At 34.1% G+C, this 72,089-nt stretch overlaps 4 protein-coding genes and 1 pseudogene across 9 annotated transcripts; 4 read left to right on the forward strand and 1 right to left on the reverse strand.

Moving 5' to 3' along the window:
• The first annotated feature begins 5,491 nt into the window (after positions 1-5,491).
• Positions 5,492-9,350, forward strand: LOC136233455 (inositol hexakisphosphate and diphosphoinositol-pentakisphosphate kinase VIP2-like). Of its 2 annotated transcripts, none has more exons than XM_066023118.1 (5): positions 5,492-5,565; positions 6,168-6,268; positions 6,787-6,879; positions 8,484-8,558; positions 9,206-9,350. In XM_066023118.1, the coding sequence occupies exons 2-5, from the start codon at positions 6,242-6,244 to the stop codon at positions 9,293-9,295; spliced, it is 285 nt and encodes a 94-aa protein (XP_065879190.1). In that variant the 5' UTR covers positions 5,492-5,565; positions 6,168-6,241; the 3' UTR covers positions 9,296-9,350. The 2 variants fall into 2 exon arrangements, with proteins under 2 accessions (XP_065879190.1, XP_065879189.1); XM_066023117.1 differs by having other exon boundaries at positions 6,175-6,268.
• A 1,275-nt stretch (positions 9,351-10,625) lies between these two features.
• On the forward strand, positions 10,626-14,317 carry LOC136233622 (inositol hexakisphosphate and diphosphoinositol-pentakisphosphate kinase VIP2-like). The gene is made up of 4 exons (XM_066023350.1): positions 10,626-10,747; positions 11,733-11,939; positions 12,758-12,857; positions 13,919-14,317. The coding sequence occupies exons 1-4, from the start codon at positions 10,626-10,628 to the stop codon at positions 13,922-13,924; spliced, it is 435 nt and encodes a 144-aa protein (XP_065879422.1). The 3' UTR covers positions 13,925-14,317.
• A 937-nt stretch (positions 14,318-15,254) lies between these two features.
• LOC136232632 (F-box protein At3g07870-like) lies at positions 15,255-19,000 on the forward strand. 5 transcript variants are annotated; one of them, XM_066021886.1, is made up of 8 exons: positions 15,255-15,407; positions 15,480-15,560; positions 15,961-16,038; positions 16,125-16,223; positions 16,310-16,360; positions 16,458-16,514; positions 16,727-16,768; positions 17,573-19,000. In XM_066021886.1, exon 8 carries the CDS (start codon positions 17,628-17,630, stop codon positions 18,864-18,866), a length of 1,239 nt encoding a protein of 412 aa, XP_065877958.1. In that variant the 5' UTR covers positions 15,255-15,407; positions 15,480-15,560; positions 15,961-16,038; positions 16,125-16,223; positions 16,310-16,360; positions 16,458-16,514; positions 16,727-16,768; positions 17,573-17,627; the 3' UTR covers positions 18,867-19,000. The 5 variants fall into 5 exon arrangements, with proteins under 5 accessions (XP_065877958.1, XP_065877954.1, XP_065877956.1 ...); XM_066021882.1 differs by having other exon boundaries at positions 17,601-19,000; XM_066021884.1 differs by having other exon boundaries at positions 15,480-15,519; positions 17,601-19,000.
• Positions 19,001-21,321: 2,321 nt separating this feature from the next.
• LOC136232864 (small ribosomal subunit protein uS5w-like) lies at positions 21,322-23,368 on the reverse strand. The gene is made up of 2 exons (XM_066022314.1): positions 22,598-23,368; positions 21,322-21,677 (listed from the first exon to the last, which is right to left on the reverse strand). The coding sequence occupies exons 1-2, from the start codon at positions 23,246-23,248 to the stop codon at positions 21,522-21,524; spliced, it is 807 nt and encodes a 268-aa protein (XP_065878386.1). The 5' UTR covers positions 23,249-23,368; the 3' UTR covers positions 21,322-21,521.
• Positions 23,369-43,662: 20,294 nt separating this feature from the next.
• Positions 43,663-70,319, forward strand: LOC136233394 (inositol hexakisphosphate and diphosphoinositol-pentakisphosphate kinase VIP2-like; annotated as a pseudogene).
• The last annotated feature ends 1,770 nt before the right edge of the window (positions 70,320-72,089 follow it).

Below are 72,089 nucleotides of genomic sequence, written 5' to 3' on the forward strand. Positions count from 1 at the left end.
GAAAGAAAGATATTCGAAAGTAAAAGTAATCTAAACAGATATAAATAACATGTATTTGTAATAAAAATGATATAAATATTAATGATATTTTAGGTATATTTTGGGCTTAACAGTCCATTTCGACGATTCTTATACCGTTCGAATCATATCGACGAGACATATGCTTTTGTGTCTCATAGACTTAGGCTAAAATGTCCCAATTTAAGGTTATTGCTCTAAGATCATTTCGGGTTTTCATTTGGAAATTTTGGAGGATTATAACTTCTTCATTTAACCTCCGAATTGAGCTCTAAAAAATGCGTTATGACACTCTCAAGGAACACAACTCATTAAGACCCTATTGAAATTCAATTCAAAAGACTCGAGTTTTGATCCGTAATCTTGTACGATGCAACACATGGTCCACCTGCAACATGCCGAGCACAAGCAACATAATTTCATTATCAGGGTTAGATAAGTATATGCTCATAATTGGATATTGGAAGTGGAGTGGTTCTTCGAGTATGCCGGTATTCCAGATGAACTGAAGGTTTGGTTAATAGCTTACCATTTGAAGGGGGTGCTTCAGTATAGTGGGACCAATTGAGAGAAGAAATCAGAAAAGGAGGAAGGGAGTCGATTCGGTCTTGGCTTAGGATGAAGGCGATACTTTGTGAGAGGTTTCTACCGTTGGATTATGAACAATATATTTACAGCTCATATATATCGGGGATGTTCACAAGGCACTAGGAGCGTCTATGAATACATTTCAAAATTATTGCAATTTCGGCAAGGGAAAACTTGTCGGAAACCGAAAGTCAAAGACTTTGAGGTACCTTGAAGGATTACGGTACAATATCCAAGATAGGATTGAGACACAAATGGCGATCCAAGTGCAAAATGCACGGAAGTTGGCAATTAAGGCGAAAGTTCAATTGAATGCGAGGAGCCAAGATAGCTACCGTTGTTTCGAGGGAGATAGCTATGACAAAGAGGTTTATATTGTGATGAGAGTCTTAGAGACGTGGGAGAACTACTTAGTGGGGAAGGAATTTGTACTATATACCGACCACCAAGCTTTGAACTATTTGGAAAGCCAAAAACAACTTCGGAGCTCGATGTATGCTAGGTGGTCTGCCTTTGTGGATAAGTTCGCCTAAAAGACTTATTCACAAAATTGGACAAGAAAATAAGATGGAGATGCTCTAAGCCGAAGAGTTGCACTTTTCAAGACTTTATCTCTTGAATTGGACTATTTTGAGCATGCGAAGGGATATTACAAGGAAGACCTAGATTTTGGGGTTATAAGGGAGAATTGTAAGAACCAACTCGGGGAAGGAGAATATCATGTGTTTGATGAGTACTTCATGAGAGGCAATCAATTATGCTTATAGTGCACCACCATTATTTGAGATATACATGGGGGAAGCCTTAGAGGGCATTTCGGAAAGGACAAGACATATGAAGCGGTGAGCTCCCAATATGTTTGGCCGAGAGAGATGTAGCATATCTAGTGGAGCGTTGTTTTATTTGGAAAACTGCTAAAAGGGCATGCTACTAATTAGGGATTACATATACATGTGCCCATGCATGACTCCATTTGGGAAGACTTATCGATGGACTTTGTGTTGGGTTTTCCAAAGACACGAAGAGGGATAAACTCTATTTTGCCGTGGTTGACCGGTTCTCTAAGATGGCACACTAAATTTTTAAGTCATTTTTGGTAGAATTTGTGGGCTCTATTTGATACAAATTTAAAGTTTAATACCACTACTCATCCCCAAATTGATGGGCAAACTGAAGTGGTCAACCAGACCTGGAGAACCTTTTGAAGAGCAAGTGTAAGGATAAATCAAGAATGTGGGACTTGGTGTTGGCCTAAGATGAATTTGCTTACAACCGTTGACTCAGGAACGGGGAAATTTCCATTTGTGATGGTATATACAAAGACTCTTAACTATACTCTCGACAATGTAGATATTCCAAAATGGGATATGGGGAATGTGACCGCCCACAAGCTTGCCAATGAGTATCAATAAATGCATATAGAGGTGAAAGAAACTCTTGAGGAGCGGAACAAGAAGTTAAAGGCAATGGTTGACGTGCACCAAATGGACTTTCAATTTAAGGTGAGAGATAAGGTGATGGTGTATTTGAGCAAGGTGCGACTCGCAAGCGCACCAAGTAGCAAACTTCGACTGAGAAAGTATGACACTTACAAATTCACCAAGGGAATCAACCTACAATGCCTACTATATTGTCTTTCCAAATTGGTTAAGTAAGATGTCGCCGTCTTTTAACATACATGATCTTAGTCGATATAAGCTAGATGGACCTCTCGAGTTTACTAAAGAAGAATCATGTCCAACTCTTTTGAAGAAGGGTAGAATGATGAGGGCATCTCCTCAGGCTAGCTGACCCAAGAGTAAAAGTGGGCTCACACGGTATGTCAGTAATTCCACACAACTTGTGAGCAAGTTCGAATAAGTGGAACAAACAGAGGAAAGGCCACACGATGTGTTATCTATCTCACACAACGTGTGACCATGTTAGGGTAGGAGGCTATATTAATGAAGTGCCCCCACACCGTAGTTGAGGCTCCTTAACTTTCTAAAGGAAAAAGCCACACATCGTGTCACTTATTTCACACGTTGTGTGGGTTAAAACAATGGAAGCCTTTGAAGATTCTCCACATGACGAGTTGAGCGATGATCATGTGAGATGGACCAGAAATCCAGTCACACGTGCACAACCTGGTTTTGGTGTAAGAATATATTCCATGCAGGACCATATTATTGTACAAAATGTGTTTTATGCAGGTAATTTTGAACCTATGAAGCTCGAGACAGGCGAGCGCATGAAGCAATCGAGTCTAATGATTAAGAAGTTAACAAGCAAAAGTTTTGGCAGACTGGGAATATATCCAACTAAAGAAGTGGCATTCCACTAGTGTGCTGAAACGTGAGGCAATCAGGAAATCCTATCAGATCCCTATGAAGGCAATGATCATGAGGACGAGATTAATCAAAGATTTGACGGAGGTAGATGTTGGTCCCTTATAACGTGACAAGTTAGTTCCAAGGGGGGGGCATAGGAACTATTTAAAACTTTGTCCGTTAATGCTGACTTCTTTTCTTATGAAAAGGTTTACACAGCGTCACTAAGTAGTTTTAAGACACAAGCTTAGTCAACTTGTGACTAAGTCTATTTCTTTCCTTGAGTCAGGAGATAGCACTTAGAGTCTATTCCTGAACTCAGCTTCTTAGTATACTTAACTCAGCGTGAGTTCGTTACTTAGTCAGTTTTATAGCAAGCAATATATATTAAGGAGTTTAAGGGTTAGAAAGATATTACTCAGCAGACATATCCTGGTTAGGCCTCTCCGCCTCCAGTCCCCGGAATGCATTCCGAGCTTTTTTAATTCTCTACTGAGCTCTTTAAAGGTAGAGCACGAAACCTTTTATAATAGAAGCTGAGTATACAAGAGTACCTTCCTCTATACCTCTACTCACTCCTATATCTACCGCTGAGTACTATAACCGAGTACTCAGCCTCTCCTTTCTATTCTTCTAGAAATGATAAAGTGTTTGTCCTAAACAACAATTGCTAAGACACTTTAAATGAATTGAAATCACTCTAGACTTTTATATAATAATTGGAAATTGGTGTAAGATATTTGCTTTGCTTTTCTCACAGAACTTCAAGTATGAATTTGGTCAGCGTTTCGACTAATTGAAGATCTGCATCGATTGAAGCAAATGAATGGCCTTTATATAGTGACACTACAAGCACCGGTTATTTCGAATTTCAAAATAACCGTTGGAGGCAAACGACTTCATGTCGTTGTCACTCAGGACGTGCTCAGTGTCGTTGGCCAATGAGATTCTTGCATCTTCTGTCTTCGTCAGTGCTCGGCAGCTTTTCATCCGATAAATAGAATGTTTCGACATATTTGGCAAAGTCTTCCAGACGGCTTCCTGCGCCTTCTGAACTTTACCCAAAGTAGAAATACTTTGTCTAGAAGTTGATTCTATTCTGCCGTTGTCCTGACTGCATTGTCGCTCAACTCAGCAGCTTCCACTTGAAGCTATTGGTTAGAAGGCTTCTCGATCCTTCTTCATGCTGAGTCGTCGTTTCACTTGATACGGCTGCGTTTTATCCTTTTAGGCCGTGAGGTCTTAATCTATTGACTTGGGCTTGACTTTCATTTATGGGCCTTTGGACTCTTTATCTTAATGTCTTAAAGACCAATAAACTCAACATTGAACAAACACATTAGTGTAAATAAATCAAAGCATTTATATTTAATGTGTTAGAATATTTTTTATCAATTACATAAATAATTTTGTCAAATCAAAATCATGTGAAAGGTGTTTCAACAAACTCCCCCATTTTGATGTTGGCAAAAATATTCAGTCAAGAACTCAGTGTTGAGCTCCCCCATGATAGTTGACCTTATATTACTCAATTTACTCCCCCGTAAGGGTTGAGCTACTGACTTAGTTTTACTCTAAACATTTCAAGGTTTAATCAAGTACGTCTAAGGTCAGTTTTCAGAAATAGGTCAGCTCATGGAACATATTCTTTTTAACTCAGTTTATGCGGAAGAATTAGATATCAGAGGGCGCTGAGTATATCTTTGTTCAAAGTGATTTAATTAAGAAGACATATAAAAGAGGTCAACTTATAGATCAACACAGCAGACATATCATGAAGTAATGTGGACAGTTTAGCACAGTTGATAGCGCTGAGTATATCTTTGTTCAAAGTGATTTAATTAAGAAGACATATAAAAGAGGTCAACTTATAGATCAACACAGCAGACATATCATGAAGTAATGTGGACAGTTTAGCACAGTTGATTTAATGAAGATGCGTTTAACAATTATCACAAAACTTAAGTAAGCATCACATAAGATTAGTCAGTATGAACGAGATGCATGTAATTGTTTTGAATTAAAGTCAGCACAATAAAGTTCATATCAAAAAGAATACAGATATTAAAGGCAAAATCTAGTTATCCTAGTCAATCCTAGTGAAGCTATTTTTTCTTGTAATTGACTTGGGCCGAATGCACAATTTTGGCTTTTCCTTTTTGTTGCTGCTGACTTGCTTCGCCTTGATGCTGAGTTCTTTCAGCTTGTTCTTTCTCCCCTGTTTTTCCAGCATTGGGAGGAGAAGCAATGAAAGTATCATGAGTAGCACCATGAGTTAATCGAGCAGAGAATGCTTTAAGCTTTCGTGTGCTTTCATTGATTTCGTCAATCACATGAATACCATCATCTAAGACTTCTCGGGGAATCCTGAGATTCGATATAGACAGTTTAAGGATGAATCTCATAATGGATAGGCTCTAATGGACTGTCTATAATTTCGATGAGGAGATCCATTAGAGCCACTAATCTAATAAGACTATCTTTAAAATGAGAGCTTGTTAGTATATGAACAGATTAGTAAAGTTTGTTTTTCTGTTAAACAAATCTGATAATGATTTATACACTGCCCTTTTATCAAGGGGATGATCATAGTATCATGATATACTACCCCAGCTCAGCAGGTGGAGGGATGAAGGAATTATTTAGGAAGGTAAGCTTATCTATTAAGAATTCGTTTTGTTTGTATTGTTTGCAAGTGACAGAGTGCTACTTTACTTTTCTTTTATCTGATGATCTGCAATTATGTGATTCAGGTATGCATTCTTGAAGCACTGCCTATTGTCCTAATGAAGAATTTAGGAAATTTATTTGTTGGATTTATGGTTATTATTTTAGCATAGGTAGGTAAAACAGGCACACAAAATACACTCACACTAATGCCCATAATGACCTGCATAAGTACTTTTCAAGTCGCCAAATCTTTCGAAACTGCTGGTTGAATGGAGCACTTTGCACCACTTAAATGGTGCGATGCTAAAAGCAACAGCCACCAATATCAGATAATTTTACTTTTGTGAGTGATATCTAACTCACAGAAGGATACACTGAAACACATAAGACTTACTGTACAAGCCCTGGTGCATGCTTGTTTTTAACCTCTACTTGACTGTGAATTTGTTAATGGTTGTTCAAACACATGAATTTTTTTGCATATCACATGCTTCCTATTGTTTTTACTTCAACATTTTGCATTACTAATTTGCTTATACGGTGTTATATATACACATACTGATGGGTTTCAGTTTCACGTAGGAAACAGGTCAAGTGAGTTCCACCCAGAGGTTAGAAGAGTGAGGCGTGAAGGCTCTTATATTTATGAAGAATTTATGCCAACTAGCGGAACAGGTGTCAAGGTTGCATGCTTGGCTTACTTCTTCTCGTGCGTTTGTTTAGTCTTAGATTGTTTTAAGTTTGCTGTTACTGTATACAATTGATGTCTGCTTGCTTTGTTTAAGCTTCTTTACTGTCAGAGAAAATTCTTTCAGTTTGTTTACCATGTTTTTCTAATTATAAATTCTATTTAGAATCATTAACGATTAAGGAATTGAAATTGGGGATGTAGATTTGGTTGCTACTGCAACATCTACCAGATTAGCAAGTCCTTATAATGTTTATGTTATGGTAGTTTTCTTTTTCCTTTTCTTCCTGGTTTTATGTTAATTCATAGTTGTCTCAGTAATCAATTAGATTAGCCTGTTATCTGTGAAGTATTTTCAACCTGTGGTTCTTGTTTTTAATGTTGTTTTTTAATCTATATATCTGCTGGTGGTTTGTAGATTCTTTGCATGCATTTTAGTGCTTGACTAGTTGCTTCTTTACTTTTCCAAGTCTAACAAATGATTGCATTGGCATCTCATTAACATGATTCCAGGTATATACTGTTGGCCCTGAATATGCTCATGCTGAGGCAAGGAAGTCCCCTGTTGTTGATGGGGTTGTTATGAGAAACCCTGATGGTAAGGAGGTAATGCCCTGAACGTGTCCAGTTTGCTAAAGATCTCTGTCTTTGTATTTGTACTTTTTATGTATCTACAGATTAACACACATGTACATTGACAAACACTGCAGTAGTGCGTTCTGGGAACTAGGCTCCTTTACTCCGTTTTATTTCAATTTTTTTTTCTCAAAGTTTGATAACTTTTTACTATTCTGTCAATGTTTATTTGGCTTGTACAATTTTGTTGTTTCATGAAGCAGGACATGTTTGGATTCCTATTTTGTGTTGTATATGCTTAAATGCTTTTGTGAAAATTATCCATTTCCTGATGGTTCACTAATGAACTCTTAGATGGTTAGTTCTTCATGCTTTAATCCAAATAAACGAGCACAAAATACTTCAACCACTGCCATCAGTATGTCTGATGGTTTTCCATGGCCGATGTAATTAAACCTTTTCATTTATGAAGAGTTGTTTGGATTCTGACAGTTATTGGAAACAACATAATTATGCAGTATTTTAGGTGATGTAGTTGGCGAACATGGAATATCTTGCACAAGATTCCATGCTTAATGAAGTCCTTGTAATGCAAGAGTTATGCTTTGGTGCCACTTGTTGGGATTTCCATTAAGTAGGAAAAATATACTATTGCCTGAAAACTATTTTTGCAACTTGCTTATCAATTTAGTTGTGTTGAGCTTTGGCGCATTGGGAGGGTTGTCCTCTTCAAGTTGAATTTATTTATTTCTTCTTATTATTATGATTGTTTTTTGTCAAAGAGCTGGGTAAGGCTGCCTTGAATTAATGACTCTTCCCCAACCCCTCTTAAGCAGAGAGCTGTCTGCAATGGGGACACTTATTGGCAGTTGTGATGTCCCTTAATTCTATGAACTCCATTAACTGCAGTTAGTGGATTGAACATATTCAGAACTTAAAATATACTTGAGTTGATGTATGAGTGTTAAACGCTTGCTTGTTCCGGTAATAGACTCTACAGATTTGGAAGATTAGGCTTTAGAAACACAGGAAATAGTGGGAGATGATTTAGAGTTTGTAGTTAAATCCCACCTATCTACTTCTATCCATGTCAGGAGCAATAAATGTCCCTATTCTACATGGTTTTATTATGTGTTATTTAGTATACATTAAATGAAGCTAAAGCCAATACTTACTCCAATAACTCTTGAGAATTTTTCGGAGTACTCTAGAATAGAACTGACTTATCAATAACCTTCAAATCAAAAACTGCAATAGTCTTACATTTTCTGTTTGCTTAAATATCTTTAAGTCATTACATCTATAGTTGTAAATTGATTTAACTAACTGGTCAATGGGTTAATCAGTGTACTTTTTCCAATTAATAATGCAATCTAGCTAGCATTTGGATAGGGCAATGGTTAATGACTTATTGAATCTGATGAAGTGGATTTGATTTGCCTCTAGCATTTCACATTTTAGGTAAAAAGAAAATGAATCACATTGGTGATATTAGGCCTCTGAAAGCCAATTCTTTTTTAGTAGAAGTATATGACAATTGTCAAGAATGATTCTGGCCATGTTGAATTTATTGTTGCTATTTTTAGTCCAGTTTGAATATGCTTGAACCATAGGAGTTCTACTTTGCATGGCAGGTGAGGTATCCTGTGTTGCTGACACCTAACAAGAAGCAAATGGCAAGAGAGGTTTGCATTGCATTTAGGCAAGGGGTATGTCAATTAAATCTGGAAAGAAATAAGCAGTACTTTTCATTTTTATCAAATTTTTGTTCTAATTATTTGAATTTTGCTGGGTTTTTTTTTTTTTTTGCTTAAAATATCCATATTGTTTTTGTTTCTATATTTCATTCTGTGATACTGTCAATATGTGCAAAGTGTTGCTCAAGTTTTGAACTGCTTGTGCCTTAGTGATTATAACAAATGTCAAAAGAATAATTAAATTTTATACCGAACAGTGTTACTTTTAAGTTTATTAAGTTTATCAGAACAATGAGCTCATGTTGTATTAAATTCTACATTTCCCTTGCTATTGTACTTCTGGTTCTGGAACAGAATTTGATACATGGATCAAATATGAAAAGTAGCCACTTCAGTTCTTATTGTTGGCAGTACCTTTGGCTTTCCACATAAACTTCTGTTAGTTGACCAGAAGTTGTTTAAATTGATAGTATATGGTTGATATTTTTTATGGTTTGATGTGAGATAGTGGCAGCTTGCTAAATTTAACTTTTTCTTAACAAATGTTTGAACAGGTTGTATGACAAGTTAAACTAATTTTTACATGATTTGTCTAGTTTATCACTGCACTATTATTTTTTCAAATTAACAGTTATTATTTTCAACCCATTTGCTTGCAGGTTTGTGGGTTTGATCTCTTGCGTTGTGAAGGGAGGTCATATGTGTGTGATGTGAATGGATGGAGTTTTGTGAAAAATTTCTACAAGTAATACTTTCTTTCATCTCATTGTCAGGGAGGGTAAATTTATGACTTGCTAAAAGTAATTGAATACTCATTACGGAAAGAAGGTAGCATATTGAATGTTTTCTCCAAAAGGAATGAATAAAAATTTCAGGTGCCAACGTTTCTATCACTGTGACTAGAATCTTAGTACTTTATTGTAGCTTCCACCTAGGTTGTTGGGGTTAGTACATGTAATTGTATCTTCCACCTAGGTTGTTGGGGTTAGTACATGTGACAGAGAAAGAGAGAGAAGGGAATAATCATATTCTCTATATTCTTGATAATAAAGGATTACAAGTGCACATATTTGTACACAATAGGAAAGCTATACAAGGTAAGTCTATCAATCACATCAATGTTGATTTCTTATAATTGAGCTACTGTTATGGAAGGTTGATTTCCTATAATTAAGCTACTGTTATGGAAGGTAAGTTGTACAATCTGTAACATTCTCCCCTAAGCTGGAGCATAGATATTGATCATTCCCAACTTGGTACAAATATAGTTGATCCGTGTTCTTGGTAAACCTTTGGTGAACACATCTGCTAGTTGACTCCTTGTTCTGACATGTGGAGTAGAGATCATGTCATCTTCTTGCTTTTGTCACTTAAAATAACAGTCAACCTCTATATGCTTAGTTCTTTCATTAGACGCATGGTTGTTTGCAATATAGATGGCTAATTCACTATGAAGCATCGATACAGGTACGCCAAACAACATTTAAAAAAAAAATATGAGATACGGGTACAGCTGGGATACAACAGATAACTACAAATCATATAAATATATAAATCACAAATCACATTCATAAAGTCATTATAAAACCACAAAAATACTCATAAGTCATTATAAAACCGCAAATAACATCTATAATGTTAACTAATAATTCAAAGTCTTAGTCGACCAAATTGAAGAAGGCGAAGTTGGACATGACAGAAGAGAAAGAAGACTAAAACCAGGAGATTTTTGATTTAGACAGAAGAGAGAAGACGAAATCAATTTGGGAATTTGTTCCTTTTGTGCCTTTATATACATAAACATTGTGTATTGAGGTTAATTTAATTGTAATCCTTATACTTTCTGAGTTTTTTTAAAAGAAAAACCCATAATTCCAAAGTTTTTTTAACAAAACCCCTAAAGTATCCCCGACGTATCCCCGACGTGTCCCCTAATTAAAAAGAAAAAGGAAAAAAGGGATACTTCCCAGCTATGTTCCATACGTGTCCCCGTAACAGCTTCATTGGTTTTGTCTGGCCAAACCCAATGTGTGATTATGTTCTATTGCCTTCATTGCTTCTTGCCAACCAGGGTGAGCCATGGCTTCAGAATCGGATGAGGGGACAACAACTGAATTTAAAGAAGCTACAAAGGATTTGGAAGAAGGTGATAAGGCAAACTGGATAAGTACAAGTGCGGGTACCTTTTCGGAGAGCTATAGGTAGGTCAAGGCTCGGATCAGCAGGGGTGCAGGATCCGGGGCTGAAGTAGCAAGGGAATACTTATGTCTGGACTTGGAGCGAGTGCCTCACTCGCAAGCCGCACCCGTCAAAAGGACGAACAAAAGGTCGAGAAGGAGGAGGAGAGACTACCTATTCAGTGACAGTATATATCAAAAATTCATCAAGAGTATCAGAAGGTGAAGGCGGGGAAGATGATGTAGGGCGAAAAAATGGAGTATCTTTAAGGAAGGTAACATTTGCAGAGACAAGATACCGCCCCAAGGATGGAGAGTATCAACGATACCCTTTGTTACAGATTGTACAGCTTAGCTTCCATAACAGTAGCTTAATTATAGGAAATCAACCTTCTATGACAGTAGCTCAATTATAAGAAATCAGCATTGATGTGATTGATAGACTTACCTTGTATAGCTTTCCTATTGTGTACAAATATATGTACTTGTAATCCTTCATTATCAAGACTATAGAGAAACATGAAGGAGGGGAATACTGCTTATGATTGCTGGCTGAAAATAGCTGGAGAAACAGTAAGGAGGGGAATCAAATTTAATTTATGAGAACTTCATTTTGAAATATAAGGCAATATTGTGCTTCTTTTACATAATATATATTAACACCTATCAACTTCTGATAACTTTTAATCTACCGATTCTCAGGATATGAATTCATGCTACTGGATGCAATGTTAAAGAAAGTATTGCCATAAGGCTTGGATGGTTAAAAATAAAGAATGGTCTTTGGTTGAAACCATCCAATCATAATAATGAAATGTATTTATGTATTTCTCATCTACTTGTTCATTATGTCATCGATTTCATGATTGCTTTTTGTAATTTTGTTTGGCGTATTTGTTTTATATTTGCCAAATGATTGTTTGAGGTTGAGGCTTGTTTATTTTTTGTCTATAACTGTGCTACAACCTTTAGTTTTTTTTTCACTTGTGGGTTATTTTGTTTTATGCAGATATTATGATGATGTTGCTTGTGTGTTGAGGAAGATGTTCATAGATGCCAAAGCTCCTCATCTTTCATATGATATTCCACCCACTCTACCATGGAAAGTTAATGAACCAGTCCAGCCTTCAGAAGGACTAACTCGTCAAGGAAGTGGAATTATTGGAACATTTGGGCAGGCTGAGGAGCTACGTTGTGTGATTACTATTATGCATCAGTATGTTATAGAAATGCCCTTATCATTTCAATAGATAGCTCTATTAGAGATCTAATAAAAAGGAATTTGTTTCATTCAAATGAATCATGTATAGCATTACTTGTAGGTGATTAACCCATGCACCCACCCACCCACCTCACCAACATATATGCATGCACAAAGTCCATGAATTGAATGAAAATCAAGTTAGGAACAAGTGAAAAATTAGCTTCTATGATCCTTCACGGAATTTTCTGTGCACTTTAACAAACAGAGACCATGAGAAAGAGGAAAAAGTTTGCAATGGTAAATCAATGAAGATGTTTTGTTTAATTGATTGCCATGTAACAATTTCAAATTGATTTTTAAAAAATGAATCATATATAGCATTTACTTGCAGATGATTTACCCATGCATACACTCACCCGCCTCACCAGTATATACACATGCACAAAGTCCATGAATTGAATTAATATCAAGTTAGGAACAAGTGAAAAATTAGCTTCTATGTTCCTTCACATAATTTTTTGTGCACTTTAACAAACAGAAACCATGAGAAAGAGGAAAAAGTTTTCAATGCTAAATCAATGAAGATATTTGTGTTTAATTGATTGCTATGTAACAATTTCAAATTGATTTTTAAATTCCATCAAATTTTGATTGAATATGTTCCAAGTATTTTGAATTTTATTGAATTGAGGCAGCGTAAAATGAGAGTCCTTGAGTTTCAAAAGGAAATTAATTTCAAAATTCCACAAAACCATGGGATTAATTTCTTCCAAACATTATGTGTGCAAAATCCACTTTTCTCCCTTCTTACAAAAGTTTTCTGGGTGCAGTGGTGATAGAACTCCCAAACAGAAGGTAAAGTTGAAGGTTACAGAAGAAAAGCTGCCGAACTTAATGTTAAAGTATAATGGGGGCCGCCCTAGATCTGAGGTGATTGAATTTCTACTTCCATTTTTCTGATTCTGTTTTATTTTAATTACTCTTAGAAGTCTCAGTTAGGTTTGGATCTCTCTAAACAAAACTTAAAAGTGTTGTTCAGCTATAAGATCTGTTAGATGCAACACGGATTCTTGTACCTCGTTCAAGGTATCACTCCTAACATTTAAAATTTGAATACTTACCTATGTTGCCATGGCTATTTTACGAAGTGTATTTTAGCTGCCTTTACAATGCAAGTCTACAAAAGGTCACTAATTTCCCATTTCTGATATGATTATAATCAACATTTTCTTTCCCAAGTGATTGATGCAATGAAATTATTTGTCTGCTTACCTTGTATCAACATCATGCATTTGGAATGATACTGTTTCCTGCTTTTAGGCCATCCATCATTTGGAAATTTTCTATTCATAAACTTATGATTATAAATAAATAGGAATCAAATTTGGAATGCTTGAAAGTTTTGTGGTCTGTACAGTATCATACTTCCCTGAAAGCTATGAAGTATGGAACTTAGATTTTGAATCCTTAGAAAAACTTTTATGAAACTTATTGGATCACGTTTTTGTAAGTTAAAAAGTTTGGAAACTTCCTAAAATAAAAATGCACTTCTAGAACAGACACATTTACCAGTCCCTTAACTTGTTTATTTTTCTAAAGTTATGATTATGGCAAAAGGTATTGGATGGGTAATATGAATGTAATTTTATAACTATACCCAGTTCAATGTAATTTTCTTCCAAGTTAATAAAACTCTGCAAAATACATCCTTATAATCTTATAGATGTACCCTCCATATGTTTATTGTTTAAATATGTTCCCCATGTTTATGTTTCCTATATTTTAGAAATATGATTTCCCACTATCCTTTTTCATTTCTGTTTCTGCTACATTACCTGGAAGCACCAAAAGTGGTATGCCACATCTACCTTTTGCATCGATCTATATGATTGTCAATTAAAATAGGAAACATCACATCTAGTTTCTCTGTCATTTTTCAAAATTAGTGAGGAATTTAATATAGCATAGGACTGACTTCTTACATTATGCAGACCTGATCGAGAAAGTGATAGTGAGGCTGAAGACATTGAGCATGCTGAAAAGCTTCGTCAAGTTAAAGCATTACTTGAAGAGGCCAACCTTTTGTTTTCCCCTGGAATTTTTTTTCAATTTTTTTCTGTAATATTGTGTTGCAGACATGACTTGATTTCACGGTTTTATTATGATGGTTCATGTTAGCCGGGACTAAGGCTTTGTTGTTATGGTACGGAGTGTTGGGCAGTGAAACACTGTCACACTCATAAGATGTCGGTGGCGGAGATGCGTATGTTGAGATGGATGTGTGGTCATACGAGAAAGGATTGGGTGAGTAATGAAATAATTAGGACAAAAGTAGGGGTTACATCTATTGAAAATAAAATGAGGGAAAACCGACTAAGGTGGTTTGGCCATGTAAGACGAAAAGCGCTTGATGCGCCGGTTAGGAGGACTGAAAAGTGGCAAAGAGATGTAGTGGTGAGGGGTAGGGGAAGACCTAAGCAAACTTGGAGGAGGATGATTGAGAGTGATATGAGTGTATTGGGGATTGAGGAAAATATGGTAGTGGATAGGAAAGAGTGGAGGGAGAGAATTTGTGTCGCTGACACGACTTGATTTCACGGTTTTATATGATGGTTTATGTTAGCCGATCCCGAATCATTTCGGGACTAAGGCTTTGTTGTTGTTGTTGTAATATAATAATAATACTGACATTGGTTTTTTATTTATTTTATTTTATTTTTTAATATCTAAGTCGCTTGGACTATAGGTTGGTTGCTAAACCTATTAGATCTATGTGGTTCTTTTCGTCACTATCTTGTAACAAAGGAATGCAGTTACTTTTAATTTCAACGGTATTCTATTGGGAAACTGATAACTTTCAATTGTAGTTAGGTCATAGTCTTGTTCTTCTTAAACCAAATCCTACACGGTCATTAAGGTGCATGTGATCAAAACTGAGGCTGATTAAATCTAAACCTTAAGATTTTAATCACCCTACATCCAACGGTGAATGGCCAAATTCACTTGCTCTCGTTAAGGTGCATGTGAAAATTCCTGACAATAGATATTATTTACTATAAAAAAAACAGTAAGAAAAACTACAGAATATAAAAATTAAGATAGATGAAACTGATTATTTCTCATTAATTTAAGATTTGAAATACATAATAGCATTTGAGCCCATACCCATTAGGGCCTCACTCTAGATGGATCCAAGGCTAATTCAAAGTAGATTGGCACAGCCCATCCAATAAGGCCTGATGCAACAAACAAGGCTTCGGCTGCCACCAACGAGCATTACCACCCAACTCCACTATTCAGCCTCAACTTAAAGTCTTTCATTTTTCGTTATGGCTTATCTGCATTAAGATGTAAATCTGAATGGAGCATATGTGATTCAGGTTGGACCTATGGTAGTTACACACTGGGGACTCAGTGGGCCAGTCATTCTCAGGCTGTCTGCTTGGGGTGCTCGTGATCTCTTCGCTTCTGTTTATAAAGGTATTGTGAAAATTTTGATTCTATCATATTTCTCTTACCTTCTCTGAACAACTTTACTGGCTTTTGATGCAGGCATGCTTGTAGTGGATTTTACCTGATCTGCACATAGAAGGCATAAAATCAATCCTCTGTCTACACAAGAATAGATTCGCGGTGATGTTTGATATATTGTTTTGCTATAACGGTTCTTGGTTCCTTGAATAAAAACAAGTTTCAAAGTGACATAATCTTGGGCACCATACAATGAAGTTGTGGGGAAAATATTATGATGTCTAGATAATCTTTAGAAAACCAGTCACTCCATCAAAGTTGACATACATAGATAGTCATCTTATCATTAAAGTTAGGTTATTGATGCAAATGCATATACCACCAGTATATACAACTGAGCAAAACAAAATTTATTTTGCCTACTGTCTAGTTATCTACTGGCTTAAGCACTTCCAGATGTCCTTACAAATTAATTACAGGATGTATTTCAATTTTCATTAGGAATGTAGGTAAATCGGATAACTTTACTTTTAGTTGTAACATCCTATGTGCTTGTTTGCAGAAGTAAAAAGTAGTAAATTCATCTCCTTCAGAATTTGGCCTTGCAAAGAGATTTTGGAAATTCATATTGGATCGCCAGGTCATTGGCTGTTTCAAGCAAATTACAATATGCCAACTGATCATCATGATTAGCAAGTCATTTACTTGTTTTTTAATGATATTCAGAGTGTAAATGGAGATATTTTGTGGGCTTCCATATCAAACAACTCCATCAGTTCAATTGCCCATACTTTGAAAAATTGTACATTTGATGTAGAAGGAAAGGTAAATTCCGCAACTATGAATTCCAAGTTGTGTTTGTTGCATTCTGTCACACTTTCCTTAGATGGTAGTGCATTTGTTCCTTGTAGGGGCAATTTAAAGATGAATTCGTCAATGCAGGAGGCGTACCCTTGTCTGAGGTTCACAACCCTTATCCTCTCTCTCTCTCTCTCTCTCTCTCTCTCTCCCCATATTTGTTGGAAATATAAGTTGACTTGTACTTTTTTTTCCATGAAGATTTCTTTGAACACAATGGAAAGCAAGAAAAGATCACAGCTTTTCTTTGCCGGAGAGGTACTGTCCTTAATAATCTAAGACCTTTTGGCTTCTATTCCTTGTTTTGAGTGGTTAGGTTAGGAGGAGAATATGTGCAGCTTGGATTCAATAATTCCAACTGTCATATTGACTGCATAACTGTGAAATGAGCAACCTTATCTGAGTTAATGCGCAAGTGTCAATGAATTATAATCTCTGTTATGGGTCTGAAGATTAAATAGCATCTGCAGGTACTGAATGTTGATGGGGTGACTGGCGGTTTTAATTTCCAGGTATAAAAAGTATATTTCTTCATGCATAATGTGATAGAACTACTTCCATTGATATGTAAAATACTTAAAACTAATGTAAATATACTTATCAATATCTCTCTACGGTCTTGATCACATGCACCTTAATGAGCATGTGAATTTGCTCATTCACCGTTAAATATAGGCTTATTAAATCTAAACCTCAGGATGCTTTGAATCTCCACCTTATTCTAATAAGCCTATATCTAACGGTGAATGAGCAAATTGATTCCATCATCTTCTGAATAATTACTTTTTTATCCACTTACACAGCAAATTGATTCCATCATCTGAATAATTACTTTTTTATTTGTTAAATGAAACCTTTAACATATTAATTTGACACAGAAAAAGAGGTTGCCTTGGCGGTCATGTGTACTAGGTTCAATTAATGGATCTGTGAACAAAATTTTGTCAGCATATGCATGTCAAAAACATCATAAACGATATGCTGACACGTGTTACTTCTTAGCTAGCTTGACGAAAAATACCAAGTTGTGGACTACATTAATACCTAAAGTTCATCTTGAAGTAAATTGATCCTACAAGCTAAGCTGAAGTGCCAAATTAACCCATTATCTGTGTTTGAAGAGAATGTATGAAATGCACATAAAAGCATAAATAGATTGGATAGTGTTTTTAAGGCTTTTGTGATGTTATAGTCATAATATATTGTGCCAATCATTATTCCTAAGTGTCAATATTAGCCTGCCGTAATGGAAACCAAACCTTTCTTTATATGTTCTTTTATTCAATCATTTTCTATATGATGGACAAAACATGAAGACTTATCAGAACCTCATTGATTGGTAAGAACAATCTCCCCTTCTGTGATCCATTTATGGCATCAAAGGATGAAGAAGAAAGCACCAGAGACCTGTCCATCAAATCCTTATCAGATGCTCAACCGATCATCACCTGGCTGGAGAGACTTCCTCGGGAAGTCTACTTTGATATACTTTCAAGACAATCCATTTTCTCTCTTCTAGATTCCAAGCTTGTCTCTCGACTTTGGCATACGTCAATAAAGGATCCATCACTTACAAAACTGCACCTGACCAAGGCAGCTGAGAACAGCCTGTGCCTCTTAATCTTTTCCGACTGGCCGAAAAGCAAGCTTCAACTTGTAGAGGTAGGGAATCCAGAGGCAAGCATTGCGAAGACGCTCAAGAACCCATTTCAACAGGTATTGCCGGAATTCGAAGTGGTAGGTTCTTGTAATGGATTGGTATGTTTGAACAGCTACTTTTATGACGACCCACTCTGCATATACAATCCCTTCACCATTGAGTACAAGGAGTTGCCCACAATTGGTGAGTCTTCATTGTCAAACAAATGCAGGATGGTTTTCGGGTTTGGATTCCATCCAAAAACAGAGGAATACAAGGTGATTGAAATAATCTATTATAAACAGGGGAACTTTGATCTTGTTGGTGGTTCCCCTGAGGCTTTTGTGCTCACATTTAACAATGTTCCTACATGGAGAAATATTGGTAAAATAGGGTATGATCTTACAGGTCCAACTTCAGAGGCATCAGTGAATGGGAAACTTCATTGGCTAACATTTACCCATGTAGATGAAGATGTGAGCTACAGAGAAATTGTTTCGTTCGACTTAGAAACAGAGCGATTCGAAGTTGTACCTCAGCCGAGCTATGTGAGTTCTTCTAACCGAACCAATTATCATCTAGTGACATTGAGAGGTTGCCTTTCAGCTATTGTCCAGTGTAATGATGGGTCAAATGAGGTGTGGATGATGAAGGAATATAATGTGAAGTCTTCATGGAGCAAGGAATTGGTGATTGGGAATTATGTGCCTCAGGGATTGAGAATGAACATGGCTCCTCCTGTTAGAAGAAAGATTAATGGATGCCAAGGAAGAAAATTTAGAGTTTTATGTGGCTTAAAGGATGGGGAGATATTATTTATATATTATTCAAGATGCATAGTTTCTTACAACCCAAAGAGTGGAGAATACAAGGATGTTCATTATCAGGAACTTCCACTTGAATTCCAAGCATTTGCTCACTTGGGCAGCCTCGTTTCTATCAACTCAGTATTTGGAATGGGTCAATCCTAAATCAATGCTTTTATTTAATCAGTTTTTCAGTACCTTATTTCTCCAAAATTACATTTGGATGTGGTTGAATATATTACATATTTACTGTACGCTTTTTTAAATTACATATAAACAACTGGGAGGTACATTTTGTATTTTTAGTTTTTTTGGTGAATCAATATATCCTGGTTTATTTAATGAATGAGAGCGTTCATCTTTCAATTTTGTGGTGATATAAAGTTTTTATTTGACAATTCTCATATATTCACATCACGGGTTAAGATTCCTCACTTTAATGTATGTAGTAAAAATTAAACCTAAAATCTCTTCCCTCAAGCAGGCGGAAAACACAAATTGCGAAAAATAAGGAAAACATGCGAAAAACAGTAAAATTGCAACAAATGGAAAAAATGGAAAAACGTGAATAGCGAAAAAACAATAAAACAGTGCAAAACCGTAATACACGAAAAACAAGAAAAATATGCAAAAAATTACAAAAATGTGCAAAACGGAAAAAACACGAAAAAATGGTAAAAGTGAGGAAAGGGAAAAAATAGTAAAATTTCAAAAAAAGGGGAGAACAATAAAAACAAGAAAATACGAAAAACGAGAAAAAAATGTTAAATACATGAAAAAGGAGAAAATGCAAAAAAAAACCATATTTTTCATGTTTTTCCCATTTTTTATGTTTTTCAAGTTTTTTGTATTTTTTCGTATTTTTCTTATTTTCCGTTTTCCGTGTTCTTTCCGCGTTTATTACGCTTTTCTATTTTCCACATTTTTTCGTGTTTTCGTATTTCGCATTTCTCATCTTTTTATGTTTCATGTCTTTCTCATTTCTCATATTTTAAGTTTTCGCTTTTGTATTTCTATTCACATTTCTTTATTTATTCCAATTTTACAATTTTTTCTTATTTTTCCATTACTTTTTTATAGTGTTTTTTTCTGGTTTTTTTTCCATAATTTTCATATTTTTTTTACATTTTTATATTCACATTCTTTTTTATTTTCATCTGTATTTTTATTTTTTTTTTAATTCTTATTTATTTATTAAATATAAATAATAATTATTAGGCTTAATATATCATTTGTCCTTTAAACTTTCAAAATATTCTGATAGCCCCTCAATTTAAATATAATATTCATTTAATCCCATCAACTTACATAACATGTAATCAATTAATCATTTTATTGCAAAAAAAAAAACTGCGTGGAAAAAATGTAAAATGTAATCAATTATTCATTCGGTTGCAAAAAAGTAAACTGCATGTAGAAGATGTATTACATACGTCTTGGAATTTTATTACATAATTCACAAAATAGATTAAAAATAAAAATTCCTACTTGTTCAATTATAAAACTTGTCTTAATCTAATATCAGAACCGCATACTCTAATTTTGATCATTTTACTTTTTTTTAAACGCGTAGGACATTTTATAGAAGTTAAAAAAGACTACCAAGACAATCTAAAAGTTCAGGGAACCAATCAAATTTTTTGGACAAATTCAAAAGACCTAATTATTAATAATAAAAAATACATGAGATAGAAATTCATGCATATTTTTTCACAACGCTCATTACATAAATTTATAAATAAAAATTAATTAATTTATTTATAAATCAAACACAACAAAACCAATATAGTTAACCATACATAAACCTCCATTGCAATGAGAATCAACTCCCACTACAACATTCCAAACCAGGCTTAAATGCATTACCATAAACAACTCACTAATTGTACTATTCTATTCATTAGTAATTAGATACATGGCGAACAATTTAAAGCTAATATATATATAGCTTTAAGGTGCATGTGAAAAATTTCTATATATATATATATATAGTGAACACATGGATTTAAATCCATAGAGTAAATAAATCTGTAATTATATCACTAAATACGTCTGCAATAAATTAATAGAAATAATTCTCATTAAGGAAAATAGAAATACAGTATTCTTTAAAAAATGAACATATTCAAGGAAAATGAGACTAAAGGTACCTAATACTTATTGGAGAATTAGCTATTTGATATTTGCAAATACGCGAAGTTGCTAACAAAGCCAAATCCAAATAATCCCGTACATATTTATAGTCTTGCAATATCATTATTGCATATAACTCTCCACAACAATAAAGGGCGGTCCGGTGCATTACGCGTCCCCGCTTAAGCGAGGGTCCGAGGAGGGATCCCACCGTAAGGGTGTACTGGGGCAAGCCTTCCCCTGCCAATATTTTGGTAAGAGGCCGACCGCTCCTAAGACTCAAACCCATGACCTCTCGGTCACACGACAACAACGTTTACAGTTGCGCCAAGGCACTCCACAACAATAGTATAGAAAAATTGAAACTTTAACTAACCAATTAACATTCAGCCATATGGACTACTTGGATTTAAAAAATTTAATCCAAAGTAAGCAAAAAATTTGGGTCTCTGTTTTGGATATTTTGATAAAAAGCAAAAGAGCTGAATAACCTAAAAGGAAACAAGTCCAATTCCAAACTGAACAAAAAGTTATTACTGAAAAATCTCCAAAATAACTTAGAAACAGCAAAAAAAAAAAAAAAAAATGATTACAAGCTATTAGATGCTTCTTTATAGTCTCAAAGTAATTAAAAACAAAAGTTGAAACCTATATTCTCCTCATCTTAAAAAAAAAACTCAGGTTACATCAAGCATCAACCCTCTCCACATCTTCAATCAAGACTTTTGTGGGTTTTCCCAATAGATCAGTGTATTCCTGGAATGGGGACTTGGTAAAGCGGGTTTCCCTCCAAAAGTCAGGAGTCAAGAAACCATAGGTTTTAAGCAAGCAGTCAAAAGTGGCCTGCATTTAATCAAACAGATAAACAATGCAATTAACCATTAACCCCATTTTAAATGAAAGCAATTGACACAAATGTCATATCCAAATTTTCAATCATTATGTAAGCAAGAATCATATAGCTACACCATCACAAACAGTTCATAACAGGTTCTTTATGCTGCCAATATAGAAATACTCGTTAATTTCATTATCATCAACCAAGAATGAAAGAAATTTCAATAATCAACTTCGGAGCTCTTAGCAATTTTTTACCAATCAAGTAGAAACAGGGTGCTGCAGAAGAATATATCAAAGAGACATCAACTACTGCAAATCAAGACTATGAACCACAATCAATCAGAAGCCTAGCAGACACATTGACAGCTACTCAATCTGACCATAAAATTTTAATCTTTGTAATGCAAACTAATGTTATACAACTTCCAAATTCAAAATAAGAAATTAGCCATATTTCAGGCAAGACGCCTAAATTACGAGATATTAGTAATCGCAAGCAATATAAAAACGAACATTCGAGTAAGGGTCTGCTTGTTTTGGGGTTAGAGGAGGTTCATTAAAGGGAAATTATTTTCCTAACCTTGCTTGGAAAAGAGTTTAAGTTTAAATGAAGATTACATGAGGGTTAAATGAAGGTTCAAAAACCTTGAAATAACCTCAATTTCAGTCCCACCAAATTGGTGGGATCCAGAGGTTCTCTAAATAACCTCCACTCCCCTCCCCTTAATGAACCTTGTGATACCTTCATCCAAGCACACCCTAATGCTATAGATTAACAAGACAATATAATATCGAAGCAAATCAAGCAATAATCAATTAAGATGTTGCCAATATGTTATATCTAAATGATAATAATCCAAATAAGCTATATTTCATCATCAAATATAAGTAATTAGAAGCACGGAGAAAAAATATCAACGGACCTTAACGAAATTGCCAAGAGTCTTGGTGGATCCCCTGGAGGAGGTGAAGACATCATCAATTCCAGCAAATTGAAGAACCTTCTTGGGGACACGAGCAGCGACGATACCAGCACCACGAGGAGCCGGAACCATTCTCACTGTGACGGAACCACACTTGCCGGTGACCTTGCACGGCACTGTGTGGGGCTTACCGATCTTGTTACCCCAATAACCTCTCCTCACAGGGATAACTGACAGCTTTGCCAAAATGATGGCGCCACGAATGGCGGTAGCAACCTCCTTGGAGCACTTGACTCCCAATCCGACATGGCCATTATTGTCACCGACAACAACAAAGGCCTTGAACCGAGTTCTCTGCCCGGCACGAGTCTGCTTCTGTACAGGCGTGATTTTCATGACTTCGTCCTTGAGAGATGGACCGACGAGAGTGTCGATGATCTGGTGTTCCTTAATCGGAAGGGAATGCAAGTATATTTGCTCAAGACTTCTGATCTTGCCTTCTTTCACTAAACGACCTAGTTTGGTGACAGGAACCCACTTCTCCTCTTCATCACGGCGCGCACGACGGCGGCCTCTGCCTCCACGGTCTCCGCGACGATCACCGCCAAACCCGCGACGAAAAGCTCCTCTTTCCCCTCCTCTTTCCGCCATGATTGTACCTGAAGTTCTAAGCGACAAGGGAGAGCGCTATCCGAATTACCTAAGAGAGAGCACTGAAAAGTGCAGACAGACGGCTAGGGTTTTATTTATATATGCAAATCAGAAATCAGCACTGTTTAGGGTTTTATTTTCATTTTCTTTTCCTTTTCCCTTTTTATATATATTTGGGCTGGAAATTGGGATTTCAGTAAGGGTATAAAGATATTCAGATTTATAAATTGGGTTTAGAAATTCAATAGCCCAATACATATGAGCCCATAATTCTTCTCTTTTTGGGCTTTTTATATGAAAATCATAGGGAAAATTACATAAAAATTCATATTTTAATAACTATTTACAACTATGTCAAGTAATAATTTTTTCTTAAATTAAATTAGTAAAATCAGTATTTTTAATATATTTTAAGGATTAGAATTTATAAATTAGAAGTTTATAATATATTTTTTAGGGTTTATGATTTATGAATTGGAGCCTGAAATTTTTAAACTATAGTGTAAGATCATAATATATATAGAATAATTACATATTAAGAATTAAGTTTGGTGATATGATTTAATTGTAATTTTGTACTTAATTATGATATTCATGTATTTGACCCAAAATCATATCTAATTATATAATTATAATTATATTATATTACAAAATTTAATTCTCAATATATCATTATTTATTTTATATCATAAATGAAGTATACTTTTATATCATAATTTATTTTATACCTCAATTCAGAAATGCTAAACCCTAAAAAATATATTTAAATCTCTAATTTATAAGACCTACTCCTTAAAATATATGAAAAACAATAATTTATTTAAATTATACTTGATATAGTTGTAAATAGCTTTTCAAATCTTACTTTCTATATAAATTACCCTTTTCTTTTTACTATAATCTAGCCCATTATTTTTATTAAAATGCCCACAAAGTAGATTTAGTAATTTCATTAAATACTTAATTAAGGGTAAGTTACATATTAATCGTGATTTGGTAAACTATTTATATCTATCCAATACTCTAAAAAACAAGTTTTAGAATCAAACATTGCAATTGTTTTTTAAAATAGAAATAATTTAAAGTTAAGAATAATGATGAAACTAACTCTTGGTTTTCAGTTTTGAAAGAAATTCACATGAAAAAAACTGCAAACAAGAACAAACTTCATGGACGAAGCTGGTTTTTCAAGTCTAATTAAATTTGAAGAAACTCACTATATTTACACAAAATTGACAGTTATGTAACAAATCTTTTCTCTTTTCCTTGTTTAGTCTATTTTAACACACTACTTCAAGCAGTTAATGCAAAAAAAAAAAAAAACAATTGAGTCTAGGGTTGGACGTGGACTTTAAAAATATTATATTGGATCGAATATCCGATGAAAAGAATCTAAAATCGAATGAAACTGCTGACTTTTTTTATCGAATTGGTCGAATTTGGTCAAAATTTGATAAAATTTCCTTCAAATTCTGAATATTTTTCCTCAGGTATTTAGTCCAATATATTATTTCTTTCTCCTCCTCTTCCGCCATGATTGCACCTGAAGTTCTAAGCGATGAGGGAGAGGCGATGAGGGAGAGGCGATTCAGATTACCAAAGAGATAGCACTAAAAAGTGCAGACGACTAGGATTTTATTTATATATGCAAATCAGAAATCAGCATTGTTTAGGATTTTATTTTCATTTTCTTTTCCTTTTTCCTTTTTTAATATATATTTCGGCTGAAAATTGGAATTTCATTAAGGGTATAAATAATGTTTTCATTAACATATTATTAACATCAGTTCTTGACTGGCTGGCTACAACCATCCCTTGTTAATAAATCAATTTTCTATTACAAAATGATTCTAATATGACCCTTATAATTTATTTAACTACACAATTAAAAATTTGGAGATTTAGTTCAACAATGTCGGTTTATTATCTCTTCTAATGACTATTACTCAGTCACATTTGTTCGGCGACAGGCTAACGGAATAGCTCATGCTCTTGCAAGGGAATTCCGCGTAGCTAGTAGTCCCGTAGTTTTTGATCGTGTTCCAAGTTTTTTATCTTCTGTAATTAACATTCTTTGCCCGTTAGTGGGTCATTAATTCAATTCTCTTTCAAAAAAAAACTACACAATTAAAAATCTTAGCAACAAATACATGTTTAAAAACACTTAAATGCTATGTAAGTTGGTCTGAAAATGTTAATAATTTAGGATTAGGGAAAAAATAGAACATAAAATGGGGAAGACAACGTGAAACATTGAAAATCATAGTATAATACAAAAAATTTGGAAACAAAAAATATCAGGAAAACTATTGGTTTATGGTCAATAACTTGAAATTTTATATTGTTGGATTCAATAAAATATTCGTGTATATATTTTATAATATATATTTTAAGTAGATTATTTTATATGAATTATTAAATACATTTGGAATACTAAATATTGTTTTATAGTCAATAACAATATATGGATAATTGTAGTGATAAAATAAAATTATACAGTAATAAAATGAAATATACAATTAAATCATTAACGTGTCAATGGGTTAAAAGAAATATAGATATACTAACGTAGGTAGAACTACGTGGCTTTGATTTCCGATTTAAAGATTAAAAGATGATTCAATATACGTAGGAAACTTGATAGAATTATCAAGTTCAAGCCAAATAAATAAATAAATAAAATTTAGACAGTCAGAATAAGCGTTTTTATGGTCTATTAGGAAATTAGATTAAGTGGATCGATTCGTAGAAAATAGATTCGCATATTAGACTTATAGGAGTTCATTATCTTGTCTCTTCGCTCTACCTGATACCGTTTAAGGTTGGGTGTGACATAGTATCTCCTTCCGAAGACACGAACACAATGGGGAGGTTGTCTTTGTGAACTGTGACATTAAAGAATATGGTGCCAAACCTCCTAAAGAGTTTCATAGTTCTCTTTAGATGAGGGTCTACCATGGATTCTTTTTCTTTAGACTCTTCGCTACTTACGCTAGTAGAGGATGCCCTTCGTGGCTTTGCCCGCTGATCTTTATGAGATTTGGGAGTTGATGTTTTCTTTTTTTTCAATTAGGTTGTTCGACGGAATCAGACCTTTTGTTTACTTTTTTTATGGTGGTGGGGAGATTGAGAATCGATTGAGGTCTTTTGGATCCTATATTTGCACTCCAACTTAACAATAGAATTATAGGTTGCCTCCCGCCTTTTCCATCAGATGGGTTTTGTTTATACTCGTTCCCCACCTTTCAAATGCAAGCGATGGGGGAGTAGTCATCCCTGAAAGACCCCTTCCAACTACTTTCGCTATATGAAGATGAGAAAGACGAAGATCAATCGCGTTGATTATTTGGGGCGAGAGGACGTATATTATGAGGTCGCCCTCTCACATAATCTCTAATGTATTTCTTATATATATTATTTCTTATTGGGCGACCGTGTTCAACATAGTAGAGCAAATAATGGAGCTTTGGTTTTTTGCTAGTTCGATAGATGATAAGTGTCCAATTCAACGTTTAAATGTCCACTTTAGTGCTAGGTTATGTGATTAATTTAGTATTATTTTAGGTGTTATTGCTTGTTTTGGTATAATTTATCTCCACAAGACTCAAATGATTAAAATGAGCAGAATTGGACTTAAGTTGAAGAAACTTTGGACTAGAAAGGAATTTGGAGCTGAAACGAAGATGGAGTTAGTCTTGCCCAAGACTGAGGACTTTGGAATTGCTGATGTTTAAATTGACCATGACTCTTTCCTACTCAAATAAGAAGGCAGAAAATAAGGGATATTAGAAGATTAGAAAAGATTTCTGATATGATAAATATTCTTTTGTTAGCTAACTTTTAGGAATATTTTTCTACAAAACATTAGATTTTGGATTGATTACTCGGCCCTTCATTAGACTTTACATTTCCATAGCATCGTTTTTATCATACTGAAAATGACAGATACTTATTTGTTCTTAATGGCTATTCGTAGCTAAATCCTTTATTTCGATTAAGGGATAATTCAAAGGCAGGAATCTTCAAGTATTGTGAGATCGTTTTTTCTTCTAGTATTTATCTTGATCCATATCATTTGCTTATTCACTGTGTTTAGGGATTTTATCTCAATTGTTAGTTTGCTTTTGAATGATAACGACCGATTGTTCATTTGATTAAACTGACATACAACTATCCGATTGAACTAGATAATCAACGAGTCATTATTTAGTTAAATCTGAGTAAGTAGCAATTGATGTTATAAAGTTGAACTCTAGATTGTATTTGGGAATAATCAGATTGATAACTGAGAACTCTCCATGTGATATTAATACATCTATTTTCAATTTTATTACATCAATTAAATGAGTAATTAAGTTTCTGAATCGATATCACTGAGAATCGGTTGGCTTAGACTAGGTTCTTCTAATTCATAACGTTGTTAACGGGTTGAATCTTTGCTGCTGAGGTGAGGTTATTCGTTAATTAGGAGTTAACACTACACCATAGATGGTCTATAAAAACACAAAACAAACGTGTTGCCACATATATGTTGCAATTTATATGATTAATTTGGATCAATTGCAACGCAATTTATAAATTGTTGCAATAGATACAAAATACTAATTTAACATACATATATATATAGCAACATGTTTATTAAGTGCTGTCGTTGAGATTCTGTGACACATACATTTTCTTAATTCTCAGATGCATAACTACGTGTTTTACTTATGGAATTAAGAAAATGAAAGGATAAAACAACAACAACAACAAAGCCTTAGTCCCGAAATGATTCGGGGTCGGCTAACATGAACCATCATATAAAACCGTGAAATCAAGTCGTGTCAGCGACACAAATTCACTCCCTCCACTCCGTCCTATCCACTACCATATTTTCCTCAATTCCCAGTAAACTCATATCACTCTCTATCACCCTCCTCCAAGTTTGCTTAGGTCTTCCCCTACCCCTCACCACTACATCCCTTTGCCACTCTTCGGTTCTCCTAACCGGCGCATCAAGCGCTCTACATCTCACATGACCAAACCACTTTAGTCAGTTTTCTCTCATTTTATTCTCAATAGATGTGACCCCTACTTTTGTCCTAATTATTTCATTACGCACCCGGTCCTTTCTCGTATGACCACACATCCATCTCAACATACGCATCTCCGCCACCGACATCTTATGGATGTGGCAGTGTTTCACTGGCCAACACTCCGTACCATATAACAATGCTGGTCTAATTATCGTCCGGTAGAATTTTCCCTTCAATCTATTAGGCATGCCGGGATCACAAAGGAAACCCGTAGCACTCTTCCACTTCGACCAACCAGCTTTAATCCTATGAGCAACATCTCATCTACTTCTCCATCCGTTTGGATAATAGATCCTAAATACCGGAAGCAATCCGAGGCCTGAACAACTCTCCCACCTAGGGTGATTGTCCCTGCCTCCCTACTCCTATAGCCGCTAAACTTACACTCCAAATATTCTGTCTTACTTCGACTCAACTTAAAGCCTCTAGATTCTAGAGTTTGTCTCCATAGTTCCAACTTCCTCTCCACTCCTTCTTTCGTCTCATCAACCAACACAATATCATCTGCAAACAGCATGCACCATGGTATACCATCTTGAAGTGAACTTGTTAGTTCATCCATAACGATGGCAAAAAGAAATGGGCTTAGTACAGAACCTTGATGCACTCCAATCGTAATAGGAAACTCTTCAGTCTTCCCAACACTAGTACGTACACTCGTGCATACTCTCTCATACATGTCCTTTATGATGTCAATATATTTCCGCGAAATGCCTTTCCTTATTAGGGCCCACCAAAGTACTTCCCTTGGTACCTTATCATATGCTTTCTCCAAGTCAATGAAAACCATATGCAAGTCTTTCTTCTTATTTCGATAGTGCTCCATTAATTGTCTCATTAGATGGATGGCTTCCATAGTTGATCTTCCCGGCATAAAGCCAAACTGGTTTTCCGAGATCTTCACCGTCCTCCTTAGCCTTTGTTCGATCACTCGCTCCCAAAGTTTCATAGTGTGACTCATTAATTTGATTCCCCGATAGTTGGCACAATCTTGGACATCGCCTTTGTTCTTATACAAAGGGATTAAGATACTTTTCCTCCATTCTGATGGCATCTTATTGTTTCTCCAAATTTTGTTGAACAACGTCGTCAACCATTCGATTCCTCTTTCTCCCAAACATCTCCAAATCTCAATAGGGATGCCATCAGGTCCTACTGCTTTCTTCAACTTCATCTTACTTAATGCCATTTTGACTTCACCCTTTTGAATTCTCCGCAGGCATTCATGATTTATCATATCGTGATGGATACCTATATCTCCAACATCTTGTTGGCGATCTCCATTAAATAAGCCATCAAAATAGGACCTCCATCGTTCCTTGATATCCTTATCTCCAACTAGGACTTTCTGGTCCACATCCTTCACACATTTAATTTTTCCGAGATCTCGCGTCTTCCAAGGATAATGTGCAAAAATGTCTCTAATTTTTATAGGTAGGTGCAATTTTACCCTTAATGTTTAAAATTATGCAATTTTACCCTTAATGTTGGCACCCAATAATAATTTTACCTCTAATGTTGACAAGTTGGGTCAATTTTAGACATTATTTTAAAACACAGATATTTTGTTCTTTATTCTATACCAATTGCGGGTAAGTTGATTCTAGAAAAAAAAGATTTCATATATTTTTCTGATTTAATTTAATAGAATTGAAGATTAATATTTTTAAATTCGGTAAAATATTTGAGTTTTTTTGTCCAACTCGTATAAAATACAATATATTTTTAATTTTTTTAAAATCTTTTTCACATTTAAACATATGTTTGTGATTGTTACTAGTGAGTGATGAAATGACACACATGTGAAGTGTAGATGATATGATTCATGACCGAGAAGACAATTTGATGAATATTTTTTCAATTGACCGAACTTGTCAATATTAGGAATAAAATTGTATCATTTTAAACGTTATGGGTAAAATTGCTCCTAGTTATAAACATTAGGGTATTTTTGCACTTTATAAAATAAGGATAAGGTACCAAAATAGACTTATGGTTTTTGGGTAAGTATCAATTTAGGCTCCACATACAAAATAGCACCAATATAGGTTTAACGTTTAAAAAAAGTATCAATTTAGGCCTCGAGAACGATTGGACACGGCATTCCTATTATTCCGTTAAGTTTTGATTTCTCCTTTGATATATAATTGACAGAACTTAACGGAATAATATCAAATAACGTGTTTCGTTCCGTTATCGAGACCTAAATTAGTACATTTTTTAAACGTTAAATCTATATTGGTGCTATTTTATGAGTTGAGCTTAAATTGATATTTTTCCAAAACCATAGACCTATTTTGGTACTTTATCCCTAAAAAAATTAGTTGGAAATATTTTATTTTGGAGGGAAAGAACTAAATTATTTCCCGCTCTTATTCTTTCCCCACTTCTTTTGGAGCCAAAGAAACGATTTGGGGAAAAAGAAGCTCATCCCCCGTCAAACTCTTTACCCAAAAAGGATTGGGAATCAAAATTCATCCCTACAATGATCTCCTCTTAACAGTCACCGCAATCACTCTCCTCTAAAAATTCATCTGATCGGTCTCCTACTCCCAGTCCGTATTGTCTCTGCAATCTTTTCTCTCATCCAGTGCTCAGTACGGTAAGATATTTTTAATTTTCTCTTTTCTTTTCTTCTTCCGTTATCTATTGATATGAAATAAAAGAAAATCATCCTTATAATGATCTCCTCTTAATAGTTTTCATAATTACTCTCCTCTAAAAATTCATTCCCATCGGTCTCCTACTCTCAGTCGTCTCAGCAATCTTCTCTCCTTCGGTGCTCAGTACGGTAAGAATTTTTTAATTTTTTGATTTCTTTTCCTTTGCTCTTATCTATTGATATGGTGGGTAAATAATGCAAATTTAGGGTTAAATTTATGTCTTGTTATTAGAGATTGTTCTTCCATTCAATTTTTAGGACAACTGATCATCAACGATTGTTCTTCCATTAATCCTGGTATTTTTTTCAGTAGTGTAAAATATGATGATGTTGTGTTATGCTGGATTCAAAATCTATTATGATGCTTGCACACAATTTACAGCTAGCTATTCTTATTAAAATAGAGGTACTACAAATTTCTTAAAACATAGTTACTACAAATTTACAATTAGATGTGTCTAATGTCCTTTCTATTACTCATAAGCTTGGCTTAAAAATCGAGGGACTATAAATTTATTAGATAGTTTTCAACTACTAGAGTTTGACATAACACAACCTCATAACAATACCAAGATTCAATTCATTGGATTATGTCTCAATTGAAGATGAGCAGATTATTCAATTTTCTGTCTATCACTGCTGTAAAGAAATTGGTCGTTTACAAAGCCTATGTAAGAAACAATCTAATTGTGTTAAAAAAACAAAAAGGAACTTGTTAAGTTACTCTATTAGAAATTGGTCATGTTTAGAAAATTTTGTTCAAATAGCTTGATTAGTGTAGAGTTGGGAATATATATGCTCCTGGCCTGCAAAGTATCTTTTTATAAATAGAATTTTTGGTTTATAGTATAAACTAATAAGGATCTTATATAATGTAAGTATTTAACTTGTACAATTAATAAGATGGTGGCTTAATACATTAGGAGCCAACTTGGCCCAAAAAGTTGACTGGGTCTTATATTTAGAAAGTATCTCGTTAGCTTCTAAACTTGTTCAAAATAACATGATTAACTCCCTAAGTCCACGTGACGGAACAAAATTAGTTTGAACAACTTGAAATATATATCGCTTTACGCAAATTTAAGGAGCAAATATATGAATGTAAGTAAGTTCAAGAGGCTAATAGATAATTTTAAATAAATTAAGATGGTCAATATGTAATTTTAAATAAAATTAGAGAGCTAACGAGACAGTTTGTAAGTTCATAGACCCGCTGATTTTTTTTGAGCTAAGTGGGGCTACCGATATTAAGCCTAAGATGGTGGTAATTATTATCAATATCATGGATTGTGACTAAAAACCAAAATTATAATTGGTCAACCCTAAAAATGTATCAAGATAATGAAGACCTTAATGAAATATCAGATACAATAACAAAACAACATTCATACCTACCTAATCAATTATAATGTGATTGTTTCTATATTTAATTCAAGGCATAAGATTCAATCTAGCCCTTATACTATATCTTAAAAATCAATTGGCTCCCCAACCTCTTCAAATAGTCAACCGGCTCCTTATTCTATGTTATATAATCAGCAATCAGGACCAGTTGCTAAACTGTGGTTAAAAAAAGTTGACAGTCAAATATTTTATTTATTTTTAATCCATTCATGGCTACTCCTCTTTGCCATAATCTTTCTGATGTGGTGGCTCTTTTATTCCCCTTTCATCTGTTAAGATATCCATATAGCACCATCACTATATAAAATTCAAAGCACACATCAATATACAAATACATAATCAGAAAACTCAAAATTGAATTCGTATTATTCATTTTAGGAGCATATTCTTTCTGGTGGATAGTAGTTCAAATACAAAATCAGAATTCATGAATTAGTATTAGACTTTGGTATTTTCTGTTGGACATGCTCCAATATGGATAGATTTGCTCCGTTAAACATAGAATGATTTAATTTCTCCATATCTCTTCTATCCTTTTCATATTAGATAAGGTTGGACGCATAATTAATGGGTTCTGTTTTCCTTGAATGATCACACTTGCTAGTTCAGTCTTAATAAATAATCTCATTTATTATTTTATGACCTTAATAATATCACCATTCTATGTGAAAAGCATAGGGCTACATGATCTTTTGTCTGCTGCTCTGCTCTTCATATGCTGCATAAGACATTACATATTAAATGACTTTCCTTCAATTTTTATGACAATTTCCTTATCTGAAGATGTAAGTGGTCTGAACCTACATGATTATACCTGTAATAACTGTCATATTTTTAAGTTTAGTGTGTTAAGGAATTCAATTTAATGTTTAAATCTTTTATTTGGTTGACTAACATCAACGAAATACTCTTTTGGGCATGTCTAGAACTTTAATGAATGAAACAAGTTAGCATATTCTCGTTGCGTATCAATTTCAGTGTCCATTTGGTCTATAAATGAATTATTTATTAAAAATTGCCACTTGTAGTAGCAGAAATTGAAGTTAGTCATCTTATTTGGAAAATAGTTGAGCTCTCTGCATTTATTTCGACTTACCAGGTGCCTTACTTGTAGCATAAACAATATGGTATAGAATGGAGTTATATTTTCTCATTGAGTTGTTTTAATGTTATTCAGTTAGACTGTTTTAATGTCAAATATTTTGTATTAGCTATAGCTTCTATATCAGTTTTCAATATTTGAGCTTGTTTCTTGAGTTCATCCTCCAAGCTCTTAATATGGTTTTCAAGTTTGCCTTGAATGAAGCTCTCTCCCCTTTCAAGCCTATAATTTCTCAAAACGACAAATTGAATTTTATGTAGTAGGCTAAATGCTTTCATTATATTATTTCTGGGGTTTTCCATGTTATATGGTAGTTTAATGTTTATATGTGTGGTAGAGATTCCGATTTTTTTGATTTAAACTTTTGTTATATGTAGCATTTTGTTAGTTTAGTAGTTGGCGCTTTCCTTATTGAATAACTTGACATTTTGCATATAGGACTGTGCAAATGATTCAGTTATCAGCACACCAAGTAGCACAAGTGTAAGTCTCTTATCCTACTTGTGAAATAACAATTTAAACTATATGTAGTTCTTATCTCATTATCGGTTTTGTGCAAAGCTTTGGAATAGCAGATAACTTTGGAATAATAGATAACCTCGTTGAATTTTTGGCAAAAGCACATGTTATTATTTTTTCTGCTATGTGTTTGTGTTGTCTACATGTGTTTTCAGAATCTACTTATTACTATAGAATGACTGGTATAAAATCAATATAGGCAAAAAACAAAAACAAAAATAGTATAATAAAGTAACCATATGAATTTATTTATGAATACTAAATTTGATTACTAAAATAATATGAAATTTAATGATAAAACCATGTCTAATTATTTAAAATGTGGCTAACAGAACAAAACTTATTTAAATCTCTAAAGAAATAATTTGCTTAAATAGTTGTTTGTTGTTAATCATTATACATTACTCACAATCATCACTGATTTAAACTTGTAGTCGAAGACTAATTATCATAATAACCATCATTTTGTCTGATTATCTTCCTTTTAAGTTTTAATATTAATTTCCATTATTAGATAAGTCAATTAAATGTATGATTGTTCCTCTAATATTGATGTTGCCAATTTGAATTAATCTTTTGCCATCACCTTTATTGTTTAGGATATTTATTTGTGATTTTAGTTGTATTATTGGAATAACTATGTAGTAATGTCTGAAGAATATAAGATGTGGCTAAAACTTCCAAAGTACAGCAGTGGGTATATAAATGGGGTGAATTCTTTTCTTGGAAATGGATTTGCCAATTTTTCCATAGGAAAGGAATTGAGGTGCCCTTGCAAAAAATGTCATAATCGTAATTGGCTTTCTCGGGATGTTATCTATGATCATCTCATTTGCAATGGTCATTCTCCAAGCTGTACCCAATGGATCTATGACGTTTCATATCTAGATTCAAAAGACAACATTGATGAGATGGATTGTGAAATGAGTATGGGTTTTGGAGATGATCTTGATACGATGTTGCATGCTGCTTATCGGAATGTGGCAAATTGTGAAGAAACAAATGAAGATGGAGTTAATAGGGGGCCGAATGCAGATGCAAGAAAATTTTATCGGCTTATTGAGGAGGGAAAACAACCTTTGTATGTATCCATGGAATTACTGAATCTGCATTTGGAGATTTATTGGAATTGATAAAGGAGGCTTTTCCTAATGTCAATGTACCTAAATCTTTTAATGATGTAAAGAATATCATTAAGGATTTAGGTCTTGATTACCAAAAGATACATGCATGTCCAAACGATTGCATGTTGTTTTGGGCTGAAAATGAAGGTGAAGATGTTCGCAGAACTTGTGGTTCTTCGAGGTGGAAAGTGGTGAAAAATGAAGGTGTCACTGTTGATAATACTTGTGAAGAAAAGATTTTAAAAGTCCTATCAAAGGTGATGCGATATTTCCCTTTAAAACCAAGATTGCAACGAATATTTATGTTCAAAGAGTTCTCTCAACTTATGATATGGCATGGAGTAGAATGGAAGAATGATGGAAATTTAAGACATCCAGCTGATGGTGAGGCCTTGAAGACAATGGATGCCAAGTATCCCCAATTTTCATCAGAAATTTGAAATGTTAGATTGGGCTTTGCTTCTAATGGGTTCAACCCGTTTCGGACAATGAGTATAGCTCATAGAACATGGCCTATCATTTTGGTGAATTACAACCTTCCCCCTTGGTTAAGCATGAAACCATAAAATTTGATTTTGTCAACACTAATCTCAGGTCTGAATTCTCCTGAGAACAATATTGATGTGTATATGCAGCCTTTGATTGCAGAATTGAAAGATTTATGGGATGTAGGGATATAAACTTATGATGACTTATCTGAGCAAAAATTTATGCTACATGCATGTGTCTTATAGACCATCAGTGATTTTCCAGGATATGCAATGTTATCAGGTTGGAGCACAAAAGGTAAGCTAGTTTGTCCTGAATGCAATTATGAGACCTCCTCATTCTATTTGAAGCATAGTAGGAAAATGTGTTACATGGACCACAGAAAGGATAACATGTGGGAGTTTATTAAGGTAAGACTACTAATTATAATATTGGCATGAAGCGATACTTGGTATTACTTTCATTGTTAATTGTGTGTTGAAATTTAACTTTTGCATTTGATATATTTTAGGACAAGTACATTATTCCCGAGGAAGGCAAACCTTGGGTAATGAGGACGATTTGTGATGCATGGAGGTTGTGTAAAAGTTGTATCAAAGAAAAACATTATAGCCTTTATGACAATGATGAGCAAAGGATAGAACACAAGCCGAAAGACATTCCAATTGGAGAATTTAAAACGCTTTTAAAGTATTGGGCTGATAAAAAAGTTCAGGTATATTTATATTGTGTTAATGTAAAATTCCATACTTATTAGTTCACTAAATTGTTTTGTGTCTCATTTTCAAACATTTTATTTCATTGAATTTCAAGGAATTGGCCAAGAAAAATGCAGAAAGTCGAAAGAAGATAACAGATACACATACGGCTGGGCCAAGAAGTTTTGCCCAAATCAGAAAGAAAATGGTATGTTTGCTATGTTTGGGGAAAAATTTTGGGTTCTTATATTATGGCATTGCATGTTATAATAGTCATTTTAACACAAGTTCTGTCTATGAAGAATAAGTGAATATGAGCATGTGAGAATTTTGGGTATCTTAATATGACTTTTGAAATAAGATTTGATAAGAGGATGAGCTTAATTGTCATAGTTGTTAGCCTTAGATATAAAAAAAATCAAGTCTGATAAACATGTTAATTAATTAGACTTTAGTTGCACCACACTCAACTCATTAATAAGAAATCAACAACTTTAGTAAACCAATCATACTTTTTATCTCATTAATACTTTTATAACTTATTGTAATAGTTGTCTGATTATAATTAGGTTTCCTGTGTTGAAAATATGAAAATGGGTTAGATGATATTGTTGGTGGATGGTACAAAATACTAAGCGATTTACTCATGCTAGTAATTTCTGCTGAAACTTATTAATTTAGTTAATTTTAAATAAGTTCCAATTGTCATGTTTATTTATTACATAATTAATTAAATTGTAGCATTTTTATTGTTGATATGGTAAACGTATAATTTGATATCAGTATTTCACAATAAATAGGCCACAAACTGAACAGCTTATGGTCATCAGCTGTCCTAGAATATGAAATGGTATAGAGAGAATTTTTATGCTTTGAATTGCTAAAGAGGGCGTGAATTTAAATAATTTGAGTTATGTTGTAAAAATACCCTTAACATTTTGGGACAGGAGCAATTTTACCCTAACGTCTAAAATTGTGCAATTTTACCCCTAACGTTGATAATTTGGGTAAAATTGCTCTTGGTTTCCAACGTTAGGGGTAAAATTGTTCCTAACCCAAAACGTTAGGGGGCATTTTTGCACCTTAATCCAAATAATTAACATGGTACATTCCCAACCAGATCCAATTGACACTTGTTTGTAGCTTTACATCATGACCACCTATTTGTAGCTTTGACATTATTTTTCTCTTGTTGGAATTATTGTTCTTTGTTAATTTCTAGATAATCAGACAAATTCATTTTGATATGTGGAATCTCAATCCTTTTAGTCAAATTTTTATCCATATACTTTTTTAGCTTTCACAAGTATCCATCTAGTTCTGCCTACTGTTAAATCGGCCGACTTGCGAATCCTAAACATCATTGCAGCATAATAATTTCCTCCCATTTCCATTGTAATATGTGCTTATTGTCACTACTTGTGTTTTTTAATGACCAGTAGTTCTACAAAATTTAGTATAATGCTACTGTTTCTATTTTTCCAATGACCTGTAATTTGTGCAAAATTTACTAAAATGATATTGCTTCTATTTTTACTGCTTCTCATTGTTTCAATTTTTCAATTTTATTTGAATAAATAATTTTTTCATTGCACTAAATACTTAAAAGCAACCATTATCATTGTATTTGTTCGTTCTTTTGTACTAGCAACTTGAAAGCCAAATCAAGAAAAACCGTCAAAAGCTGAAATCTTTATTAAAACCCACAAACGTAAAGAGGGGCGTAAATACAAGTCGTCATCTGAAATACTTAAATATAGAATGGTGAGTAGTTTATTTTAATGAAACATTATTTCTAATAAAATGTTATTACTTTTCACACATGGATATGCATCTAACTCATATTTTTATAGTCAATAATTGAAGGCCTTTGTTCATCCGAAGAAAACAGTGAGAGTGTTGAGCAAATCATTTGCGGTGACACAACACATGGACCCTCTTGGCTTATTGGACAACGTGCAATACCTAGAAAATCAAAAGAACAATCAACTAAGAAGATTTCTCCTTTCTATGTAGAAGAAGTAACAACATAGATAAAAAAGAATATTGAAGAAGAAATGGATGGTAAAATGAACCAAAAAATGTTGTGGATGATGAACAAATTAGTAGAAGATAATCCCAATTTGAAAATTAACATGGAAGAAATTTGTGGTGGCATATCAAGTGAAAATGACAATGTTTTCATATCTTCTAAAGATGGTACTTCAAATGAAGAGATAGAAGACTAAACTATATTATGTTTTTTTGACATTATAATACTTTTAGTTTAGTTTTTAGTTTAATTTTTTGGATCATATGACAATGTTAAATTCCATGTTCATATATTAACCTATTTTGGTAGTACTTGTAATTAGGAATATTATTCACATTTAAATTAAAAATGGCTTTTTAATTTTTTTTTTGTTGCATATGTTAAAGAATGTGTTGCAAAAATATTAATGTGTTATATTAAAAAGTGTTACAATTCAAAAGAAAAAATGTTGCTTCCAATATTATATGTTACATTTAAAAAGTGTTGCCATTTGATATAAAAGAGTTGCTTCAAACTAAAAAATGTTAAAGTAACAAAATGTTGCAATAATAAATAAAAGTGTTGCAGTTAAAAAATTATGTTGCATTTAAAGTGTTGCAATAGTGTACGAAAGAGTTGCTTAAAAAAACACGTGTTACATAAAATAGTGTTGCAATAATGTTATGAAAGTGTTGCTTAATATTTTTTTCGAGAGAAGTGTTACAACATCTATGGTAATGGCAACACTTATATTAGAGTTACCTTAGTGTACAAAATGTGTTGCTATAGATATGAATGGTAACACTTATGTTGGTGATGCTATGGTTAAGTGTTGCTATAGCCATCTATAGCAACATGAAAAAAGGCAACATAATTTTTTTACCTAAAGTGTTGCCTATTTGTCTAAGGCAACACTTTTATAATATACGCCAACACTTAATGGGTGTTGCTATAGACCATATATGGTGTAGTGCAATCTTACTTAGTTAACTAGTTAATTAGGAAGAACATATACCAAACTAGTATGATATGCAATTTCGAGGAAATATCAATACTGTCAATGATCAAGACTAACTGAATTCATTGCCTGAGAATCCCTTAGCTGAAATCCTAATTAATCATTATATTCAATTTCAATTCGACTTTATTACTTTTGGTAATTCAATAATCAACCATTCCAATTCCCCCTTTTACTTTTTGTCATTTGCTTGGTAATTAGATCAGTATTAATCCTTTGAGTACGACCATTACTTACCCTTGTGCAAGCCTGATACTAAGGGCTGTGAAGTTATATTTATTTTTTATGGATTCGACAACCGTCAATAGATTCTTTGGTTGCGCCCAACTTATCTTGTAGCTCAGCTACCAGTGTGGCCTGCTCATTGGTGTCATGCTGTACAACGTTCATGGTTTAAAAGAGGTGTTTGGTGATTTGATCCATAAATTCCCTATTAGCAGGCTCAAGAGAATCTAACAGTACTGATTCACCGATTAATCTTTAGCGTGATCTGAATGAACGGGATGGGATACTTACCGGCGTTACGGGGGAGGCCAGGTTGTTAGGAGGAAGTAAGGATCTCACCACACCAATTTGATATTTGTGATTCTGTGAGATAATACTTCAGGTGATTGAAAGGATCTCTCCGGTGCTTGAGATAAGACGGAAAGGTGGTCAGGACAAGGCTATTGACTGACATCCCCACTCTGATGCTTGAATTAGAGATGTCTAAGATAAAGTATTGAACAATTCAGATCAGAGTAATTACAGATAATGTATGGATGTACCTTGTTTATGTGATTTTTAGGGATTGAGTATCATTAAATTCTTTGGATGACAGTTGGACGTGATTTAGAAAAGTTGTATCTTACTCACTATGGATTTTCTTAATTCTAGGCCAATTTAGTGGAATATAGCCCGAGTTGAATGTGAAATTTTTTCCATTGGTCCACGTGATAGAGGACGATAGTATCCCTATATTAGTTGAGTCCAACGACTTCTAATATTTTAGATGTTTTTGGCCGTCTAAGATGGTGGCATGTTACACGTATACTTTTGATAGTCCAAATGTCAATGCTTTTGATTTAGCATGAAATCGAAGTCCACAAAACGAGGAAATCCATATAAGATCATGGATAAAATTTAGGGAGAAAAGATGAGTAGTTGTAGATTAATTTTTGTTTGCAACATCGACGCTTTTGTATAGCTAACATTATGGCCCTGTTTGGTGAAGAGCGTTTTGGGATAAAAAGAACAGTTTTGACCAACTTTAGCGGTTTGACCACTGAAACCGCTGATTGGAGTGTTTGGTGGAGAGAGGTTTGGGAGAAAGTTTTGGAATGAAAACGCTAATTTAGAAAAAGCTCATTTTAGGAGCTTTTTCAATTAACGTTTTGCAATATTAAAATTAATGGACTTCTTTAACCCTACTTTTAGTTTGTAGGTCCTAAAATTAAAAAAAGAAATACCCTTATTCATCTTTTTGCATAAACCGCTATTATCAATCAGCTAATTTTTACCAAACAGGTCTACACAAACAGCTAGTCAAATCAGCTAACGAAATCAGCTAACAACTAATGTAATCAGCTAACAGCTAATTCCCAAACAGGTATATACCTATCTTCCTTCAAAATCCAATAAGAGAGGAGCTAAAGTTCATTCAAAAGTTATCATTTTTTTTTTTGTGTAAAATACCAAGGGGTAATTCTTAATCAATGGGCAGTACTACCAATTATGAAACTGGGCTGTCGACCATAGTTTGGATAATTATATACGACTTTTCTCTTGGTCCATCAAATATTACTTGACTTTGAATATTGTTTTACAAATTTGAACTTTGACCAAAGTCACAAACATTTATATATATAAAACACAAAATTTCATTTTCTTTGGTTTGACATCCAGCTACTAAATTCAATACCATATATTTATATATAATATAGTTATGTAAAATCATGCACCATAAATTAAAGTGAGGACGTTGAAAGCTTAGGTGGAGAAACAACATGATATCCCAGTTGTTGTTATTGGAATAAATGAATATATAAAATATCCTTTGTTTTTTTGTCTCATTATGTGTTAACCATATCACCTATTACTAATATTAAAATCCATACACTAAAATAAAACCCTCAAATAAATAAAACTAATTACCTCATAGTGACACTGACATGGAATACCAACATACACCAAAAAGCAAAACCTTATCATAATTTTCCATCACGCCCTCTTTCCAAGGATAAATCAATTTTATCAATAAAAAGGTCAATTTTCATTTAATTATCAAATTTAAATGAAATTTCTTGTTTGGTTCCATTTTCATTTTCATGATAATACCCACTTTATCTCAACTTGCAAATAAAAGTCATGATACATGTTATATTGGAAAATTCAATTTATCTCAATTTTATCTATTATTTGTATTAATTTTAATATAAATTCACTCTAAATAATTTTGTTTTGGTTAAAATGTAAAATTTGATTTAATATGGTAAAATTATTATTCTTTGTTTTATATTTATTATTCTCTTATTGGAAATAAACACATTAAATTTAAATTTATAAAAATGAGATAAATTAACATCTAAAAAACCCAATTAAAGTTGATTTGAGTGAGTTGGAAAGCTGCTCAGAGTCAAGGACGTGGTGCAATTGTGACGGCTGCTGATGTAACTCAGAAATGGTGCAAACCCCCGCCAGGTATGTTAAAACTTAATATTGACGGGACCATATTTTCTACCTTGGGTACTGCTGGTAGGGGTGTGCATCGGTAAAAAACCGAACCGAACTGAACCGAAAATCGAATACCGAAATAATCAAAATAATTTAAATCGACATCGAACCGAATAATAGGTAAAACCGAATTAAAACCGAACCAAAATATGCGGTTCGGTTCGATTTAAACCGAACAACCCGAATTAAGTTAAAAATAACAAATAACAAATAAAAATCACTATATTTTTTCATTAAATTTACATCAACAACAATAAAAATTGAAATATTTCCAAAATATATCTATATTGGGTTATTATCTCAATAATAATAAAAAAAAAGTAAACTTGTATAATCAAATATATGTGTGCATATATATATATAAAAATGTAAAATATGTGTAATTCGGTGCGGTTCGGTTTTTTTACATTTTCTATCAAACCGAACCGAACCGAACTGAATACCGAAATACACTTAAAATTAAAACTGATGCCGAACCGAATTGTTAAAAAAACCGAACCGAAAAACCATATTTACTCGGTTCGGTTCGGTATACGGTTTAAACCGAACTGATGCACACCCTTAAATGCTGGTTACAGATTCATCTTGCGGGATAGCGGTGACGGGTTCCAAACTGCAGGTAACAGAACTATTTACTGCTGTCTAGACCCTTTTTTAGCAGATGCGATCTCATGTCGTGAAGCGTTGAGTTGGTTGAAGGAGTTTGGCAGGCAGAACGTGTTGGTGGAATCGGATTCACAATTGCTAGTGTATGCTATTCAGCGAGAAACTAGTGGCAATTCGGCTCTGGATTTAGTTATTGAAGACTGCAAAATCCTTAATAGTTAATGTGTCAATTTCATTCATTCGTAAGTCAGCGAATTCCGCTGCTCATTCTTTAGCCCGTGCAGTTACACCTGCTTTTGAGAGGAAGGTTTGCGTTTCAGTACCTCATCTTTGTGTCTGTACTGCTCTTGCTGCTGATATTTAATAAGATGATTTTTCCTTGTCAAAAAAAAAAAGTTGATTTGAGTGGTTAATAACATCAAGTCACTTAATCTAGATCTTGAATTCGAGTTATAACGTATGCAAAAAGTTTTAATTGAGAGAGGATTCACTCAAAAAGTGCATGACGAGCCTCAAACCGAAACATTAATAAAATAATTACATTCTCTAAAAAAAAATTACAATTGCATTAAATAAAAAAGTATTTTATTTAAACTTTTTTCTCAATATATATATTTAATAAGTGAATATAGTTTTTTTTTTTAAAAGTTAATGAATAGTTGATAATTGATATGTAGTTTATTTTTTCTATTATATTAAATGATGACATTCTTTTCGTCACCGCACCGAGGCATTATGAGATTTTGCCTAAAAGATGAATCAATATGATCACAGGATTATAAAGGTATATTAGACATAAAAAGTTAGTATTATATTTTCTATCGGAAAAATAAAAGTTATTATATTCTAATTTAAAAATTAAGTAAAGTAATTGCATATTCCAGAATCCGTAATCTCCCCTTTCTTTTCATATCCAAACAGGCCCCTTCTTTTCTTCTGCATATGTTTCTCAATTTTTTTCTAACTTCTGGCTGTTTCTCGGGATTTTATAGGAGGGTCCGGTTCTCCACGTCATTAAAACACCTTCCATACAATATTAAACACCTGTCAATCACTTATTCAAATTAATATAAAAAACAAAAACAAAAAAAAGATCTTTTTCATTTTTATCTTTTTGCAGTTTTACACCGTCAATTTTCATCACCGCCGACTACCTCCACCATGTCCGCTGCTCATCACTATATTCTATTTCTGATGAGACTCATGGATATGTAGAAGGAGAACGATGGAGATAGACTGATTCTTTTGTCGAATCCCAGTTCTGTTCTATTCCATCTACCAAAGTTCGTTATCGGTTTAGGCTTCCCTTCCATTGGAATCTGTAGGATATCGAGTCAAGTATAATAGTGATTCTCTAGGACTGCTGCAAAATTGCAGGACATGCTTGATATTGAAGAAGATCAAACTTCAGATTTTCAATTTTTTTCTTCAGAAACCCATTTGGTGCTTCCTTTAACTTTATTATCCTCTCCTTTTCTCTTCTTTTTCTTTTAATTAAGAATAAGAAATTCTAGACCAGAAACAGCAAAAGGAAAACAACATTTGAACCACAAAACAACTACAATCATAAAGAGGTGATGACAGCGATGGATGGTGGTGGAGAGTCGGCGGCGGTGGATGAATCTGGTGGAGTGAAAACGTAAACCGCTATTGTAAATAATTAAAAAAGGTCTTTTTTTTTGTTTTTGTTTTTTATTAATTTAAATAAGTGATTCACAGGTGTTTAATATTGTATGGAAGGTGTTTTTAATGACATGGAGTTCCCGGATCCTCCTATAAAATCCCCTGTTTCTCCGTCTATCTTTGTGATTCTCCTATTCATCTTCATTCATTTAAGCTTTTGTTGCTTTACTTAGACAGTTCTTGGCTTGGGTTTTGGTTGTGGACTAAATAGAGATAGATACAGAGGGAGAGTGATATGGAGGGAGGAGAAGTGGAGAAGAAGATTACTGTTGGAGTCTGCGTCATGGAAAAGAAGGTGAAATGCGGAATCGAGGTCTCTTCTTTTTTGCTTGTTCTTAATGTATATTAATGAAACCTGATTAGAGAACAAACAAAGGAAATATTAATGTGATGGAGTCGATGTACTGTTATTTATTTTTCATCTTTTTTTTCTTTTTCTGACTTTGCCATATTTTAGGTGTCATCGGCTCCCATGGCTCAAATTCTCGAGAGGTTACAGGCATTTGGTGAATTTGAGGTAATTAAAAGATGGAGTTTGCAGTGGATTTATGTTTCCTTATTTAGTTTCTGATTTGTGTTTGAGTTGAATCTTACTTTTTCATTACTGCTTTATATTTGTAGATTACACATTTCGGGGACAAAGTTATTCTCGAAGATCCAATTGAGAGGTAATCTTTTGTTTTTCTACAAATTATTTGAAATTGTGTTTGATTACTGTTAAAAGTAAACTGTTGTGGTGGATAATGCCTAGTTAATTTGTTCATTTTCTTGACATCGTCAGCTTCTGGATTTAGTATCCCATTGTCGTTTAAATTTTGGCTTAATACATTAGTATCCATTGTCTTGTTAGCCTCTAAGCTTGCTTAAAGTGGAATGATTAACTCCTTAAGTCCACCTGGCAGAACAAGATTGGATTTGGATGTATTGAAATGCATATCACTTTAAGCAAGTTTAGGGAGCCAATAGACCAATGAAAGCAAGTTCAAGGGGCCAATAGATCATTTTAAACAAATTCAGGTGGATAATAGATTACTTTAAGCAAGTTCAGTGGGCCAATCAGTTTTTTGGACTAAGTTCAGTGGGTTACTGATGTATTAAGCCTTAAACTTTTGTTATATATTTTCTCATGGTTTTTGTTAAAGTAAGTGGATAAAAAGCATGTGTGGTAGGTAGTCAGAGGAGCAGTTACTAACTTGACATGTTTCTAACCTTTTCCCTTTCTGGAAAAACTGAGGTCTGAATTATACAGTAAGCTGATAAGAACATGCTTGTCAAGGATGGAGTGCTTCCATTTTTGTATTTTTGTTAACATTTTGGTATGTGGTATAAGGTAGTAGTTTTTATAGCGGTGGTTGATAGCTATGATATTGCAAATATGTTGGTCAGTTGGTGGTACCAGTGGCAGCAATGATGGCAGCATAACTCTTATGGTGGAGGCAGTAGTATTGGTTCTTGATGGCTGTGGCAATTGTAGTCCAAGTTTAGTATTGGACAAAAAGTAGGAAGTTTTATGCTGCTGGCAGTACAAGAAGTGAACAACGTCTCTGTGCTTACGGCATAATATTTTTATATTGCTTGATTAGATGATATTAAGTGGAAAAAGGCCTATTCAAGAATATGGGCTCTATAACTGATGTGCTGCAATATATTTCTTTTGCTCGTGGTCTAGCTATAAGCATTAAATGAACACTTCCTTGTGAACATAACACTTTGATGATGACTTTCTAGTTTATATCTTAGAAAAGAGTCTTGAGGGGTTCCTTGCTCAATCTTGATGGAAGTAAGTGACAAATGTTTCTTCATGGATTCTTCTCAAAATAGACGCCCATCATCAAAATTTAGTAATGTAGAAGTGATTTTGTGATGCTTGTACTGCATGCATGCAGTTATATGTGACATCAGATAATTGTTTATATGGATGTTGCAAGTCTACCATCAATTGAGTTGTAACCCCAGGAACTTGATAATGTGAAAAACTGTCTTTGGAATGGCTAATTTCTTGCAAAATTTGCTTATTTCAGCTGGCCGATATGTGATTGCTTGATTGCCTTCTATTCGACTGGTTATCCCCTTGAGAAGGCTGAGGCTTATGCTGCTTTAAGGAAGTAAGGTTTATTTCATTTTGTATCTTTTAAATATGATCAACTTAACTGCACATTCCTTTCCAATTTGAAAAAAAACATCAACTATGAATTTCCAAACAACCTATTATCATTTAGTAGATGGATACCACCTATTAAATCTATTGACAAAACTTCTCTTTGATATTGATCGCTAGATTACCTATCTGCTTGTGCATCACATCACATTGTTTTCTTTTTGGAACATCAAGTTATTGACCAGATATTCAATGTAAAGAAAGTCCATTGCAATACTAGTAATGAATTAATTGTTGTATAACTGAATAAGATTATATTTTATGCTGCTAAATTACCATTTTCCAGTTACACTTATGTTATTGCACCAAACCCAATTGGAAGGATCTCCATTTTTGTGCTAATTGCTTTATTTTGTTAAATTATTCATTACTCTTATGATTGTGTAAAAGTTTAATGGCAACAATGTGTTACAACTTGCAATGCATATCTGTTTTCAAAATGCAACCTTTGACCTTATTAAATTGTCCATGTTCTTGATTCAGGCCGTTTTTGGTGAATGAATTAGAGCCACAACACCTTCTTCATGATCGAAGGAAGGTATACCAGGTAACAAGTGAACTTCCTCTTTGACAGTAGGCTTAAGATTCTTTTGTCAGTACTTTCAGATATGACTATATCCATAATCTAGGAATAATTTTCAATTTTTTTCTCTTTGAGCATGCCTTTGCATTTCTTTTCTTTTTACTATGGCAAGTTTTTCCCTATGATTAGTCGGTTCACTTCAATATGGAATGATCTTAATGCGTTTTAATAATTTTCTGAAGTGTTTACTCCAAATTTCACTTTACCATGTGAATCATTATTTTCTTATGTAGCAGTTGCAGATTTAATAATCACATCATTATTTTTGTGTTTTAAGTGCCTTGAAATGTGTGGAATCCCTGTTCCAAGATATGCACTTGTCAATAGAGAATCTCCATATCAAGAACTGGATTATTTTACTGAAGAAGAGGATTTTGTTGAGGTTCACGGCAATCGTTTTTGGAAGCCATTTGTGGAGAAGCCTGTTGAAGGTGAGTGTATAACTTAATGTATTGCTAAGTTTTCTCAAACATACTGCTTCTACTCCAAAATATTTAGGCCAATGATTGGAAATGTTCATTATATCATGCTTGATATTCAAGCTGGTTGGCAAACATGAAAAATATGTTGGATTTTTGTTGCTTTTGAATTGAGAAGATGATTAAGCACACATTTGATGTGATTTTTGTTTCCAAAAACAGTGGAACATGATTTTTTCCAGGGAATTGCTTTGCCAATATTATTGTTAGGATTTGGTCTTTCATAATTATACGAGTGATTCATTCATTTGCTTTACTTATATCAATCAAGATGCAGATTAACTTGCTTTATTATGATGGTCAAGATTTAATTAAATGTCTCAATATTATGATCTTCTTAGATACAAAATCAAAATGAATGTTCTAAATTTGTGCTTTTAATTGAGTACTTACATTTAATTTCATTTCAACATTGATGGAGTTTTTCTATATATATTTATATTCAAGAGAATGTATATGAGCACTGAAATTCTATTAAATAATATGCAATTGTAACTTTCAAGAGAATATATGTGTACATTATATATATATATATATATAATGTACACATATATTCTCTTGAAAATTACAATTGCATATTATAGAATTGTTGTGTTACACTAGTATAGTTTCACTTCCCAACCTAGAGTGTTGTTAGTATATGAACAGATTAGTAAAGTTTGCTTTTCTGTTAAACAAATCTGATAATGATTTATACACTGCCCTTTCCTAACCTAGAGTGTTGTTAGTATATGAACAGATTAGTAAAGTTTGCTTTTCTGTTAAACAAATCTGATAATGATTTATACACTGCCCTTTTTATCAAGGGGATGATCATAGTATCATGATATACTACCCCAGCTCAGCAGGTGGAGGGATGAAGGAATTATTTAGGAAGGTAAGCTTATCTATCAAGAATTCCTTTTGTTTGTATTGTTTGCAAGTGATAGAGTGCTACTTTACTTTTCTTTTATCTGATGATCTGCAATTATGTGATTCAGGTATGCATTCTTGAAGCACTGTCTATTGTCCTAATGAAGAATTTAGGAAATTTATTTGTTGGATTTATGGTTATTATTTTAGCATAGGTAGGTAAAACAGGCACACAAAATACACTCACACTAATGCCCATAATGACCTGCATAAGTACTTTTCAAGTTACCAAATCTTTCGAAACTGCTGGTTGAATGGAGCACTTTGCACCACTTAAATGGTGCGATGCTAAAAGCAATAGCCACCAATATCAGATAATTTTACTTTTGTGAGTGATATCTAACTCACAGAAGGATACACTGAAACACATAAGACTTGCTGTACAAGCCCTGGTGCATGCTTGTTTTTAACCTCTACTTGTAGCATGGCTGTGAATTTGTTAATGGTTGTTCAAACACATGATTTTTTTTGCGTATCACATGCTTCCTATTGTTTTTACTTCAACATTTTGCATTACTAATTTGCTTATACGGTGTTATATATACACATACTAATGGGTTTCAGTTTCAAGTAGGAAACAGGTCAAGTGAGTTCCACCCAGAGGTTAGAAGAGTGAGGCGTGAAGGCTCTTATATTTATGAAGAATTTATGCCAACTGGCGGAACAGATGTCAAGGTTGCATGCTTGGCTTACTTCTTCTCGTGTGTTTATTTAGTCTTAGATTGTTTTAAGTTTGCCGTTACTGTATACAATTGATGTCTGCTTGCTCTGTTTAAGCTTCTGTACTGTCAGAGAAAATTCTTTCAGTTTGTTTACCATGTTTTTCTAATTATAAATTCTGTTTAGAATCATTAACGATTAAGGAATTGAAATTGGGGATGTAGATTTGGTTGCTATTGCAACATCTACCAGATTAGCAAGTCCTTGTAATGTTTATGCTATGGCAGTTTTCTTTTTCTTTTTCTTCCTGGTTTTATGTTAATTCATAGTTGTCTCAGTAATCAATTACATTAGCCTGTTATCTGTGAAGTATTTTCAACCTGTGGTTCTTGTTTTTAATGTTGTTTTGTAATCTATATATTTGTTGGTGGTTTGTAGATTCTTTGCATGCATTTTAGTGCTTGACTAGTTGCTTCTTTACTTTTCCAAGTCTAACAAATGGTTCCATTGGCATCTCATAACATGATTCCAGGTATATACTGTTGGCCCTGAATATGCTCATGCTGAGGCAAGGAAGTCCCCTGTTGTTGATGGGGTTGTTATGAGAAACCCTGATGGTAAGGAGGTAATGCCCTGAACGTGTCCAGTTTGCTAAAGATCTCTGTCTTTGTATTTGTACTATTTATGTATCTACAGATTAACACACCTATACATTGACAAACACTGCAGCAGTGCGATCTGGGAACTAGGCTCATTTACTCCGTTTTATTTCAATTTTTTTTTCTCAAAGTTTGATAACTTTTTACTATTCTGGCAATGTTTATTTGGCTTGTACAATTTTGTTGTTTCATGAAGCAGGACATGTTTGGATTTCCTATTTTGTGTTGTATATGCTTAAATGCTTTTGTGAAAATTATCCATTTCCTGACGGTTCACTAATGGACTCTTAGATGGTTAGTTCTTAATGCTTTAATCCAAATAAACGAGCACAAAATACTTCAACGACTGCCATCAGTATGCCTGATGGTTTGCCATGGCCGATGTAATTAAACCTTTTCATTTATGAAGAGTTGTTTGGCTTCTGGCAGTTACTGGAAACAACATAATTATGCAGTATTTTAGGTGATGTAGTTGGCGAACATGGTATATCTTGCACAGGATTCCATTCTTAATAAAGTCCTTGTAATGCAAGAGTTATGCTTTGGAGCCACTTGTTGGGATTTCCATTAAGTAGGAAAAATATACTATTGCCTGGGAACTGTTTTTGCAACTTGATTATCAATTTAGTTGTGTTGAGCTTTGGCGCATTGGGAGGGCTGTCCTCTTTAAGTTGAATTTATTTATTTCTTCTTATTATTATGATTGTTTTTTGTCAAAGAGCTGGGTAAGGCTGCCTTGAATTAATGACTCTTCCCCAACCCCTCTTAAGCAGAGAGCTGTCTGCAATGGGGACACTTATTGGCAGTTGTGATGTCCCTTAATTCTATGAACTCCATTAACTGCAGTTAGTGGATTGAACATATTCAGAACTTAAAATATACTTGAGTTGATGTATGAGTGTTAAACACTTGCTTGTTCCGGTAAGAGACTCTGCAGATTTGGAAGATTAGGGTTTAGAAACACAGGACATAGTGGGAGAGGATTTAGAGTTTGTAGTTAAATCCCACCTATCTACTTCTATCCATGTCAGGAGCAATAAATGTCCCTATTCTACATGGTTTTATTATGTGTTATTCAGTATACATTAAATGAAGCTAAAGCCAATAATTACTCCAGTAACTCTTGAGAATTTTTCGGAGTACTCTAGAATAGAACTGACGTATCAATAACCTTCAAATCACAAACTGCAATAGTCTTACATTTTCTGTTTGCTTAAATATCTTTAAATCATTACATCTACAGTTGTAAATTGATTTAACTAACTGGTGAATGGGTTAATCAGTGTACTTTTTCCAATTAATAATGCAATCTCGCTAGCATTTGGATACGGCAATGGTTAATGACTTATTGAATCTGATGAAGTGGATTTGATTTGCCTCTAGCATTTCACATTTTAGGTAAAAAGAAAATGAATCACATTGGTGATATTAGGCCTCTGAAAGCCAATTCTTTTTTAGTAGAAGTATATAACAATGTCAAGAATGATACTGGCCATGTTGAATTTATAGTTGCTATTTTTAGTCCAGTTTGAATATGCTTGAACCATAGGAGTTCTACTTTGCATGGCAGGTGAGGTATCCTGTGTTGCTGACACCTAACGAGAAGCAAATGGCAAGAGAGGTTTGCATTGCATTTAGGCAAGGGGTATGTCAATTAAATCTGGAAAGAAATAATCAGTACTTTTCATTTTTCTCAAATTTTTGTTCTAATTATTTGATTTTTGTTGGTTTTTTTTTTTGCTTAAAATATCCATATTGTTTTTGTTTCTATATTTCATTCTATGATACTGTCAATATGTGCAAAGTGCTGCTCAAGTTTTGAACTGCTTGTGCCTTAGTGATTATAACAAATGTCAAAAGAATAATTAAATCTTATACCGAACAGTGTTACTTTTAAGTTTATTAAGTTTATCAGAACAATGAGCTCATGTTGTATTAAATTCTGCATTTCTGTTGCTATTGTACTTCTGGTTCTGGAACAGAATTTGATACATGGATCAAATCTGAAAAGTAGCCGCTTCAGTTCTTATTGTTGGGAGTACCTTTGGCTGGCCTGGCCACATAAAATTCTGTTAGTTGACCAGAAGTTGTTTAAATTGATAGTATATGGTTGATATTTTTTATGGTGTGATGTGAGATAGTGGCAGCTTGCTAAATTTAACTTTTTCTTAACAAATGTTTGAACAGGTTGTATGACAAGTTAAACTAATTTTTACATGATTTGTCTAGTTTATCACTGCACTATTATTTTTTCATACTAACAGTTATTATTTTCAACCCATTTGCTTGCAGGTTTGTGGGTTTGATCTCTTGCGTTGTGAAGGGCGGTCATATGTGTGCGATGTGAATGGATGGAGTTTTGTGAAAAATTCCTACAAGTAATACTTTCTTTCATCTCATTGTCAGGGAGGGTAAATTTATGACTTGCTAAAAGTAATTGAATACTCATTACGGGAAGAATGTAGCATATTGAATGTTTTCTCCAAAAGGAATGAATAAAAATTTCAGGTGCCACTGTTTCTGTCACTGTGACTAGAATCTTAGTACTTTATTGTAGCTTCCACATCTTCCACCTAGGTTGTTGGGGTTAGTACATGTGACAGAGAAAGAGAGAGAAGGGAATAATCATATTCTCTATGTTCTTGATAATGAAGGATTACAAGTGCACATATTTGTACACAATAGGAAAGCTATACAAGGTAAGTCTATCAATCACATCAATGCTGATTTCTTATAATTGAGCTACTGTTATGGAAGGTTGATTTCCTATAATTAAGCTACTGTTATGGAAGGTAAGTTGTACAATCTGTAACACTCCCCCCTCAAGCTGGAGCATAGATATTGATCATGCCCAACTTGGTCCAAATATAGTTGATCCTTGTTCCTGGTAAACCTTTGGTGAACACATCTGCTAGTTGACTCCTTGTTCTGACATGTGGACTAGAGATCATGCCATCTTCTTGCTTTTGTCACTTAAAATAACAGTCAACCTCTATATGCTTAGTTCTTTCATTAGACGCAGGGTTGTTTGCAATATAGATGGCTACTTCACTATGAAGCACCGATACAGGTACGGCAAACGGCATTTTAAAAAAAATATGAGATACGGGTACGGCTGGGATACGACAGATAACTACAAATCACATAATGAAGCACCGATACAGGTACGGCAAACGGCATTTTAAAAAAAATATGAGATACGGGTACGGCTGGGATACGACAGATAACTACAAATCACATAAATATATAAATCACAAATCACATTCATAAAGTCATTATAAAACCACAAAAATACTCATAAGTCATTATAGAACCGCAAATAACATCTATAATGTTAACTAATAATTCAAAGTCGACCAAATTGAAGAAGGCGAAGTTGGACAGGACAGAAGAGAAAGAAGACTAAAACCAGGAGATTTTTGATTTAGACAGAAGAGAGAAGAAGAAATCAATTTGGGAATTTCTTCCTTTTGTGCCTGTATATACATAAACAGTGTGTATTGAGGTTAATTTAATTGTAATCCTTATACTTTCTGAGTTTTTTTAAAAGAAAAACCCATACTTTCAAAGTTTTTTTAACAAAACCCCTAAAGTATCCCAGAAGTATCCCCGGCGTGTCCCCTAATTAAAAAGAAAAGAAAAAAAGGGATACTTCCCAGCTGTGTTCCGTACGTGTCCCCGTACTCGGAGTGTAGGGTACGAGTACATTGACCTCCGAGAAGTATCGGTGCTTTATAGCTACTTCATTATCACACAACAACTCCATTCTTTCATTGAACACTGGGTTGTTTGCAATATAGATGGCTGCTTCATTATCACACAACAGCTTCATTGGTTTTGTCTAGCCAAACCCAATTTTACCAAATAGATGACGTAGCTAAACAAGACCACATGTAATCTGCTCCATAGCGTAGTATTTAGATTCCACACTCGATCTAGAAACCATACCCTACCTCTTGCTTTTCCAAGTACAAGATTGCCCCCAACAAATACACAATAGTGAGTGCTTATCAGTAAGGTCCCCAACATAGTCTGCATCTGTGAAGCCTTCTACAGCGTGATGACCATGGTTTTGATATAACAAACCTCAGGATATGACAAACTGCATCCCAATGTGAAGTCCTAGTAGGGGACATGAACCGACTTACCACACTTACTTAGGAGGCGATATCAGGTTGTGTCATTGTCAAATAATTCAACTTCCCACTTCTGTATCTTTCAGGCTTCTCAATTAAGTTGCCATCTTCATCCATTAACTTCATATTCAGTATCATTGCCTCAATCATACTAGCCTCATTCAACAGGTCTAAACAATATTTCCTCTAAGTTGGACATATTCCTTTTGTGCTGCGAGATACTTCTATTCCCAAGAAGTACTTCAAAGGTCCTAGGTCCTTTGTTTGGAAACAAGTACTGAGGAATGCCTTCAACTTCGAAATTCAGTGATCACAATGACCTCAGGCACGGGGGGGATTGTTTCTAACCAAACAATGATTTCGATAATTTGCACACCTTGTCTGACTCCGCTGAGCAACAAACCCAGGTGGTTGCTCCATATAAACCTCTTCATGTAAATCACCATTCAAGAAAGCATTCTTAATATCAAGTTCGTGAAGAGACCAATTGTAGGTAGCATCTAAGGAAATGATCAGACAAACCGAATGGAGTTTGGCAACAGGATAGAATGTGTCGAAAGAGTCAATGCCATATGTTTGAGCATATCCTATGGCGACCAAACGAGATTTTAACAGAGCAACATAACCATTAGTGTTCATTTTCACATTGAATACCCATCTACAACTAATAGCTTTCTCTTGAGCTGGAAGAGACACAAGATCCCATGTGTGATTATGTTCTATTGCCTTCATTTCTTCTTTCATTGTTTCTTGCCAACCAGGGTGAGCCATGGCTTCAGAATCGGATGAGGGGACAACAACTGAATCTAAAGAAGCTACAGAGGACTTGGAAGAAGGTGATAAGGCAAACTGGATAAGTACAAGTGCGGGTACCTTTTCGGAGAGCTATAGGTAGGTCAAGGCTCGGATCAGCAGGGGTGCAGGATCCGGGGCTGAAGTAGCAAGGAAATACTTATGTCTGGACTTGGAGCGAGTGCCTCACTCGCAGGCCGCACCCACCGAAAGGACGAACAAAAGGTCGAGAAGGAGGAGGAGAGACTACCTGTTCAGTGACAGTATATATCAAAAATTCATCAAGAGTATCAGAAGGTGAAGGTGGAGAAGATGGTGTAGGGCGAAAGAATGGAGTATCTTTAAAGAAGGTAACATTTGCAGAGACAAGATACCGCCCCAAGGATGGAGAGTATCAACGATACCCTTTGTTACAGATTGTACAGCTTAGCTTCCATAACAGTAGCTTAATTATAGGAAATCAACCTTCCATAACAGTAGCTCAATTATAAGAAATCAGCATTGATGTGATTGATAGACTTACCTTGTATAGCTTTTCCTATTGTGTACAAATATGTGTACTTGTAATCCTTCATTATCAAGAATATAGAGAAACATGAAGGAGGGGAATACTGCTTATGATTGCTGGCTGAAAATAGCTGGAGAAACATTAAGGAGGGGAATCAAATTTAATTTATGAGAACTTCATTTTGACATATAAGGCAATATTGTGCTTTCTTTTACATAATATACATTAACACCTATCAACTACTGATAACTTTTAATCTACTGATTCTCGGGATATGAATTCATGCTACTGGATGCAATGTTAAAGAAAGTATTGCCATAAGGCTTGGATGGTTAAAAATAAAGAATGGTCTTTGGTTGAAACCATCCAATCATAATAATGAAATGTATTTATGTATTTCTCATCTACTTGTTCATTATGTCATCGATTTCATGATTGCTTTTTGTAATTTTGGTTGGCGTATTTGTTTTATATTTGCCAAATGATGGTTTGAGGTTGAGGCTTGTTTATTTTTTCTATAACTGTGCTACAACCTTTGGTTATTTTTTTTTTCACTCGTGGGTTATTTTGTTGCAGATATTATGATGATGCTGCTTGTGTGTTGAGGAAGATGTTCATAGATGCCAAAGCTCCTCATCTTTCATCTGATATTCCACCCACTCTACAATGGAAAGTCAATGAACCAGTCCAGCCTTCAGAAGGACTAACTCGTCAAGGAAGTGGAATTATTGGAACATTTGGGCAGGCTGAGGAGCTACCTTGTGTGATTACTATTATGCGTCAGTATGTTACAGAGATGCCCTTATCATTTCAATAGATAGCTCTATTAGAGATCTAATAAAAAGGAATTTGTTTCATTCAAATGAATCATGTATAGCATTACTTGTAGGTGATTTACCCATGCACACACCCACCCACCTCACCAGCATATATGTATGCACAAAGTCCATGAATTGAATGAAAATCAAGTTAGGAACAAGTGAAAAATTAGCTTCTATGATCCCTCACGGAATTTTCTGTGCACTTTAACAAACAGAGACCATGAGAAAGAGGAAAAAGTTTGCAATGGTAAATCAATGAAGATGTTTTGTTTAATTGATTGCTATGTAACAATTTCAAATTGATTTTTAAAAAATGAATCATATATAGCATTTACTTGCAGGTGATTTACCCATGCATACACTCACCCACCTCACCAGTATATACACTACAAAGTCCATGAATTGAATGAATATCAAGTTAGGAACAAGTGAAAAATTAGCTTTTATGTTCCTTCACGGAATTTTTTGTTCACTTTAACAAACAGAGACCATGAGAAAGAGGAAAAAGTTTGCAATGCTAAATCAATGAAGATGTTTGTGTTTAATTGATTGCTATGTAACAATTTCAAATTGATTTTTAAATTCCATCAAATTTTGATTGAATATGTTCCAAGTATTTTGAATTTTATTGAATTGAGGCAGCGTAAAATGAGAGTCCTTGAGTTTCAAAAGGAAATTAATTTCAAAATTCCACAAAACCATGGAATTAATTTCTTCCAAACATTATGTGTGCAAAATCCACTTTTCTCCCTTCTTACACAAGTTTTCTGGGTGCAGTGGTGATAGAACTCCCAAACAGAAGGTAAAGTTGAAGGTTACAGAAGAAAAGCTGTTGAACTTAATGTTAAAGTATAATGGGGGCCGCCCTAGATCTGAGGTGATTGAATTTCTACTTCCATTTTTCTGATTCTGTTTTATTTTAATTACTCCTAGAAGTCTCAGTTAGGTTTGGATCTCTCTAGACAAAACTTAAAAGTGTTGTTCAGCTACAAGATCTGTTAGATGCAACACGGATTCTTGTACCTCGTTCAAGGTATCACTCCTAACATTTAAAATTTGAATACTTACCTATGTTGCCATGGCTATTTTATGAAGTATATTTTAGCTGCCTTTACAGTGGAAGTCTACAAAAGGTCACTAATTTCCCATTTCTGATATGATTATAATCAACATTTTCTTTCCCAAGTGATTGATGCAATGAAATTATTTGTCTGCTTACCTTGTATCAACATCATGCATTTGGAATGATACTGTTTCCTGCTTTTAGGCCATCCATCATTTGGAAATTTTCTATTCATAAACTTATGATCATAATTTGGAATGCTTGAAAGTTTTGTGGTCTGTACAGTATCATACTTCCGTGAAAGCTATGAAGCATGGAACTTAGATTTTGAATCCTTAGAAACACTTTTATGAAACTTATTGGATCACGTTTCTGTAAGTTGAAAAGTTTGGAAACTTCCTAAAATAAAAATGCACTTCTAGAAAAGACACATTTACCAGTCCCTTAACTTGTTTATTTTTCTAAAGTTATGATTGTGGCAAAAGGTATTGGATGGGTAATATGAATGTAATTTTATGACTATACCCAGTTCAATGTAATTTTCTTCCAAGTTAATAAAACTCTGCAAAATACATCCTTATAATCTTATAGATGTACCCTCCATATGTTTATTGTTTAAATATGTCCCCATGTTTATGTTTCCTATATTTTAGAAATATGATTTCCTACTATCCTTTTTCATTTCTGTTTCTGCTACATAACCTGGAAGCACCAAAAGTGGTATGCCACATCTACCTTTTGCATCGATCTATATGATTGTCAATTAAAATAAGAAACATCACATCTAGTTTCTGTTCTGTCATTTTTCAAAATTAGTGAGGAATTTAATATAGCATAAGACTGACTTCTTACATTATGCAGACCTGATCGAGAAAGTGATAGCGAGGCCGAAGACATTGAGCATGCTGAAAAGCTTCGTCAGGTTAAAGCAGTACTTGAAGAGGTCAGCCTTTTGTTTTCCCCTGAATTTTTTTTTCTGTAATATAATAATAATGCTGACATTGGTTTTTTATTTATTTTATTTTATTTTTTAATATCTAAGTTGCTTGGACTATAGGTTGGTTGCTAAACCCATTAGATCTATGTGGTTCTTTTCGTCACTATCTTGTAACAAAGGAATGCAGTTACTTTTAACTTCAACTGTATTCTATTGGGAAACTGATAACTTTCAATTGTAGTTAGGTCATAGTCTAGTTCTTCTTAAACCTGAACTTGCACCTTCATTTTGAAAAACAATAGTATTGATGCAATCATGTGATAGGCATAAGATAAAGCAAAAAGTTGGATATTCATGACATGCATACTACTTGTTATTATACTTAAGTTACCAAAATGTTTAGCATGCCATAACCTGCCTTAAACTTTGTAGCTGTATTCTGTTTTTCATGTATTAAGTGTTTCTTGATCTAGGGTGGACATTTCTCTGGCATTTATAGGAAGGTCCAGCTAAAACCGCTAAAGTGGGTTAAAGTTGCAAAAAGTAGTGGTGAAGGTGAGGAAGAACGGCCTGTTGAAGCTCTAATGGTTCTAAAATATGGGGGTGTTCTTACTCATGCTGGAAGAAAGCAGGTGTTGGTTATTAATTGTTCTAAGTTACTCTATTCAAATTTCACATATTTATTTGTTTATTTATTTTGACTTGCATGTGAGAAGCATTCTGTGCAGAATTACTAATATTTCATCACCAGCCTACATCCTATCTTATATTTACAATGTCACTTTCCTAATTGTTTTACAGGCAGAAGAATTGGGTAGATACTTCCGAAACAATATGTATCCAGGTCATTTTATGAATTTTCTATTTTCTTGTTCTTTTCTTTTATAGTAAATTCATGGTTGTCAAAACTGGACCAGTCAGAAAACAAAAAGAGGCAAAGTGAAATGTTAATAATATTAATAAAAATTATAATCATAACAATATTTCTTTCATATCAATTCATAATGTTTTGGGATATCAAATTAATAAATTAAATATGGGAAATTGGAAAAATAATAAAATTCAATTTATATACATATATATATTAACATATATATTTTTAAACTAAATATTTATTATTATTATTAATATCTAAATATAACAAAATAGTAGAATATATATTTTATACTTCAATTTAAACTATGTAATTTACTACATTTTAAATTTTATTTTGTGTATATTTAAAATTTAAATATAAAAAAATCGAATATATTTAAAGTTTAAATTTATCAAAATATAAAACAAAAGTAATAAATCATTACTAAATAATATTTAAAAAATATAATTCGTACATGTATATTATTATAATATTAAAAGTAATTACAAGTTAAGAGGTAGCCTGGTGGTAAGCTATACATTCCTTAAATGCAGAAGTCTTGAGTTTGATTGCCCCGCTCAACCGGAACCAGTTCACACGGTTCGCCGTTAACCGACCGGTTTAAGCGGGTTTTGTCCGGTAATAAGAGATATGAATATTCACCTTCAACCGAACTGGATTCATGACAGGTTCCGACCGAACCGGTCCGAACTTTAATGCGAGCATTCTACTTTGAAAATTTTGTGTTGAGGCTTGTTTTCTTAGTTCTATTTCGTTATATATTATTAGGATCCCTTCATTTGACCATCATTGCTTGGAGATTTTATACTATGAACATATGTGAATGTAGCTAGCTGTAATAAAAGAATTTTTGGAGCAATTAAAGGATCACAGGGATTAGCATGTTTGTCCACTTCCTATCCTCATTATTGTATATAAACTTTTTATCTTGCAGTATATGAACTGGAGTAGTTTTCTCACAAACTAACATGGTATAAGTGCCTAGTTGAGCTTTTGGGTTTCGTTTGTGTCTTGGATGTTTGATTTTAGTTTCTCAGTTTAAATGTGTGTCTTTTCCTATTCATCTTTTGGTTCAGCCCTAGAGAGTAGCAACTTTCAGGTCTGCTACATACAGCAACCACATTTGGGTTTGCCACAGAGAGCAATCCCTTTCTAGTCTGCCCTAGAACCTAGAGAGTAGCATCTCCAGCTCCACCTTTTTTGAAATTCTGTTTTGTCTCACCACCACGCTTAGAAGACGTCCGGATTCTCAAGATTGATGCTGGTAAATTCGGAATGAACAATGAATTTATCTTCCCATGTAGGATTGCCAATTGGTTGACCTTTTCATTGGACAAGCCGCTGAGAAACTGTATCCCCATGTTTTTGGACCACATGTTTCACCAAAATAGATTCCACAGTCACAGCCTAAAGATCTCATTCATGACACTCTGAAATGTTGAAGGTGCACTGGTTAGCCCAAAAGGCATAACCAGAAATTCTTAGTGAGCATCATGGGTCCTAAATGTTGTTTTTTCTTCCCTGTTCTGCATCCGGATCTGCTGACAACCCTACTTCAAATCAATTTTTGTGAAATATTTCGATCCATATTACTCATCTATTAACTCTTGAAACACCGGAATATCGGCAATAGTAACTTTATTCGACTCCTGGTAATCTATACATAGACGTTGCTGGCAGCCTCTTGCATGTTGCTTCAACTGAGTTTTGCTTCTCTGTTTCCGACAAAGCTTGATATTCCGTTGTCGTCTCTCCTGTCCGATTTGTTCTTCTAGGTTGCGTCTTCGATATTACATTTTATATTCTAAACTATCTTGATTGTATGTCTTTAAGATTATGTTATATGTATTTGTAGCAAGCTGAGCATTATTAAAATCCATGCTTCAGCTTGAGGTGTAGTGTTACATAATAAATCAATGTAATAAATGTAAGCATGCCTAAGTCAACTAAAGCATGCTTAGGTTGCTGTGGCCTACAATGTCTCCTTGATTGAAGGAGAACCTTGTATATATATGTGTGTTGCTCTTAAGTAAATATATTCATGTAGGTTCTTAATCTACATTGTATCCCATGGATCACTCTATATTTTCATGGTCTATAACAATAACGTTCTATGACATTGCAGGTGAAGGTACTGGCCTGTTACGCCTTCATAGTACTTATCGTCATGATCTTAAAATTTACAGCTCCGATGAGGGCCGGGTGCAGGTATAGCTTGATGGTCCACAAAGAAATACCATTTGATCTTGGGTTGTTTTGCTATCATTGTGTTGGGTGCTTTTTTCTGATTTGAATTTGTATAATTGATTTGCCATACATCATTCACTAGATGCGAATTTGCAGATGTCTGCAGCTGCATTTGCTAAAGGCCTCCTTGATCTAGAAGGACAGCTAACACCAATTCTGGTATTGATCTCATCTTTCAAATTTCATGGATTCTATATTTTAATATGACTGAATCAAAAGGCTTTCTCTAGGTTTCTCTTGTTAGCAAGGATTCCTCCATGTTGGATGGGCTTGACAATGCGAGCATTGAGATAAGAGCAGCCAAGGTTTGTCTTGCTCCTTGTTAGAAATTAATATAAAAGCTATTATTTGGCCTTAACGACCAGCTTAAGGTTTTGGGGCATTCACATGTCGGGGTGTGTAAGAGATTGATATAAAAGCTATTATTGGGCCTTAACTATCAACTTAAGCTTTTGGTTCAAATGGTTCCTTGACAATCCTTAAGATCAGCAATGCATATTTGTTGAATATCTACATTTGAAACATCTTCCAGAGCTGTGTAAGATTATGGCTCGGAGAATGTTACTTAAACTCGGTTTACATGTATTGCCTTTAATATTTGTCCATTAATGTGAAAAACTCTACTTCTGCTGATTGACTCAATATTGATTTTTAATCCCTGTTAAACAAATGATTTTCTCCTTTTCGAGCATTGACTATGCTTAAGCATTATTGCAATTCTGAAAGATGTTGCATGAGGTGACAATATTGGGCATGACGTGCAAACGCATGACCTCAAGGCAATCGAGTATGTTAATTGTTTCTATCACATGATCATATCAGCACAATTTTGACCCAAAAAAAAACGTAAATTTTTACTAGCAATCACCAATTGTAGCATGATGTCTTTTTCATTATAGGGATGTAATAAATAGGGTGTAGGGATAGCTAAGTTCAAGTTTGTTCAATAAATTGAAAAAGATGAAATGGTGCGTATTTTAATGTGCTGCGCTTGTCAATTCAATATAATTTGGCTTTTAATAAGGATATCTGTTGTATTACATGCCATGTTTAATGTATCAAATTCATGCTTGGGGTTTGACATGATTCTTAATCGTGTTTTCTTTTGTTAATGTAAGTGTCATTAGATATGTATAGTAACATGATAGAAATGTAACCTTGTGGTGTTAGATTCCGTGAATAATGAATCAGTAGTTCTATCATTAACTTTTCCAGGATAGGTTGAATGAAATCATAACTTCTGGTGCAAAGACTACTGATAGCAATGGAACCTCTGAATTTCCTTGGATGACTTCCACCAAATGCTTTTGAACTTCTTCCCAAACTGGTATTTGTATCTTCAAGTGATGGACTATACTTTGTACATCTAACCATTCTAAGTAATTTTGCTACATGATTGTGTATGTGCACGCTTCTCTGACTGTATTACATCACCTAAAATTGGTATGAATGAGTTGACTATGATAGATCATTGTTGTTTTTCAAAAAAAGCCTGTTTTCCAAACACGAGAACCAAATTTTATTATATATTTGTCACATTCATGATTGTCAGACACTAATATATATCTAGATTAAGTGACTGACCTGCTGATTCCGTTTAATCTAATGCTCTTTATCTCGGACTAGTCTTTAGTATCATATTTGTTGTTTTGTGTCCTTAAAAAGTTGGAAATAGCAATTTAATCATTTTGATCATTTAGGCATTGAATAAGACTATATCAAAATGAGATGCCAATTAATTTACATATAAATTAGAATTCCCATTATTGATGTGGACAAAAAAAAAAAGTCGAAATGCATTAATATGTTCTGTTATAATGAGTTTATACTCCATTGATTGGTGTTGTGAATATTATTTTTCTTGTTACTTTGATAGGGTTTGGGAAAAGAGAAGAAATTTGTAGGGTGCTTTGTATTATCGAAGAATGAAGGGTTGGATTTCTTTGAATGTGATGTGATTTAATGGCATGATTGTGTCGGTTCACTGGGGTAGAATCTTGACTATGCAAGCCAACACTTCAGACGAATTGTGTTGGCTTTGTGACCTTGTAGTCATTATCATATCTGTTGTGTGGCCAATAGTGAATCAAATTATCAGCAGAGCTTTTCGATATTGATCTTTGAGATTCTTTTTGGAACTACACTCATTGATTACCCATCGTTTTTATAGATGAAGCACATTTGCTTGTATTTGTGGCTTAGTTGTGCTTCTCCAATATAAAGCTAGATGTCATGTCTGTATTAGTATTTTGTGCTGCAGTGCTAAAGCACTTTACACTAAAGGGAACCCAAACTTACTTGTCATTTTTGTATCGTGAGGTATCACTTATTGTCATTGCAATCATTTGTACTAAAACTACTGAACTTTCATCTAAAGAGTATCCTATGGCCAATAGCATGAGACAACTTAGGGTCTGAAACAAATGCTTTATTAATAATATTGATATCATTCCTAGAAAATAATGTCATTTTTCTATGATTTTCCTTACCATAATAAAATGCTATATTGAAAAAAGAAGAAGATGTTTCTAATGCTTGAATGTGATGTTGTGAATGCAGTTTGGTTCTTTTCTAATTTTTCCCCTTGAATAAATGAACTTTGTTCCATTGTCTTTTTTTCTGCTGTTGCTTTTTTTACTAAATTGCAGCCTGTATTTTGTTATTTAGATGTTTTGTTTATTTATTTATTGACATGGCATTGCATATTTGTTTTTCTTTTGGTGTGGCGAATCAGGTGAAATTAACCAAGAAGGTTACAGAACAAGTGAGACTGCTTGCCAAGGATGAAGATGAAGAACTTACAGAGACAAGTTCGTACAATGTAGTTCCCCCATATGACCAAGCTAGGGCACTTGGTAAATCAAATATAGACACAGATCGTATTGCTGCTGGATTACCCTGTGGTAGTGAAGGATTCCTTTTAATGTATGCACGCTGGAGAAAACTGGAAAGAGACTTGTATAATGAAAGAAAAGAGTAGGTGGCCTACTGTTTTTCAATTGATGATTTATTGCATTTGCAGTAATGAAATGTTTTTTAGATTTCCATTCTCTTAATTTTTTTTGAAAGTTATAATTTTCAGCAAGGGAAGGTGGGATATATTAGTACTTATGATTTTTAGTGTCTCTGATTAGCTGTTTGTCTTTACTTATATATTTTATTTACAAATTGGGAATTCTAAACCTGAATTTTGAATTTTGACATTTCAAAGTTGTTTCAAGACTGACTCTTATTTTTAACCTGAATACTTATGGGTTTATGTGCAGCCGATTTGATATAACACAAATTCCTGATGTCTACGACTCTTGCAAGTAAGTCTTCCATTTAATTTTGACAGGCATGTCATTAGAAGGTATATTGAAAATTCACTAGTTCTGATATTAAAAGTTCTGCAGTTACCATGTTTGGATTTTTGAAATTGTAGCCTAAAACAGAATCCATCTCCTACTGTGCCTTTTAAGTTTCTAGGCGCACAAAGAAAATTGAATTTATTGTTGCCCAAAATTTGTTGATGTTTCCATCAAAGTTGTGACTGCATTTGAACTTCTAATTCTCATTATTTTTTGAGATGATCCCCAGTTGATCTGATTGTTTAAAACATTTACTGTAGTTTACTTACAACTACTTGAACAAAACCAAAACTAAAACAGAAAATTGCAGAGCAACAAATTACTCAAATTGATGTGCTTTTCACAAAAATTATTGATCTTAAAGTCCTTCATGATTAACAAAGCTGAAAACAAGTTTCTCGACCAGCAAAAATCAATAAAACTTCTCAAGAGGTTGATGGAGAACTTTTAGGGAGGAAAGGAAATAAAAATTGAATTCCATCATTTTCTTTCTCAAGTCTATATGTACATGTGTTGTGTGTATACGAAGGGTTTCAATTGTTCATGAAAGGTATTAACATTTCAAATTGGTGATGCAAATCAGCTTGACAACCAGTGGGTTGTGCAAGCCAAAATGTCACGAGACTTTGAGATGAAGGAAGTCACTACAATCAGCACCAGTTGCTTATTGCTCTTATTCTCTTTTAATTATCTCTGTTTTATGCTTCAAATCCTGCATAACTTCACATGGTTCTTTCTATTAATTTGCATACTCATCTTCCCTTATTTTGATACCTTTAAGCTACTTTTGATATTACAATATAATCTTAGACTAATTACTAGTATTGTCCAAATTGCCACAGATGTTTCATGGTTTTCAGCTGATCTAATGATTAGCATTAGTTGAAATTATTCTGAGATAATCATTGATGTGCTAACCTTTGGTTTTAGTTGTATACACTTTCTTATAAATCCAAATTAGTGCTTATACGAATGCTACAGTACTGATGGAAAACATGAAGTTTGAACTTTAAGCTTTAGCTTTAGTGCTTCTAGTTTTGAATTTTGGTAGTGGTTTCCTGGTGGCACTTGTTTATCGTGGCCAGTGTTAGGGATGTAATGACATTAAATTCAGGAGGGGGATGCACTTGCGCAACTGATTTTTTGTCTGTGCACATGGAAAAGGCACTAAAAGCATTACATAAATTTGGGCTGGCATAGATGTTGCCTGCTGCGCTGACAATTTTTAATTTTCAAATTCTAATGGTATTATGTTGCAGAACTGTGAACTGATTTGATTGACCTTCCTTCATTTAGAACACTTATGCCTAGCCAAGATAAAGAAGAGTTTCACTATTTTATTGTGTAATTGATTTTTTGATTGGACTACCTGTAATTTTACAGATATGATTTATTACACAATGCTCATCTTAATCTCGAAGGGCTAGATGAACTCTTTAAAGTTGCTCAGGTATGGAGGCATTCAGATCCTACTCATACTTAGAGCAGTGTAGCTTCCATCTTTTATTTCACTTCTTACACTATCTTACTATATTGATATTTCATATTTCTGCTTGTCTCATGTAATATTGCAAAGCTATTTCTGATTCTATGGGTGTCAATTTTATTGGTCATATCACATCACTTCCATTGAATTTTTATTGCAGTTACTAGCCGATGGTGTTATCCCAAACGAGTATGGAATTAATCCAAAACAGAAGTTGAAGATTGGCTCCAAGGTGATGTGATACTTCTGTTTCCGATTGGCACTGCAAACTTAATAGCCAGTCATTTAGTTTCTCGAAAATGAATTATTTGATAAAACTGTGTCAAGTATTGAACATTTCCCGGAGAAGCATTCATTTTATGACTACTTGACCAGAACAGCCACCTACTTCTGAATATTTATGTCATATAAATTTCACAAGTCTCGTGTGTATGTTTGATTATTGGCAAGGAACCATTTAAGCTAAACAGTTTAAGCTGATAAGTAAGATCCAAGAATAGTTTTTACCATTTCTGATGCACCCTTTCACGCAAATGCCCCTAGGCCTTTGTTATGGAACCAAATGACTTAAAAGCTTAAGCTGATAGGTAAGGTTCAGGACACACCACCACATGCAAATGCTTCTTGGGATTGAAGCGCGTCCAATACAAGCCAACTCTACAATGTGTTTAAATTCTATTAGTATATGGAGTTGCTAGAATTCGAACTCTTGATCTCCAGGTCTAAGAGGCTTTACTTCCATGTGAAGGAACCATTTCAAGGCTTAGATCACCTGGTCTTAAGATCCAAGAATAGTTTTATTATTTGCCAATTATTGCTTTGGCTGTACATAGTGTGGATCTTGAGTCTTCTTTACCTTTCTCTTGATCTAATATTTCTAGCCAATATGTGCTTTTTGCACAGCTATAACTTTGTTTCTGCACTCTTCAGCTCCCTTCTTATTTTAATAAATTTATTTAAGATTATTTTCGTTTTGCTAATTGTAGATTGCTCGTCGTCTCTTGGGTAAAATATTGATTGATCTGAGGAATACTCGGGAGGAAGCTATTAGTGTTGCAGAATTAAAGAGCAATCAAGACCAACAATCTTGAGGACATGAGAAGAACTAGCGCAAAGGAGGATTCAGATCATCAACCAAAGCTTTTTATTAAGAATGAGGACATGAGAAGAACTAGCGCAAGTGAAATATCAATTGATCAGGATGATGATGATGATAAAGAGATAAAATATCGTTTGGATCCAAAGTACACATGCTTTCACTTTATTCATGCATAACATTTTTAGGCGCATTACTGAACATTGCAACATTCATCTTTTCTTAAATCAGATATGCGAATGTGAAGACACCCGACCGCCATGTCAGGACACGTCTGTATTTTACTTCAGTAAGTATGTTTGTGGGCCATTTAGTTTTGTTGTACGAATCCTCACGTCTCTCTCTCTCTGGCTTGCATATACACAAATACACCCGCACCTATTTATTTCCCACTTGTGTATGCACAGTTGCAAAACACATATGAATTCTTGGCAAATGTATAAAATGGCAGGTGCTTGAATGGTTAGTTGGCCGCATGTGCCAAATGGATTGAAGAAACCTTGTGTTTATTGATGTCTGATTATGCAGAAAAAAGGTTTATATTTTATGGAGAACTTAATATGAAAAGGGTTATTTTGTTTGTCAAATTTATTTTCTTTTCCCTGTTTAAGGAGAACTTTGTACATTAAAAATTGACCTGTCATTGAGGATTTGAAACTGATTATATTTCCTTATTCTCTTTTGTGGAATTTCAAATATTCAAATTAAACTACATTTGTTTCCTTTTTCCCAAAACTGGAAGATACAGTTCCTTTATGCTTATTGTTTACCGTATTTCAAGCGGGGGGGGGGGGGGGGGTTGGGGGTTTCCTCTTTCCCAAAACTGGCAAGGAAGATTCAGATTTCCCATTAATTGGATGTAAAAAAAAAAATGTCACCCCACATTCAATAAGTAGAAAAATGAATGTATCTTTTTTCTTTTTATTAATTATTGTTAATGGCATATAATAGTGTAATACTGCTCTTAAACTATTTGTTGCAATATTGTCTGACAGGAGTCTCATATCCATTCCCTCATGAATGTTCTTCGATACTGTAATCTAGATGAATCTCTTCAAGGGGAGGATAGTCTTGTTTGCGACAGTGGCTTGGAGCGCCTGCACAAAACACAGGAGCTTGATTACATGAGTTATATTGTACTAAGGATGTTTGAGAATACTGAGGTGCTTACTTCACTTTACTTCTATAATCTATTAAATATTGCGCAGAGTTTCTCGTCTTATAACAACATATATCAATGCTGACGCTATTTTTGTGTCCTCCTTAATTGCTTGTTGGGCTCAACTGGTTCTTTATGATCTCAAATAAATTAAGGACTATCCAATTAGGTTAAACACAAGTGGTGATATTAATTCTTTGTAAAATTGTTCAAGCGTGACTAAAGGTAAGGATGTTAACTTTGGTAAATTTTTAACTTGAAGAAACTGAGTTCCATTGGCCACCAAATAAAATGCAGTATAAATGAATTACTCTTTCCATTCTAGGTGATGGCTGCATCTGATCAAAATTTCGAAAGGACACTTAACTTGCCCCCTTAAGAATTACTGAAATTTTTATTCAACCATAACGATAATGCCTGCATCAGGAGAAAATTTTGTGGTTGATATATATGCTTATCTTTTGGACTTCTGGTATTGTTCAAGATTTTAAATTGGGAAGGAGGATGCTTCCCATACTTCTATTCTTCAGTCGTGTTATAAATTTATAAAAGAGAAAAAGAGATAATGAAAGCCTACATCCAACGTACATAAATCTGTATTATAACGGAGTCTTGCATCATAATAGGAAAATGAATCTACCTAATGGCCTCATTGATTTGCTACTAATTGATTTCATGCAATATGTTGGGTTAAGTAAGTGCTTAGTTGAAACCAATTTCTTCACCCATACTTTCGGGCATTGCTTCCAATAGAATCCATTTGAATTTTTGTTTAAATATAGTGACAGATAACTGAAATTCGCCTTATTTATATAATCATTTAATTACTTAGTTTCATTTATTACTCATTTTATGTTGGAATCCTCGGAATGCTTTTCCTTATTCAGATACTTCTTAAATCTAAGCTGCAGGTTGCTTTAGAAGATGCAAAAAAGTTCCGAGTAGAGATGACATATAGTCGTGGTGCAGACTTATCCCCCTTGGAGGTAATGCATCTTCAATTGTTCATGGGAATCTCCAACTACTTCATATTGTCCTATGGACATTTGAATTAAAACGTATCTTTAATTGAGTGAAAGTTGAAATTGGGAAGTTGCCTCTAGGCATATGAATTTTATGCCACTTTTAACAGTTGCTCATACTGATTTGGAGACATGAAGTTGAGCTTAGTTAAGAGACATCAGGTTTTTAGACTCCTCGTATTGCAGCTTGAAATTTTCTGTTGCTTGAATTTGCACTTCATGTGGTTGCTCTGGAGATGAAGTTTGAAAGGGGTCTGTGAACAACTTATAATTTGTTCAGTAAACACGTGTGCTAGCATTTATTTAAACTTTGTATGTTGGTTCTTCTGTTTTATTCTGCACAAATTCTGATAGATTGATCTCATTTATTGGCAAAATGATTGGATAATGGTTATCAAGTTAAGTATGCGTTTGTGGGTGATGCTAACAAGCTAAGCTATGCGATATTTGTTTGTTTTGTATTTCAGAAGAATGATAGTGAGGCTACCTCGCTGCATCAGGAACATACACTGCCTATAATGGGTCCAGAAAGGCTGCAAGAAGTGGGATCTTATCTGACTTTAGAGAAAATGGAGAAGATGATTCGCCAATTTGCAATGCCAGCAGAAGACTTTCCTCCACCTTCAACCCCTGCAGGATTCTCCGGCTACTTCTCAAAAAGTGCTGCAGTACTTGAGCGGTTGGTGAATCTTTGGCCTTTCCATAAGCACGATAAGCATGCTAGTGCTAATGGAAAGTGATATCTTCCATTCTTTTCAATAATTCTTTCTTCTATTATGTTTTCCAAACTCTGTTTTTTGTTTTCAAACATTCCTGTTTTTATTTTACAGAGCAAATTACAGTAATGCCTCCAGTTTCATTTTACAGCCTACATGAGTTCTTAGCTCCTGTTGGAGAAAATTTATTGGAGCATACTAACAACTTCCAAAATTGAAAGATAGAGTAGGAACTAACAACTTTGCTTACTTTGTTTTCTTGTATTTGTTTTTTAGTTAATGGGAAATTTCGATATTAGCGTTACTTATTAGTACCTTAAAACAAATTAAATTCTTTAGATGTGTGCAACTGCTTCTAGCATTCTTGCGTTCTTTCCTCAAGATGCTTAATTTTGATTTTGATGTTATGCCGTTATGGATTAGGGTTTCAATAGCATTCTAGCAGTTGAACATGCCCAAAGCAATTAAGTCCAATTTAAAATATTTGCAGCTTGCAAGTTATTATTTCCCCAAGCTAGCTATTTTATTGGGATAAGTACAAATAAAACTCTGGTGGTTTCATCCATTTGCAAATTGAGGGATGTGTTATTTTTTCTTGCAAAAAAGGGAATATGCTTTGGAAAGTTAACAAATAAAAGAATTTGGCTAACACCGCCATGCCATCAATTTAACATGTTATCTTAAGTCAATGTAGGTTTTGAAAAATATATATGCGAGGTTCTTCATTTGACATGTAGAACTAGATGTTTTTCATTTGACATGTAGAACCAGATGTTTCTAATAATTTCTCCACGTTATCAAAACTTAATATTTCAATGTTCATATAAGTAAAGTCTAACATGTTATATTATCAAAGTTATGACTCATCACTAAAAGCTAACATCAGTGGAGGTAACGGGGCATTTGCCTCCATTGAAAATTTTATAGAAATTTTGGACGTCTGCATAAGTTTTACCCTATTGATTTTGGTAAAATTTTATGCAGTAATAAAATACATTTCAAAATTGCACAAAAGCTCTACACAACCAGTCTACTCTAGGAATTAAAACTATTAAACTTGTAAGATAGATAAACGTTAGTTGTGGAACGTTGGGACCTATCTTTCGGATTTATCTACGATGACAGACTCTATAAAGTAGGACTCATTTAGATTCTATTGTCCTATAAAATCAGCATGCAGTTCGATCTGTGATTTATATTTACCTATTCTAGCAAGTTTAATATTTATTCCAAAAATACTCTTTAATCCGTAATTAATTACATTTTACGTGTTTGAGCATTTATACGCTTATTTACGTCTATTAGAAAGTAAACTTACCAAAATAGGAAATTACATACTTAACCCGACGAACGACAGAAATTCTACATTTTTTTGCCACTGTAGCCGATCGACTACAGTGAGTGGCCGATCGGCCACCTGCTGCAGAAATGCAGAATTTTGCTTTCTTGTCCAAAAGCTATAGTAGAAAAATACGAATTGAAATCAAATTGCACACTTAGAGGAAGGCTTTTAAACCCTTCAAAGTGTTACCTTTGGTGCTATAATCCGGCTTTGCGTGGAGGTAGACTCACGAACACAAACGAATAGGACCGCAATCAAAACCCGCGAATAGAATCCGAAATTGATGAATCTGGACTCAAACTGGACTGAATTGATTTCAAATGTATGATTTGAACCATTCCCTTGCTTTTAAGAAGGATTATGATGATTAATTTGGTATTTACTAGAAGAATCAGCGAGGGAAATCAATGATTTCACTCACTTTCAATGAGTTTCAGACACTTCCAAATGCTTTCTCACTCTAGAAACTCTTCAAAGACTTTAGATTCACTTAATTCTGATCATTTAATCACTTTTAGAGTTAAGAACCTTGGATTTGGTGTTTTTGGTTGACAAATCAAAGAACAAAGGCTTTTTCTCACTTTCTCTCTCTAGTTTCTCTCTTCGAGGTTCTGTAATTTTTCAGAGCTCTCCAATGTGTCTTCTCCCCTTAAACTGACTGTTTTTGGTGTTTTAATTCGTGTATAAACTTATGGTTTCAACTGTCAAAGTAGTGGGCAGTTTAAAGAGAAG

Source organism: Euphorbia lathyris, chromosome 6 (genome assembly GCF_963576675.1).
Source record: "Euphorbia lathyris chromosome 6, ddEupLath1.1, whole genome shotgun sequence".
Lineage (NCBI taxonomy): Eukaryota > Viridiplantae > Streptophyta > Magnoliopsida > Malpighiales > Euphorbiaceae > Euphorbia > Euphorbia lathyris.

What these genes read in the sequence shown, in the direction of transcription:
- LOC136232864 (XM_066022314.1), bottom strand. Translation starts at nt 23,248, where the DNA reads ATGGCGGAAAGAGGAGGGGAAAGAGGAGCTTTTCGTCGCGGGTTTGGC. An exon ending in CTCTTGGCAATTTCGTTAAG is followed by an intron (nt 21,678 to 22,597) that starts GTCCGTTGATAT and finishes GATTAAATGCAG; the next exon opens with GCCACTTTTGACTGCTTGCT.
- LOC136232632 (XM_066021883.1), top strand. Translation starts at nt 16,473, where the DNA reads ATGGAAAGCAAGAAAAGATCACAGCTTTTCTTTGCCGGAGAG. An exon ending in AGCTTTTCTTTGCCGGAGAG is followed by an intron (nt 16,515 to 16,726) that starts GTACTGTCCTTA and finishes TAGCATCTGCAG; the next exon opens with GTACTGAATGTTGATGGGGT. An exon ending in CTGGCGGTTTTAATTTCCAG is followed by an intron (nt 16,769 to 17,600) that starts GTATAAAAAGTA and finishes TTGATTGGTAAG; the next exon opens with AACAATCTCCCCTTCTGTGA.
- LOC136233455 (XM_066023118.1), top strand. Translation starts at nt 6,242, where the DNA reads ATGCCAACTAGCGGAACAGGTGTCAAG. An exon ending in CTAGCGGAACAGGTGTCAAG is followed by an intron (nt 6,269 to 6,786) that starts GTTGCATGCTTG and finishes ACATGATTCCAG; the next exon opens with GTATATACTGTTGGCCCTGA. An exon ending in GCATTGCATTTAGGCAAGGG is followed by an intron (nt 8,559 to 9,205) that starts GTATGTCAATTA and finishes ATTTGCTTGCAG; the next exon opens with GTTTGTGGGTTTGATCTCTT.
- LOC136233622 (XM_066023350.1), top strand. Translation starts at nt 10,626, where the DNA reads ATGGCTTCAGAATCGGATGAGGGGACAACAACTGAATTTAAAGAAGCT. An exon ending in ACCTTTTCGGAGAGCTATAG is followed by an intron (nt 10,748 to 11,732) that starts GTAGGTCAAGGC and finishes TGTTTTATGCAG; the next exon opens with ATATTATGATGATGTTGCTT. An exon ending in GTGATTACTATTATGCATCA is followed by an intron (nt 11,940 to 12,757) that starts GTATGTTATAGA and finishes TTCTGGGTGCAG; the next exon opens with TGGTGATAGAACTCCCAAAC.